Genomic DNA, 72,089 nt, shown 5'->3' on the forward strand with positions numbered 1-72,089 from the left:
TGGATATGCAATATTTCTTGGACGAAATCTTATCTCATGGAATTCGAAGAAGCAACCTACGGTATCTCGTTCAAGTACTGAGGCATAATATAAAGCTATAGCAAATACAACGTCTAAAATTATTTGGCTTCAATCACTTCTCTCTGAACTTCATCTTGCATCAATTATTGCACCAAAAATTTGGTGCGACAATATTGGAGCAACATATCTCACAGCAAATCCAATCTTTCATGCTCGTACAAAATATATGGAGATTGATTTTCATTTTGTTCGTGAACGTGTGGCAACTCAACAATTATCCGTCTCTTATATCTCTGCTGAGGATCAAATTGCTGATATCTTTACTAAGCCATTATCCAGACAATGTTTCAACAAGTTAGCAAGCAAACTCAACGTCAAAGATCTCCCGTTAAGTTTGTCGACGGGTAAAAGAGATAAAAGAGAATTATCAGAATTGACCGGATCAAATAATTAAATCAAATTAAATTAGTTTTAGGATTATTCTAATGATTTTGTTATAATTATTAGAATAATTCTCAGAATAATTTTTAGAATTATTCTGTTATTTATTAATTGGTTAATTGAGAGAGTACTTGTTTAAATCCTATATATTGTATTATCTTGAGGGCAAATATCAACAAACAATAAGATTAATTATTACTCTCCTATTTTATCTTCTTCTATTCTTCTTTTAACAGTGATGTTGTAGCTGCGTGCCAACGGAGCCTCGCCGACCACCAAAATCAACACGATGACAACGGCATGGAGAGTGGGGAGGGCTCTCCACATTGTGAATACTGCTTCTTCACCGTTGCTGGTGAGGAACAGAAGGGGCAGTGGAGCACTGAGCTTAAGGTGTACTCGAGCCATGTGTGTGATGCTCAAGTGATGCTCAATAACTGAGCCATGTATGTACTCGAGCATCCAAATGACCAAATGGGTTAGAAAAATCATTAGTGAGGTTGAGGTGTCAAGGGTAATTGGCTTTAAGCCTTCGACGTCCTACCTAAAGGAACTACAAGCATTAGAAATTTTATTTATTTATTTATTTATTTTTAATATATATTATAACAACAAACTTAGGTGTTCGAGAATGTCGACAAACAGGCAGCGTGATTAATTAGTAAAAAGAAAATGCTTAAAACATTAATCAGTCAATGTGATTTATTTATCACTTGTTATTAGCCCTAGATTAATCAATTTATCGGTTAAACCGGTTTAAAAAATAATAAACCGAAAATCGAACCAGTTAACCGGTTAACCGGAACCGGTTAAAATCGATTAATCGGTTAAAAACGGTTAGTCGTTTAACTGGAATCGGTAAACTACCGGTTTGGGTCCAGTTTTTGATTTGTCGATTTTTTTGCACAATCCTACATTTTTCGAACAAACATGAGTTGACGATAATATAATTATAAAGAAATTGCAGGACCACTAGAGGTGCATTAAACAGTGATTAAATAATTCACCATTTAATTTACTAACCAGAAAAGCTAGTGATCAGACAGATTAAACTCATATACTGAGAAGAGGATAAAATGGAGGGTTCCTAAGAAATTGAGAAGTAATGACTAAAGTTTTCTATTAACACGGACATCTGATTTTGTTGTAGACAAGATTCAGATGTAGAAACACAATAGTGCATTGTAAAATTATAGACAAACTTTCCAGGGTGCCCAGGCTACAAAATTAATTGAGACTATGTGCACCTGCTGAGACTAGAAACTGATAACCCTTGATCCAAAGCCTTTTTGCAAACATGTGAACCAATGAAACCATTGCCACCCAGTACAAGTAACTGCCATTAGAAGTAGGGATGGCAATGGGGCGGGGCGGGGGCGGGTTTGCCATTCCCATCCCCGTCCCGTTTTTATTTTTTCGGGTTCGAAGATTCCTCGAATCCGAACCCACGGGTTCGGGGATTCCCCATCCCTGTCCCATCTCCATGATCTATCGACAGCAACAATGTCAACCTAGAGATAATTTTTGTATGTCTCAAAGAAAAGGTAAGGCTCAAACAGTACATTCCAGCTAGTCTTATTCAGCTCGATTTCCTGCAAGGATGGCAAACAGGGAAATACAGAAGACATGATTCCGAATAATAGCTCAGGTAAATCATGAAGTACATACAGACCTCACCGATCTTGTTGCCTATTTGAAGTCAATAGATTAATGTTAACACTATTATTAATATTTTTTTTAAAAATCATATTATTATTTATTAATATTAATAATAATAATATTCGGGACGGGTTTGGGGATGGGGATAGTATTCCCATACCCGCTCCAAACCCGCCCCATCCCTGAAAAATCAGGGATCCCCATTTCCATTTCGGATTTTCCCCGCGGGACCCCAAACTCGTGGGGAAAATTACCATCCCTAATTAGAAGCATATAAATTAGACTAAACAAAAAGAGAAATTAGGAAAAGGTTTACAAACATAAAACAAAACAAAACAAAATAAAATGAAACAAGGAAATGCCACCTTTTCTAACAGTGGAGGTGGCTTTGTTATAGTTTCTACGTCCTCCAATTTTTGAGGCTCGTCCACATGATTCGACTCAGTTGAAATTGATCTTTCATATCTTAATAGACGAGCAGAGTTATTTTGATCATTCACAAAAATATGTAAGGAAAGGACACAGCTGAAAAACTAATACATTCTGCGCAGAAAAAAAACATTCTTTTAAAGGTTCCATCATCAGTTTGTAAATAGTGAAGGAAATCGAACCATGTGACATTTAATCGCCACAACACCTTGAACTTTCAGAATCTCACGATCAATATGTACACAACATAAGAACGTAATCAGCAACTATCTACAACCATGCCCTAGCCTAAAAGATTGTTTTTTCACCACTGTGCAAAAAGACGGGTCCTGCCGCCCAGCGGCCCCCTAGGCCTGGCCCCATAGGATCCTAGGAGGAGGTAAATCAGCGGTGAATGCTGGCCCGGTTAAAGCGTGGTGTCTCCGGAATTTAACACAGCCGGTCCAGATTATTCATCCAGTGCGCGTCCGTGGACCTTCGACCCTACGACTCATTGTGCAAGGATGCCACGCCTTAACCGGTTGATCCAGTCCGCGGGGGCAAATTGTTTTTTCACCACGATCTCGACTCAGGAAGTGATAGAAATAGAAAAAGGAGTACCATTAAACTTGGGGAAAAAATTCAATCTTTGCCTAAAGGAAAAATGCAATCTTTTCCTAAAAGACTAATCAAGCAACAAGCAAAGTCCACCCATAATCTATCTTTGAAAACTTTGGAGCCGCCTGAAACAAGACGAAGAGTGTCCCAACCCACAATCACAAATTAAGGTTCGTCGCGAGAAACACAACGAAGAAATTGTGATGAGGAAAGCGAAAAGAACAGTTGGGGCTTCACTATACCAATCCACTAGGAACTGCCAAGTTAAGGACGATCTTCTTCTCGTAGTCAAGATTATCATATTCGGAGCCCCTGACACAACTTTGGTGCTTCGATTTGGAGAGAACCTTGAAGACCACAGCTTCAGGAACCATATCAAACATAAATAACTTGGATTCATCCGAAGAGGGAACAAAGATGGGTGATTTGGCGGAGATGTTTAGCAGGATCGATAGAGATGTTCAGCGGTACAGGCATTCGATATAGAGGGGTTAGACAGAGAGGAGTTAGGAGGAGAGGTTCATGGAGAAGGTTTCATTGGAGAGGGGTTGGATGGAGATGTAGGTTTCGGCAGTGTGAAGAGATCATATGGGAGAGGGAAATAAAAAGGCTTTAGGATTCGAGAAGGTGGGGAAAACATGGCGGAAAAAATATTTCAGGGAGGGAGGGAAAGAAAAACACAATTGCAAAAAAGAAGTGCACATAGGCAACGGTTTTCAAAACCGTTGTTGTTGCCCCAAAAACCTATTGTCATAGCCTAAAAAAGTGCACATAGACAATAGTTTCCAAACCGTTGTTGTAGCCTCCAAAAACCTGTTGATGTAGCCGCAAAAAGCGCACATAGACAATGTTTTTAAAAACCATTGTCGTAACCTCTAAAAACTGTTGTCGTAACCCTAAAAAAACACATATAGACAACAGTTTATAAAAATCGTTGTCGTAGCCTCCAAACAATCCCTCAAAGACAACAATTTTTATTAAAACCGTTGTAAAAGAGTAAAAGACAACAGTTTTGGTATAAAACCATTGTCTTTTAAATGTTGTTGAATAAGGATTTTCTTGTAGTGTGCATCCTCATGGGAGGCCGCCGGATGAAAAACATGATCCGACAATTATTGAGAGAAGGCCCCAAATAAAAACTGAAAAGTAAATCTACCCTCCGAGAGCAAGAATGAGGGAAGAAGAAGCACACTCAACCCTAGCGAAATCCGTGTCCCCTTGGGTATAGCTGTGAAAATGAAAACGGGGTCGAGCTAATGACCTTAAACATGCACTTCTTGGGAGGCAATCCAAGGGTTCCTTTAGTTGGATTCAATTGTAACTTTCTTTTTCATTAGTTAATGTTTTTAAATTATTGTTATTTTTGTTTTTAGGTTGTACATTGCTTCCATGAGTTGGTCATGATTATTTCATGGGCATAGAGGTATTAGAGAAGTCGGAAAGGAGGAAATTCAGCAATCCTGTACCAAATAGAGCTCGACCATGTGACACACACGACCGTGTGACACCTACAGAGAAGGAGAACTCAACCGTGTGACGCACACTAGCCGTGTGAGCTACCCGAGAAGAAGAAGGACAAGGCCGTGTGATTTCACATGGTCGTGTGAAAATTCCAAGGGAGGAGAAGAAGGAGGTCGTGTTATACACACGGTCGTGCGAGGCTGACAGAGAAGAAAATGAACACGGCCATGTGACACATACCGGCCGTGTGAGCCCAGCCGAGGTGGAGATGACACTGCCCGTGCCATTTGGCATGACCATGTGATTCTGACTAAGAGGAGGACTACTTGGGCCGTGTATATCTACACGGCCGTGTGGAACATCTCGACATGGCTGTGTCTATAAGACACAACCGTGCTATGGCTGTGTCGGCCACACACCCAAGCCAAATTTTCTCTCCAACCCTTTCTCATCTTCAACCTTCCTTCTTAACCTCTCAGATCTAGATCTCTCAATCATTCTTCCACATAAACCACATCCAGATCTAGATCTAAATAGCATTTCTCCTCTCATACCCTCAAGATCTACAACTTCCTTCTCTAAGATCCTATTTTTCAAGATCTATTCTCTCAAGATCTCACTTACCAATTAAACAACATTTTTCCCTCTTGGAACTTGACATCATGTCCAACCTTTTGAAGAAGCTTCGTAAAGGAAGTGGTGGTTCAAGCTGAGAAAAGGATCCATCAAAGAAAAGGGGCAAAGAGAAAGGTTGTAAAGGGGAAAGACAAACAGAGGGCACGCGACGAAGGTAATGATATCTTTTTATTATTAACGTTGAAACCATGCACTTGCGGTGACGTAGCAGGGCCACCAATCATACAGTCGATAGAGTTATCTAATGTACTTTCTAACGGTAGATTAATGATATTAAGTAGAAAAAGCAACTTAGAAAGTCAAGTTAAAGGGATAATATGACCCCAGTCATATTGTCGCTAGATTACATAAGTCACTTCCAAACATTAATTTGGGGAAAACTCCTAAAGTAAGAGATACCCGTTTCAAGGGAATGCCTTAGAAAGTAAGGGATACCCTCTGTCATAAGGTCTCATGGTCACACAATCCAAAACACCTCTTCTACATGGTGACCAAAAACCTACATCTAAATGTATCGGCCTTACACATATTTTGTCAAATACATACAAGGCACAACACACAAGAATAAGTCATAAAATATATCATAGCATAAGAAAATATCCAAATACATAATTCATACACCAACATCACATTAAAACTACTCCCTACCTCCTAAGAATCGGAGTTTTACTCCATTGCGAAGGAATAATAAACCAAAGATACAAAATAAAGTATTCTTACAACCAAAATCCAAGAATAAAGGAGAAGATATGCTAAACATTACGTTGTCGATATCTTTGGAGTGTTTCCTTACTCCAAAGGAGGATGGATCGTTGATGGCTCGAAGGAGGCTCTAGGATTTCTCCTAGAGGGGAAAACCCTCCCCAAAGGAAGGGGGTGGAGCCCTGTTGACCTCCGCAAGTGTACGGAAATGTCGCAAGTAATATAAAAGATTATCGTATCCACAGGGTCTGGAATAAGCACTAGAAATGTTTCAACACAAGTTAGCTAAACAACTAATCAATTGGTTTCCAAAAGCTAAATGTAATTGATGAAAAGTAAACATAGAAATGAAAGATCAACAAACAAGATTATGGACTATGATAAAGGAATGTTCTAGGAGTTTTGGTTTCTTTGTAAGACTCCTTAATGTAAATGATTTACCAAATCCTGTTTCTCAATTGTCCAACATTTATAGAAGATTGCCGGTTCTCTCTTGCAATAGACAACCGGCCTAGGACTGAAATCTATACCTAAATGTGATCAATTAGATATGAACTTATGTTGTCCTTACACGGGCATGTTACTGTCACGAAGATCCCTCAGATAATCAACATAAAGATCATACTTCTCAACCCATAAGATATAAAGATTAATCCCTAAATCTATCCTACCCTCTTGAATTATCCTATTTTTCCCTAAATCCTATCCCTTAAACGTCCTTACACTGGCTTGCACCTTTCGCGTGCTTCCCTCGGAACATTGAGTGGGAGATAATCTCTACAAGATCAATAGGACATTCAAACAATCAATATAAAATGAGAATTAGGTCCACATCACAACAATTCATTCAAGATTGATTTGATACAAACAAGACAATATCATAGAAACAAGGAAATGGTAAATCCATAAGAGTTTACATCAATTCATCATACAAATACTCCCTCCATCCTAAAACAAAGAGATCTACTCCATGAATCGAAGAGAGAAATTCAAAAATACAAAGATTACAAGCATTTCTTTGATCCCCAATCCAAGAAGAGGAGAGAAAGAAAACTTATCTAAGATGAAGCTTGGTCTTCGGATCCAATCCACGCTCCCGGAGTCGAATCCGTTGAAGATCCTCCTTTAGATCGCCCAGAAATCCTCCCAAGATTGGAAGGAAAGACCCAAATCTCGCTTTCTCCTAAGAGGGAGAAGATCCCCTTTCAAATCAAGAAGAAAGGATTATATAGAGATGAGTTTTGGGCGCCACACGACCCTGTGGCACAGTCGTGTGAGGCTCACACGACCTGTTCCACTCTCTTCTCTGCTGACCTCACACGGCCGTGTGAGGTACACGGCCGTATCTCGCCTCTACCAACGCCCCCTTTGCACGACCGTGTAGATCCACACGGCCTGCACTGCCTTCACCTCTGGAAACCTGACATGGTCGTGTGGTGCACACGACGAAAACTCTCCTGCTGTCTGGAAACCTCGCACGGCCGTGTAGCGTACACGGCCGAGGCTTCTCCTGTCTCTGGAAAACTGACATGGTAGTGTGATGTACACGGCCCTGCTTCCCTGGGCTTCAAAACTTGACACGGCCGTGTGAGGTTCACACGGCCATACCATCTTTCTTCTCTGGTGCAGCTACTGTCACGCCCCCAAAGGAGTCCTTACCGAAAAATTTCGGCAGCATCTCCCCTGTACCGGTGACAATCTGAGGCAAACATACATACAAAATACATCAGCCACATACGGCTGGAACATATATACACAACCACGCAGTTATATAATCAGCCCACTCGGCTGGACTAAAATCAACACAGCGGAAATCACAAACAATAATCACAAAACACAAAGCGACTATCTGCGAGCCGGCTCGGCTTGACACAATAATATCAAACCAAATACAAGAGAATACAAATACATAAACAAATACAAAACCCAAACTACAAATAACGTAAGAAATACCAAAATCGTAAGGTCATCCTCGAATGTGACATGGGATTGGCGGACAGGATCTCCAGGCGACTCTATAACTCCTTTACCTGTTACCTGGTGAAATTACCAATATGCGGGGTGGTGAGTATAAAAACTCAGCAGGTAATAGACAGATAGAGCATGAGTATGGTAAAGAACTAGAGATGCAAAGGTATACAGTCTCGGATGGAAATAGCAGATACTACAGTGATATCATAATAAGTGTCCATACCTGAAACCATATCCTAGGCTAGTGGTAGAAGGTAAAGTGTAGCAAAGTCCTGCTACAGTACTGCTCATAACTACATGGTATCATGTGAGGTATATACATGTCAACAGTAAGTAGGCCAGTGTCTAAACACATATCACAGGTATAAATCTCAACCTATGTAAACATAACAGCATAAATAAACAACAGCAGCATAATCTAGCAACAGCAGCATAGATAAGCAACAACAGCATAAGTAAACAACCAGCAGATATAGTAACAACAGTGTATGTACGGATGGTCACCCCGCCCACCTCTCTGCACCACGACCCCTGTATGGTCGAGAGGCTGGATTGATGACGACTGTACGACACTCCAGCCGTCACTACTCTCGAGTGACCGAGTGGACAGTTGCATAGTAGCTGAATAGCTACGTCTGCGACGGGGGTCCCTGTTGCCTACGACTCCAGCCGTCACTACCCATGAGTGACCGAGTGCAGCGCGACAGGACAAGTGGCACGCTCCAGCCGCCACTACCCATGAGTGGCCGAGCGTGCGGCTTTGGCCAATGACCGCCTCAACCACAAGGGAGCCAAGGTCATCGGTGATGCATGTATGACATGGTGCGTATAATGCAACAGTCATCATATATACAAAATCAGGTATGCTACATGAATCCGCATGCTCAATACTAAGCATAAATAAATAGTAGTCAAACAGGTAAACTTGGCATATAGTATCTGCTAGTTTTCAAGAATAACAACGGAAGACTGTATAGATACGAAAGTGAGCACCTACGAAGATTGAGTGGATAAAGTATCAAGCACAAGAAATAAAATGAGTGGAGTCAAGATAAAACTCTACTTTATCTGGGCTACTCATGCACCAAGAACAATATCTAAATAAACAAGTAGAAGTACCCGCCTCTAAATGTAGGCCGAATCCGACGTCAACCTCGTCACAACACCCTCCTCAATCAGAGTCCTGTGTCAACGTATCAATTTAACTAAGTACATCTGAAACTAAATAACTAAACCACAGTGTAAGACAAGTGAATTTAATCTAAATTTCATTCATTACCCCAACGAAACTATTCCAATCCACTACTATCCAATCCAAAACCCTAACCGTATGTCTTCAGATCATAAAATTAGAATTTCCCCCAAATCATGCATTTGTTCCTACTACACCAATGCACCAATACGTATTTAAATTAAACCATGTATCCACAATCTAAAGTTTACCTTACAGAAATCTCCCCACTGATAACTTGCTGTCGGAAGGTGAAATCGCCGGCACTAGTACACGGATGCTGCCCAACATTGTAGGTCCACAGATCTGAACTCTAACAGAGCTATACACATCACAAACATCCCAATTGATGCCTAATCAGTATCAAATTCAATCTAAAACCAACATTTAGGTCTACAACCTAACATCTGCAATGGTAGGGATCTTACCCAAGGAATCCCGGATGAAGAACAGTAGTGGGAGATTGTGGCCGAACACCTCACGGTATGCCACTGCTGGAAACGAAACTCAATCAATAAAATCTCACATTCTAGCACCAAACCACGAATTTCCTTAACTAAAGAACCCAAATCAAGATAACCTATACCTCCACCTACCTTGCTGCCGAATACCTCCACGATCGACGGAGGGAACCCGATTAGATCCACTCAACTCTAGCCCCGGAAAGACGAGATAGTTTCTTGCGATGTAGATCAACGTCCCACTTCAATCTCTGGTACGGCGATTCAAGCTCCGGCGTTCACCGAGGTCAGATCAGCTCACCCGACCGAGGCATTTTGAAGGAGGATGTCACAAACGAAACCTCCGACCAGGCGTGGGGAGGACAGGCGACTCGTCTCGCACCCAGGCACCGGCAATCGGTTGCGAGCGTACGTCGGTGCTGAGCCCGTCGGCGAGAATAGAGGACAAGGGAGGAGAGATCGGCGGAGGCAGTAGGCACGAAGGAATAAGGGTAGGCGGCGATTTAGGGATTAGGACTGTAGCTTATAAGGGGAGGGTTTGGGTTAGGTTAAGTTCTCACAACTCCTTAACTAACCCTCTTTTAATGATAATTTACTTTACCACCTTAAGCTTAACAATTTACCCCCTTAAACATTATCATGCGACCTCCAAATAAATCCATAAAAATGTCCAAAAATTCCCAGTAATCATTATAGGTTATTTTATTTTGCCGTATATCACAGCTACACAGCCTCTCATCCTTACATAGCCATGTGGCTCACACGGCCATGGGCCATGTGGCTCACACGGCCATGTGGGGCTCACACCCCCTTGCATGACATGGCCATGTGGCTCACACACCCCCTTGATTGGCCCTGCATAGCTATGTCTTATTGCAACGTCTTTTGCTCCATCAAGATGGGATTTTCTCTAGTTGAAGTCTTCATCAAAGTTATAGATCTTAAAGTTATCTACAAATTGGTTCAAAGAACATCCCAAAAATCTAACGGATGACAAAGTTATGCCTGTTTTACTCTTGGTGTACAGTGTAGGGATTCCACACGGCCTTGTGCTAAGGCCGTGTCATATAGAAACGCATTTTAGACCTTCAAGATGTGGTTTTCTCTGGTTTAAGTCTTCATAAGAGTTGTAGATCTTGAAGTTATCTATATTTTGATATCTGGAACAGCTCATAACTCCAACCAAGAACAAAGTTATGGCCAGTTTACTTTTGATCTGCAGTGCTGAAAAGTTCCACACGGCCTTCACACGACTATGTGAGGTTCACACGGCCTTTACACGCCGCCACCCCCCCCCCCCCACACGGCCTTGACACGGCCGTGTGGGTGCCACATGCCCAGAACATGAAGAAAACTTAGTTTTGCATGCCCGTGTCACTCTAGAAGCTCTCGATTTCATTTAAACTCCGTTTTTGCTCCAAATTATCTCCGAATAAAATATAATGGAAGTATGACATTATAATGAAATAGGGTGCAATAAACATAGATTATGCGCATGAAGTACAAGTAGATGTGCGTCAAAGTATGTATAAAAGTGTATATAATCTATGCACATCATACCCCCAGACTTAAACCTTTGCTTGTCCTCAAGCAAAATGCCGCAATCACGATTCATGTATTCAACAATGCTCTCATATCCCTAATACATTCTCCTAACTCTATCAAAAAGTTTCATTATCAAGCATAGTCATGGAAACAAGTTAAGTATAGCTCAAGCATAAGTCTCTTGTGCACAGTGTAAAGTAGCTCAAAAACTCTTCAAGTTTCAATCTATGTCCTAGTCAAGTCGTCATCAAATTTGAGTTTCTAATGTTTCCGGTGATAGACAAGTAACCAGTGATAGACACTTACTTGCCACACACTTGGTTCGTATTTCTCAATCAACCCAAGGTCTCAAAGGCATGCTCAATCTCAAGAGAAGCTAAGCAGTCATTTCTCCAGTAACCAAACTCGGTCTCAAAGGGGTGACTTACTAGATTCCACTCACGACAACTGTTTTTTTATATCCCTTATTCAGTTTTTTTTTTTGCTTTTTTCACACTTTTTTTTTCTCATAAGCATTTGCATTGTGCAAATCTTATTCACAAATGTACTTTTAGCACAAATGTAGGGATATTTTGATTTTTCCAAATGAGCTTACATGATTTGAGCCTCATCCAGTAACCAAAATGAAGTTTGAGAAATCACCATGGAAACCAAGTACTAAACAAACAAGATGAATCATGACTATTTCAATGATATCAGCCATTCAAGCATCAAGTATAGGTGTAGTGAAGATAAGATCCTTAAGGTTAAGCCAAAACTAAAACTCATCTCCATAAAATACTTAGCTTATTTCATGCTACCCAAGATAAAGAAAAGAGGTACATTAAGCATACTACTAGCATCATTTACAACATCATGAATCTAGATAATGAACGTGCTAACATTTTCATTTAAAGATAAGAAAGCATATAAGTGAAGTTTGATGTTTTCAAGATGAATGCCACAAGAAATCAAAACTAAATGCAAGACATAAGCAAAAACAAAAAAAAAAAAACAAACAAAGCAATTCAAATGCATCTAATGCATCCCCCCAGACTTAAACTTTTCATTGTCCCAATGAAAACTAAAAACAATGTGGAGGAGATTTTAAGAGAAGTTACCAAGTGATGAGCTCTAAATGGTTGACATTCATGTTTTTAAAGATACTCCTCCATCCAATACTCACATTCCTCCACAACTTTTGAATTCTACAACAATAAGATAGACAAGAAAAGTTAAGTAGAGGATACATGTTTATTATAAAGAGAGAACTAAAGACATAAAAGAAAAATAAGGAAAATGAACTTGGGTTTCCTCCCAAGAAGCTCTTGTTTAAGGTCATTATCTCGACCACCTCATTAGATTCATCTAAATCTTGCTCTTAGAGGGGTAAAATATTTCAACACCCTCCTACCAAGGGCTCTTATTATAGAGGGAGCTTTCAATATAGGAGTTAAAAAATGAAGTATCGCTCTCTCCATCTTCGTCTTCTTTAAAGTTCTTTTGGGTGGTCAAAGATGATTCAGATTGAGCTTCCAATTATTAGCACAAGTGAAATCTGCACATGGAAAGAAAATACAAATTTCCCACAAACATATTAGATAAGATAGAGTCATAACCATATTAAGATAAACAGAATAAGAAATAAAAGCTGAATCACATCCAACAAAGTCAATGATAGGTACCTCTATAAAATTTTCCAAAATATCATAAGAAATACTAACCTTACTTTGCTGAGAAATACCTGAAATTTCTAAACATGTAGATGTGACTTCCTCTGAATCAAATGATGGTTCTGGCTCTGACTCAGGTGTTGATGATATCAATGATGGTGATTCTTGAGACTCAACCATATCTACATGAGTCCCTACACATTGGTCCACAACATGCTCAATCCTTGAAACTCTTACAACATCTAAAGATTGTGTGGACAAAGGAGATGATTCTTGAGATGCTGCTTCCACAACACAACTCCCTACACATTGTTCTATCAACATCATCAACACAAACATTAAAAAATAAACCAACATCAATATCCTCAATAGGAGAATCAACTATAGGAGGATCAATAACTTACTTGTAGTTTTAAGTTGATCTACCACATCACATTCATCATCTGAAAATTCAATGTCACTATAACACCCTATAAAATTTGGAGGTAGATTTGAAAACTTATTTACCACTACATTATCTTCACAATCCTCATCTGAAGAGTCTTCATCTTTATACAAATTCAAAAATCTGCACTCAACCTTACCAGTGTCACAGAATTTTTTAAAGTCATAGTTCTCATTGACCCCCACTAACCTTTGTGGAAAAGGAACTCTTAGTGAAGGTCTTGGGAAAGGTACTTCTAATTTCCCATATTCACTTTTAGCTTGTGGAGGAGATTCAACTTGATTATCTAGTGTTGGTATGATCAATCGTTGAGGGAAAGGTACTTGTGGCATTTGGGAACCTCCTGGAATAATGGAACTGAGTTCATGTGGTCTTCTATTGTTCTTCTCCTCAATTCTAAACATGTCCTTCTTCAGAAGTTCTTCATGATTTTTTCAATTCTTAACCCCACATCATCACACTTTTCACTAGATCTTGTCTGCGAAGGAGAGGGATCTTCTTTAAACTAATTTGAAACAATACTTTCAATCTTTGCCCCTAAATGTTTGAACTCCCCGTTCTGTGACTTGTGATTTTCAAAACTGATAGATGGTTGAGTTACAATTTGTTTGATAGGCTCTATAGCATTTATGGCTTGCACTCCTTGAATGTTTGAGGGAGATTTCATCCAACTTATATTCGACCATTCTTGGAGGTTTAATGTCACTTGATCAATTAACATATATGTTTCATCTACACTTTTATCCATAAAAGAACCTCCAGCTGATGAATCCAATAAACTCTTGTCTGAGAAAGAAATTCCCCCATAGAATATGTGCAGAATTAACCATTTTTCAAAACCATGATGAGGACACTGTCTTTGAAGACTCTTAAATCTATCCCATTCTTCAAATAATGATTCTCCATATACCTGAGCAAAATTTGTTATGCAATTCCTCATATACACTGTTCTGCTTGGAGGGAAAAAATGATTCAGAAATTGCTTCTCCAATTGTTCCCAACTTGTGATACTTTGAGGATGGAGAGAATATAACCAAGTTCTTACTTTATCCTTGATACTAAAAGGAAATGCCAGCAATTGAACTGCATCTGCTGACACTCCTTCACATTTCACCATATCACAAATCTCTAAAAATGTTTCAAGATGCAGATAAGGACTTTCTGATACTTCTCCACCAAATTTGTGACCTTGTATCATGAAAATTAACTCTAGGTCTAGTTGGAAACTTTCTGCTTCAATTTGAGGTTGCACAATGGGAGATAAAAATCTTACAAAAAAGGGTGTAGAAAAATTTCTCATGGGCCTGCTTGACATGTTAGTGCTCATGGATATTCAAGAATCAAAAACAAGAATGAATTGCAATATGAAAAGCAAGAAAGAAAATGCAGAATTTAAATTACAAGAAAGAAAGTGCATAATGAAAACAAGAAAGAAAAAATAAAAGGAAAAAATAAAAATGTCTAGAATAATTCATATGCTAAAGATTGCAAGATATGTTTACAAAAGAAAAGAAGAAAGAAACTGGATCAAAAGAGAAAACAGAGAAAAGTTAGATTAGAGTGCTAGAATCAAAATGCAGAATTAGAGTTACAACAAAAGGAATTGACAAGAATGTTATACAAGAAAGGAAAAAATTTATGAAAACAGAATTCTAACAATTATACAAGAAAGAATTATGAAAACAGAATTCTAAAAGTTAGATTCAACTATGCAAATGAAAAGAAAAGTTATGTCTAGCTAACTCAAGTGATAATTCCTAATGTTATAGCGCAGTTCCCCGACAATGGCGCCAAAAACTTGTTGACCTCCGCAAGTGTACGGAAATGTCGCAAGTAATATAAAAGATTATCGTATCCACAGGGTCTGGAATACGCACTAGAAATGTTTCAACACGAGTTAGCTAAACAACTTATCAATTGGTTTCCAAAAGCTAAATGTAACTAATGAAAAGTAACATAGAAATGAAAGATCAACAAACAAGATTATGGGCTATGATAAAGGAATGTTCTAGGAGTTTTGGTTTCTTTCTAAGACTCCTCAATGTAAATGATCTACCAAATCTTGTTTCTCAATTGTCCAACATTTATAGAAGGTTGTCAGTTCTCTCTTGCAATAGACAACCGGTCTAGGATTGAAATCTATACCTAAATGTCATCAATTAGATATGAACTTATGTTGTCCTTACACGGGCATGTTCCTGTCACGAAGATCGCTCGGATAATCAACACAAAGATCATACTTCTCAACCCATAAGATATAAAGATTAATCCCTAAATCTATCCTACCCTCTTGAATTATCATATTTTTCCCTAAATCTTATCCCTTAAATGTCCTTACACGGGCTTGCACCTTTCGCGTACTTCCCTCGGAAAATCGAGTGGGAGATAATCTCTACAAGATCCATAGGACATTCAAACAATCAATTTAAAATGAGAATTAGGTCCACATCACAACAATTCATTCATGATTGAATTGATACAAACAAGACAATATCATAGAAACAAGGAAATGACAAATCCACAAGAGTTTACATCAATTCATCATACAAATACTCCCTCCATCCTAAAACAAAGAGATCTACTCCATGAATCGAAGAGAGAAATTCGAAAATACAAAGATTACAAGCATTTCTTTGATCCCCAATCCAAGAAGAGGAGAGAAAGAAAACTTATCTAAGATGAAGCTTGGTCTTCGGATCCAATCCATGCTCCCGGAGTCGAATTCGTTGAAGATCCTCCTTTAGATCGCCCAGAAATCCTCCCAATATTGGAAGGAAAGACCCAAATCTCGCTTCTCCCAAGAGGGAGAAGATCCCCTTTCAAATCAAGAAGAAAGGCTTATATAGAGATGAGTTTTAGGTGCCACACGGCCCCGTGGCACGGCCGTGTGAGGCTCGCACGGCCTGTTCCAACTCTTCTCTACTGACCTCACATGGTCGTGTGAGGTACACAACTGTATCTTGCCTCTACCAATGCCCTTTTTGCACGACCGTGTAGATCCACACGGCCTGCACTACCTTCACCTCTAGAAACCTGACATGGCTGTGTGGTGCACACGGCCAGAACTCTTCTGCTGTCTGGAAACCTTGCACGATCGTGAAGCGCACACGGCCGAGGCTTCTCCTGTCTCTGGAAAACTGACATGGCCGTGTGATGTACACGACCCTGATTCCCTGGGCTTCAAAACTTGACACAGCCGTGTGAGGTTCACACAGCCATACCATCTTTCTTCTCTGGTGCAGCTACACAGCCTCTCATCCTTACACGGCCGTGTGGCTCACACGGCCATGGGCCATGTGGCTCACATGGCCATGTGGAGCTCACACCCCCTTGCATGACATGGCCATGTGGCTCACACACCCCCTTGATTGGCCCTGCATAGCTATGTCTTATTGCAACGTCTTTTACTCCATCAAAGATGGGATTTTCTCTAGTTGAAGTCTTCATCACAGTTATAGATCCTAAAGTTATCTACAAATTGGTTCAAAGAACAGCCCAAAACTCTAATAGATCACAAAGTTATGCCTATTTTACTCTTGGTGTACAGTGCAGGGATTCCACACGGCCCTATGTTAAGGCCGTGTCACATAGAAACACATTTTAGACCTTCAAGACGTGGTTTTCTCTGGTTTAAGTCTTCATAAGAGTTGTATATTTTGAAGTTATCTATATTTTGATATCTGGAACAGCTCATAAATCAAACCGAGAACAAAGTTATGGCCATTTTACTTTTGATCTGCAGTGCTGAAAGTTCCACACGGCCTTCGCACGGCCGTGTGAGGTTCACACAGCCTTTACACGCCCCCCACACGGCCTTGACACGGCCGTGTGGGTGTCACACGGCCAGAACATGAAGAAAACTTAGTTTTGCATGCCCGTGTCACTCTAGAAGCTCTCGACTTCATTTAAACTCCGTTTTTGCTCCAAATTATGTCCTATCAATCACAACAAGCAAAGAGTAGATCTCCGAACAAAATATAATGGAAGTATGACATTATAATGAAATATGGTGCAATAAACATAGATTATGCGCATGAAGTACAAGTATATGTGCGTCAAAGTATGTATAAAAGTGTATATATACTACGCACATCAAGCCCTAATCCAAATATTAGTTAAAAGGGGAGAAAATTTCCTTTTATAGGCAGGGGACCGTGCCCCCTCATTTTCTCTATCATATGGTCATGCCAGGGGACACAATCGTGGCGTGTGTCTCAGCCTAGGGTGTTATGGTCGTACCTTACTAGACCGTGGAATTTGCTGGAGAAAGAGGTACAACCGTGCCTTTTAGCACGACCGGGTCATGTCTTTGTCTGGGATGAGAGGCACGACCGTGCCTCAGGGCAAGGTTTGATCGTACCTCAGGGCACGATCGAGCCGTGTTTTGCTCTAGAGACCAAGCACGGTCATGCCTTAGAGGCACGACTTGCCCATGGTTCTTTCTGGAAGAGGCACACGACCATGCTAGGGGCACAGCCTGGGTTACAGATTTTCTCTAACACCTAATTCGCTCCATTGTTCTCTCTAATTAGCATCCTGTCAATCAAAACAAGCAAGAAGTAGATCTCTAGAAAGAGGAGTAGAAATATGACAATATAATGGAATAGGGTGCAATAAACATAGATTATGCTCATGAAATACAAATAGATGTATTTCAAAAAATGCCTAGAAACATATATAATTTATGCACATCACATCTTATACTTAAACGTTTGCTTTTCCTCAAACAAAAATCTGCAATCTAGATTCTTGTGGTTAAATTGTGCAACATTGTGACATAAGGTTATCAAGTTTGAATTCCTAAGCCTAGTTAACTTATCATATCACTATGTTCCTTATGCTCCCACTGATAGACACTTACTTTCCACATGTATGGTTTATATCTCTGAAACTACACAAGGTCTCAAAAGACTACTTGGAATTAAGAGAAACATAATGTTTATTTCTCTAGTAATCTAACTCAGTTTTAAATTGATAAATTGTTAGTTTTCACTCACAATAATTATTTTTATATCCTTTATTCAAATATTTTTTTTGGCCTTTAATTGTGTATCACTAACACAAATACAAATCTAGGGATTTTAATACTTTCAAGTGAGTTGTCATTATCTGAGATCCTCTAGTAACCAAAATATAATTGAGATATCACTTTAGAAACACAAGTACTAATCCAGTTCTATGAATCATGACTATTTTCATATTTATATGTCATCAAAACTAGGCAAAGTAAAAAACTATTCTAAAATAAGGCCAACACTCAAACTCTTACTGTAAAAATATTGCTTACTTTATGCTATCATGGATAGAAAAAATAGATTACTAAACATACTAGCACCATAAGTAATAATAAATCAAATGAAATCTAGAACACGCGTGCTAATATTTTTGTATTAAAAACAAATTATCATGATGTGATGTATGATGTGATTAGACAATTTTTATTATGTGAAAGAAATATGACGAAAACTAATCTAAACCCAATACATCCCCCAGACTTAAATTTTTTATTGTCCCAAATAAAACTAGAAATGTAATGCAGAGGATGTAAGAAGTGAGAGAAGTTACCAAGCGATGAACTGTAATTGTTTAAGATATTCATGTTCTAAGGAGAATTCTCTATCGGGGATTCACATTTCTCAATAACTATGAATCCTATAAAAAGAGGATAGACAAGAAAAACTAAGTAGAGACATTAGGTTAAGGAAAAAGAAAAGTAAACAAAAATAAGAAAGAATTTGGGTTACCTCCCAAGAAGCTCTTGATTTAAATCATTAGTGTAGGATTGATGCATTTTGGGGGGGGGGGGGATATGAATCACATGATTTTAAAAATTTGTTTTTTTTTCAATTTTTTTAAAAACAAGTGTGAGTGCGTAGCGGAAGAAAATAGAAAATAAGAAAGAAAACAACACACGTTCGATTTTACTTGGTTCAGAGTCTTCTACGACTCATACTCTAAGACCCAAGTCCTTTGGACCTTTTTGATGGGTAATCTACTAACAAGGAATTGAGTACAAAGAACAATAATAAAGAAGTGTAACAACTTACACTTCCCTTAAATAGTAATATAGTTGACTGAAAATAAGTGATACCAACACAAGGATGAGGAAATTATTAGCACGAGTGTTGGCATCGGTCTACCAATAGTGGTCGGATGTAGTCAAGTAGCAGTACAACATCACAAGGTTGGAGCAGCCGAATGACCGAGAATAAGGGTAGAAGAGTTGTAGAAATTGATATTTGATGTTGATGTTTGAAGCTCCTTTTATAGGTATTTATGAGTGTCTAGACCACCCCTAGGTCCCTAGACCGAGGTCTATCTGATCCTACTTCGTCGCTAGATTATCAACCTCCGGTTGCCTAGACTACTTCCGGATGCCTGAATCGCTAACGTGGATGCACCTCGGCGAAGCTCTATCTGATAGCCTCTATCCACTCCCGAATACCTGGACCAACCCCAGACACCTAGATGGTGACATGTGTCAGCCAATCAGAGTGTCCCAACTCATCTGCATAAGTGGATGGGTTTGGACCAATCTAGGCGCCTAGACCCACTCAAGGCGTTAAACCTCCGAGGGCCTGGAATCCCCTTTTTCCAGCTTTCACTTTCCTGCACCACAGAGTTAGCATAACAAGCATAATAAATATTTTGACAGTCTCAGAACTGTTCGGTCTTAACTTTGGATTTCACCGAAACCCTAAGTTGGATTAACGCCTATTGTTCCCTCAACCGGTAATGTTTTCTCACTAAGTTACTTTCCTCTAGTATTTACCTTACTTACCATTTGTCGACTTACTTGACTTTTGACCCACCAGGACTTCATGCCAGATGCCCCATCTAAATTTTAGCCAGTTGTTAGGTCCCACGGACCCAACTGGACTTCCTACCAGATATCAACCTATCTGGTCTTCCTGTGCCAATTATCAACCTAACTAGACTTCAACCTGGTGTCAGGTCACATCAAGTCTTTCAATCTTACACACTTGGTAAATAGGTTATAAAATATAACATCTAACATTAATCCATTTGTCATTCATCAAAACCTATATTTGACCATTGGTGCTAACTACACCAACAATTAGCTAGATCCCTTTTGGGGCTTATCTAAATCTCATTCTGGCCAAAGTGAGATACTTCCAGACTTTCTTTCCAATATCCCATTTTATTATGAAGAGATCTATCATCATGCAATCAATATAGTCAAGCCAGCATCTTCGTCTTCTTGAAAGTTCTTTTTGGAGGTTGAAGATGGTTCAGATTGAGCTTCCAATTTCTGGCCCAAGTGAAATCTACACATCTAAAAGAAAAACACACCTCCCATAAGCATGCAATATAAAAAGGAACTAGAACCATATTAAATTTAACAAAGAATGAATGAAAAAATGAGTCACATCTAACAATATCAATTATAAGTCTATGAAGTTTTTTAAAAGATCACAAAAGGTGGGAGGTGTGTTTTTCTTTTAGATGTGTAGAGGATGTGACTACTTCTGGATAAGTAATGGTTCTGGTTGTATCTTTAGGGATGATGTAACAAAAGGTGGTGATTCTTGGGGCTCTGCCATCTCTGTATAAGTCCCTACACATTGATCCATAACATGTTCAATTCTTGCAACTCTCATAATATCAAATGATTGTAGGAATAGAGGAAGTGATTCTTGAGATACTGCTTCTACAATATAGCTCCTTACACTTCCTTCCAAAACATTAAAATCATCACAAATAGTGTTGAATAATGCACCAAGATCAATATCATCTGTAGGAGAATCATCTATAGGAGAATCAATAACTTGCAGTTTTAAATAGATCCATCATAACACATTCATCATTTGAAAATTTTATTTCACTATAATATCCTGTAACCCTAGGAGGTAGATCTAAAAATTTACAATATACTACATTATCATTATAATCATAATCTAAATAATATTCATTTTTATATACATCAAGAAATCTACACTCAACCATATAAGAATCATAGAATTTTCGAAAATCATTATTGTCATTGGTCTCCACTAGCTATAAAATACCGAAAAAATGATGAATAATAATAAGGAAAATTTTTTAGAATTTTTGGAAAATTTTCCGAAATTTTTCGGAGCCCGTATGGCTTGGGTTACGGGGATCAATATTAGGGTCCGGGAAAGCCTGTTTGGGCTATCCCAATTGAGTGAGGAAATGTTATTCTTTTTATTTTATTTTCTTTTTATTTCTTTCCTCATTTTCGCTGTTTCCTCTTCATTTTTTTTCCCAGACCCACGCCCCTGCGCCCTCGGTGCCGTTTCCCCTTTTCTTCCCCGAACCCACGCCACTGCCGCCGCGTCGATTTTTCTCCTCCCCTCGTGTACATAATGGCCGGCCAAAGGAGGCTTTGAGTTCTTCCTCATTCTTCTCTTCCCCTCTTCTCTCTGTCTCTGCCCAAAGTCACCGGCCACAAGAAACCCCAGTGTTGACTCCTTCTCTTCGCCGACACTCAAGCCGTCGCCTATGCACACTCTGCCTCTCACGGCGACGACACCCTCTGCCCCTCACGACGACGACATCTCACTGATTCCCATCGGCTGATTGTCCGATGCCTTGTGCCCTAGCTTGGCCTTCACCACCGTTGTGCCCTAGCTTGGATTCACTACCCATCCCTAGATCGCATTGCCCTCTTCATTCGAGCAATTTCCATTGTGCTAGCTACCATTGGTTCCTTCTTCACTTGTCTCGACAGTCACATTCGGTTGGGCTCTGTCAGATTGGTATCTGCCGATAGGAGATGGTGGTAAGGCATTTTGATTTGGGTTGTAGAGATCCAGATTCTAATTTTCTGAATGGAAGATTGTGTTAATTTTCTGGGTTGGCCCTTTTGTAGCTCTGACCATCTTTGTTGAGGACGATCCACAGATTTGAGCAACCTATTTCTGGTCGTGGACTCCTTTAATTGTGAGTTACTAGCCACCTACTTGAGTTTGGGTAAGTTTTGAAGTGGATTCATTATGATCATTTGGTGTTGATTGATGTAATGGTTTCATGATCGATATTAGGATTATTAGATTTCTGTTATAAATTGTTAGGGTTGGAGTTATAATCCAATTGATGAATTTACGGGTTTATTGATCCTAGAAAATTTGCCATGATATAATTGATTAACTCACAAGGAGATGAGTTAAAAGATTTAAACATAATCTAAGGAGAATAATGGATTAATTAGGGTTAAGCAGACTTAACTTTAATTATATGGTTAATTTATAATCATATTTGACTGTGGCTATCATAAATAAGTGTGTAGAATTGATTTAGCTATTTAATTTATAAGTAAATAGCTGAATCTGTTGGTCATGGAATTATAGGACTTTGACACGAGACGAGCATCTTGACATCGGATTGGACCGGATACGATCCTCTTATCGGAGGCGGGTACCTTGACTTATCTTTGATTAAGTCATGTTGATATGTTTAGTAGGTTATAACCTATAGTAATGATTATGTTTGTTTTTGTTTCGGTTGGTCACTACTTGATCTGTTACATGCTTGTTTTGCTCACATGATATGTATTTTATGCCAGTACCCACATGATTATATATATATATATATGCTCAGAGAGGTAGTGACATACTGTAAAATATCGAAAAAGGACAGATATTAATAAGGAAATTTTTTGGGATTTTTGGAAATTTTTCGGGAGTTTTTCGGAGCTCGTACGGATGAGTTAACGGGGATAGAAATGGGGCCTGGAAAAGCCTGTTTAGGCTACCCTATTTTAATGAGGAAAAGTTTTATTTTCTTTTCCTTTTTCTTTTCTTTTTCTTTTTCTTTATTTTCTCTCTTCTGTCGCCGTGCCCCAAATTCCCCCTCGCGCCTGCTCTTTTCCTCCCCCGCCGAATCCATGCGCCAAGCCGAGTTTTCTTCTCCCGATCATCTGCCCTAACCACCGCAGAATTCCTCATCTCTTCTCCCTTCTTCCTTACTCCTCTGCCCATTACCCTCGCTGTGGAGACTGCCATGGCCGACGCTCTTCTTTCCTTTGTGCTGCCACCAAAAATCAACAACCGATGCCACTGCCGCTGCCCTCTCCGGCCACTCCTTCCGTGTGCCCTAGATCCATCGCCGGCCACAGGAACCCCGGAGCCGATCGCTCCTCTTCTCGCCAACACTCAAGTTGTCATGTGCCCTAGCCTCTCCACCGTCGCATACTTTCCTTTCCTCTCTTCCCCTCTGCCCTAGCCTCCAGGCCGTGCCCTAGTTCCTGGTGCCGCCCCTCTTCAGAGCCGCCGGCCATAGAGCTCCGACGCCAACAGCTGGTGCATCCGGCAGAGGGGTTGAAGGTGAAGGCTTAAGGTTTGGGTTTTCAAATTTGGTACTCTGATTCTTGTCTTGCCGTGAGCAGCACTTGGGTTGGGTGGAAGGTTATGCTAACTACGGATTATGGTTTCTAATTATAGATTCATTGCAACGGTGGTGTATTTTGTTTCAGCGGCTGCCCTTATTCCGACAGGAATCACCTGTTGTGGACCAACAGAAGAGACTTTGGTGTTGAGGTAAGGAAAAGGGTTTTGATTTTAGTTATAGATCATGGTGTAATCTAGATTATATGATTACGTTGTTGTGAGGGATTATAATTGTTGCAAGTTCTAATTTGTATGAATTTGTTATGAAATGATTGAGGAGTTGATGATCCAATTAAGGTTTAAAATTGGATTTGGATTTAGGTTAGTTTTTCGGGAATATGATTTATCTAATTAATTAATATGTAATTAGCTAAATCTGTATATCGTGTTGTTACAGGACTGTGATTCGAGACGGGCGTCTCGACATCGGATTGGTTCGATTCGATCTATATCGGAGGCGGGTACCTCTTGACTTATCTTTTATGATATTGTCATTAGATATGCATAGTATTTTATAACTACAAGCAATGAACATGTTTGCCTTTGGTATGTCACTGTTTGATATCCATAGCATGTTAGATTTGTCGCCTGTGAAGTATTCATACTTATATCTCGTGATTTGTTACCATGAATATCTTGTTGCCATGAGTACTTTATTACCATGAGTATCTTAGTTTCTAGAGTGACATACCATGCTTTACCGAGGTTAGGACTAGGCTCTGGATGTTTGTTTCTGGCATGTGTATCCAAATTATCTGATACTTAGGTTTTATGCCACGCCTGGATTGTGTATTTCTATTAGTATATCATATATGATTCGTGTACCTAGACCTTGTGGCTTTGATCTGTGCATATTGTTGGTACATATGCTATGAAAGGGGGATAGGTTTAGGATCTGGGTTGTTATACCATAGAGGACCTGTATACCCTAGATCCGTGGATTTGACCTACTAATACTGTGGTACCCATATTATGTATATATGAATTTTTCTATGCTGATCAGGATATTCCATACTTATTATGTTCAGGACATAGGTTTTTGATATTCTATCTGACCTATGTACTTTAGATATTCGTATTTGACCATCGATATTATGATACTCATTTTATGTATATGGATATGGTTATGCTGATCAGGTTATTGCTATGCTTAGTGTCATGCATCATGATTGCATGCTGCGCGATTGTCGGCTCCACTATGGTTGAGCACATCGCTAGTTACATGTACTGCACACACCACCACTCATGGGTTAGTGGTATATCAGACAGGTGTGTGGCGGTTCTGCTGTTTGGCTCCTTTGGTCTGAGGACTCAGCGTGGTAGCCGGCAGACAGTTTGGCTCCGTAGTAGCCGGCAGATGGTGGACTCTGTTTGGCTCAGTTGGTCGGTGACTCAGCGTGGTAGCCGGCAGTCATGTACCGGGAGATGAGAGCATTGAGCTCCCCATTTATGATTTGGGGTCAGGGAGTACTCCGACAACATCCCGCCCACTCGGTCACTCATCAGGGCGACAGAGTGCACGGTTGTCACAGCCCTACCCACTCGGTCTCACCATTTATGTGTGAGATGACTGACTGGCGTCAGGGGTGACCAGGACGCATCATTAGCACCATATGCATTGATGCATTTATATTCTTGTGATTGTGTTTGCTGCATTTGGTTGCTGCATTTTGGTTGGATGCATACCTTTGACCTGCATACAGGATTATTGATACTTTCGGTTTGACGACCCTTTTGTCTGGATAGGAGTTCCTGGTGAGTACAACTTCCTCAGTTACCTTTCAGTTTGGCATATTTCCTATATATGATTAGGAAGTTGTATTCCATGTTTATTGCTGTTAGATATATCTTACTAGGCATATCTATTGGTATTCGCTGAGTTGTTGAACTCACCCCCGTGGACACTATTTTTTTTCAGGTAGCAGGTTGTTTATAGAGTTGCTTGGAGTATCCTGACTGCCGGTCCCCACATCACATTAGAAGACCAGTCTTCGCATTTTGTTTATGTTTATCGTGGTATATGGTATGTGTGTATTTGACTTTGTGTTCCGATTTTGTTTCCGGAGTATTGTGTTGTTGAGTGGTGTAAGCCTAGCCGGCTAGCAGACATGTATTTTGGATTTCTATCATTTTTCTGCTGTGTTTTATATTTTGTTCCAGCCGAGTGGGCTGATGATATATATATATATAACTGCGTGGTTGTGTGTATATTCCAGCCGCCTGTGGCCGATGTATATTATGCCTGTAGAAATGCTTCAGATTGTCACTCGTACAGGTGAGGTGCTGTCGAAATTTCTTCAGACAGAGACTCCTCTAGGGCGTGACACATACCATGCTTGTTGTGTTCAGGACCTAGGTTTTTGATATCCTATCTGACCTGTGTACTTTAGATCTTCATATTTGACCATCGATATTACGGTACTCATTTTATATTTATGGATATGATTATGCTGATTAGTTTATTGCTATGCTTAGTGTCATGCATCATGATTGTATGCTGCGCGATTGTCGGCTCCACTATGGTTGAGCACATCGCCAGTTACATGTACTGCACAACCACTCATGGATTAGTGGTATATCAGGCAGGTGTGTGGCGGTTCTGCTGTTTGGCTCTGTTGGTTAAGTGACTCAGCATGGTAGCCGGCAGACAGTTCCGCTCTGTTTGGATCCGCTGGCATTTAGTGTAGCAGTGAGGTAGCCGACAGACGGTGGACTCTGTTTGGCTCCGTTGGTCAGGTGACTCAGCGTGGTAGCCGGCAGAGATACCTTCCCGTCATCGTGTACCGGGAGATGAGAGCATTGAGCTCCCCTATTTATGATTTGGGGTCAGAGGACAAGAGTACTCCGACAGCATCCCGTCCACTCACTCACTCATCAGGTGTAGTAATGGTAGAGTGCACGGTTGTCACAGCCCTACCCACTCGGTCTCACCATTGTGTGTGAGATGACTGACTGGCGTCAGGGGTGACCAGGACGCATCATTGGCATCATACGCATTTATGCATTTACTGCTTGTGTTTGCTGCACTTATATGCTGCATTTGGATGGATGCATATGTTTGACATGCATATAGGATTTATGACACTTCCAGTCTGACGACCTGATTATTCTGATAGGTGGCCCTGGTGAGTACAGTACTCTTCAGCCTTTTCTATTATGCATTACCTTCTTTTGTTCATGAGACTGTACTCTATAGTTATTACTATTTGTTATAGTTTACTATACATGTCAACTAGGTATCTGCTGAGTTGTTGAACTCACCCCATGGACACTATCTTTTTCAGGTACCAGGTTGTTTATGGAGTCGCTTGGAGTATCCTGCTTGCCGGTCCCCACGTCACATCAGAAGACCTATCTCTGCCTTTGTTTATTGTTATTTTTGGTATATGTATTTGTGTACTTAGCTTTGTGTTCCGGTTTTGTGTCCGGAGTGGTGTTTTGTGGTGTGGTGTAATCCTAGCCGGCTAACATGTCGTGTAATTTGGTTTTCTATCATTTTTCTGTTGTGTATTGGATTTTTGTTCCAGCCGAGTGGGCTGATGATATAAACTGCGTGGATGACTTTGTGTTATATTTTTATTTCCGTTATTGTTCCGGCCGTGTTGGCCGAGGTATATGTGGCCCGGAGGGCTTTGTATAAATGTTTCAGATTGTCACCCGTACAGGGGAGATGCTGTCGAAATTTCTTCGGACAGGGACTCCCTCGGGGCGTGACAATTTAGTGGTATCAGAGCGAGTATACGATACTTTCTATGTGTTCTGGATTTTTGAGATTTATCTGATACCAATTTATTGGGTATCAGAGCTCGGCTTACGAGTCTTATTTTTTATGTGTTTCGGATTTCGTGTTTTCGTCTTCTCGATGTGACTTTTCGGATTTTGGGACCTGGCAACAGCAGGACATCTCCAAGCTATAGGAGGTATGTTGGTATATTGTTATCCTACCTTTTTGTTAGTATATGCACCGTTGACCATTACAGTTTATGACATGTATTAGCATTCTTTATTAGTACCTGACGAGTTGATATAGCATATATTTTATGTGTTAGGTAAATCACTGATTATGGTGGACCTTAATAGAGATTAAGGATTATAGGCTTTGGTGATTTTACATGTCATACCCCCAGTAGTTTTAGCTTCTGTTACGATTAGTTGGTTAGAAGATCGAGGCACATACCAACCTCTGTTATTATTAGCTGTGTAGTGGATAGTATCTACCTATTTATGTTGACCTAGCCAGTAGTATACCATGTTATCTTAGTTAATTTCATCAGTAAATATTGGTTTACTCTTGTTAGATCGGTCAGTAGGAGTCTGATTTACACTTGTTGATTTGGGTAGTTATATATTGATATACCTTAGTTGCTTGTGGAGGGTTAAGATATTCTTGATTAGTTAGTAGATGACTGATTTAGTTTTGTTGGTTTGATCAGTAGAGGACAGTCATACTCTATTTTAGAGGTTCGAATCTTTGGGTTATTTGTGCTTAGTTTGGTATCTAGAGCACATTTGAGTACATGTTTTGTACTGACGTGGAAAAGACTGAATTGACAGTATACCATTGTCGATTTGGGTCAGTCTATAGTGGATCGATGTATCCTATTCCATGTGGACTTTAATTTTTGACTGTATGTAACTAGTTGGATAACTAAGAAGGTGACCCTACAGTTTCAGAATGCTAGGTTGATTGGGTCAAATATGCTGATTATGTCTATCTTTGTTGCGTGTACATATGATTGTTATGTGTGGTAGGAGTTCTATGATAGACGGTTAAATTGTATGTAGTGAGTGTATATTTGTCCAGATGATGATTATTGTGGGTTTCTAGTAGATTATATCCGAGTGGTTAGAGGTATGTGTTTGAGTGTCATATTGGAAGTATTTTGTCGACTACATCGGTGTTGTGATATATACATATGTGTTTGGTGTGGTATCTGAAATATCTTGTTGATTATGTGTGATTTGTGAGTGCACCTGGGTATAGTATGTCTTATTGGAAGTGTATGTTGATTATACTCTTGGCATATGTGTATATATGTCATGTGAGTGTTGTTTGAGGTGTATTGTCGATTATACCTATGTTGTTATATGCACACGGGTTCGGTATGCATTGTTGGAGGTATCACGATGGTTTATACCTTAGTTGTGTATATGATTAGTGTACAATAATAGGAGGATTATGTCGAGCATACCTATGTTGTGTGTGCACGTGTGTCAGGTGTATTGTTGGTAGCATCATGATGATTCTACTTATGTGGAGTGCCTATATTATATTATTTGTTGTGTTACCTGTCAATTAATTCTCCTATATATTGGTAGATGACCCACTAGGATGTTGATAGAGTTGACGATGAATTTGATTTGCTTACTAGGTTGTTATACCCTTGACTGCCCACAACGACCTGTGGTAGAGTGATCTCGTGCAGTCACTAGCTAAATAGTTATTTGCCTTGGTCACTTAGGTATTGTTTGTGGTAGAGCGTAGCTCCCACATATTTTGGATTGTTGTGGTGGAGCGTTGCTCCCACATATTGCGGATTACTTGTAGCGGAGCTTTGCTCCTATATTTATTGCAGATACATATTACGGATTATTTATGGTGGAGTGTTGCTCCCATATATGGAGGATTTCTTGTAGTAGAGCGTTGCTCCCACATATGTGGTATTTCGTGTGATGGAGCGTTGCTCTCACACTGGAGGATTTATTCTTTGGATGATTTATATACTGTTGGTGATTAGATCTCAGACTTATTATCGGGGACCTTATGATTAGGAATGTCTATAGTACGGACATTATGGGTTCTTGGTTTTACCATATAGGCTTACAGTGCCTTAGATGTTTTCAGGGACTCGATGATTCTGGTATTTCTAGAATGTTTGGATCGGTTTCCATTGTCTTTGGTGACGATGTTGTGATCTATTTCGGATCTGAGGTGAGTCACGTACACCATTTTGCATAGTTCTAGAGATGTTTCGACGAGAACATCTATATATGAAGATCAGTAGTGCGTATTTTGGTTGTCTTCTATGAGATGTATGAGACACACGGTCACCAGTAGGAGTATATCGTGGTTCCACAGGAGATAGAGGTTGTTACCGTTGGGAGTAGATGAAGTCTATAGAGGAGGCTCGCAACTTCCTTTGTTTGGCTTGATATTTCCGGAGATATGTTGAGGGTTTCTCTCGGATAGCTATGTCACTGACACGCCTGACCAGGAAAGGCATGAAGTTCACGTGGTCCGAGGACTACGAGACCAGCTTCCAGGAGCTGAAGCGGGGATTAGTGTCGGCTTCAGTTTTGGTTTTACCTTCTGGAGAGGACGGATATGTCCTCTACACCGACACATCTATTCAGGGTTTGAGCGCTGTTCTGATGCAGCACGATAGAGTAGTCTCCTATGCTTCTCGTCGGTTGAAGGAGCATGAGAAGAACTACCTTGTACATGATCTGGAGCTAGTCGCCATTATTTTTGCCATGAAGATTTGGCAACATTATTTATATGGCGTTACATTTGAGATTCTTACTGACCATAAGAGTCTCAAATATCTGTTTACTTAGAAGGAACTTAATCTCCGTCAGAGGAGATGGATGGAGTTCCTGAAGGATTATGATTGTACCATTAGCTATCACCCGGGGAGAGCTAATGTGGTTGCCGATGCACTTAGCAGGAAGTCCAGAGGGACTTTAGCTTACCACCGAGTTGTGGTCACAGACTTGATTCAAGGTTTATCCGATTTGGGCCTTAAGGGGATAGGACAGACAGAGCAGGGTACTCTGGTTACCATGGTTGCTCAGTCGTCGATCAGGACGAGGATCCAAGAGCCCTAGGCTGCTGATCAGTATTTGCAGTTTATTTGCAGCCAGATAGCTTCCGGGTAGCAGACCGAGTTCACACGAGACGAGGAGGGTGTTATACACTTCCGAGGCAGATTATGCGTACTTCAGTCTCATCCGGTCTTATAGGAGTTACTTCCGGAAGCTCATCGCTCATGATTTGCTGTCCACCCAGGCGGTACCCGTGTGTACAAAGATTTGAGGTGTTTCTATTGATGGAACGACATGAAGGAAGACATCGCGGATTTTGTAGCTAGATGTCTTGTCTGTCAGCAAGTGAAGGCTGAGCATCAGAGATCTGCCGGCTTACTTTAGCAGATTTCTATTCCTGAGTGGAAATGAGAATACATTACTATGGACTTTGTGGTGAGTTTGCCGAGGACATGACGAGGCCATGACACGATTTGGGTAATCGTTGATCAATTAACCAAATCCGCGCACTTTTTAGCGATTCGGAGGACAGATTTCCTGGATCGATTGGTAGATCTGTTTAGCCGAGAGATTCTCGGATTACATGGTGTTCCTTTGAGTATTATCTCGGATAGAGACCCCCGGTTAACGTCACGTTTCTGGCAGAGTCTGCAGCAGGCCTTGGGCACTCAGCTCCATTTCGGTACAGCTTTCCATCCGCAGACATATGGACAGTCAGAGCGGACCATTCAGACTCTAGAGGATTTGCTGAGATCGTGTGAATTGGATTTCAGAGGCAGTTGGGAGGACCATCTGCCATTGGTAGAGTTTGTCTACAACAACAGCTTTCATTCGACTATCCAGATGACACTGTTTGAAGCGTTGTATGATAGGCCTTGTCGGACACACACCCTCTGGGATGAGGTTGGGGAGGCCTAGTTGTTGGGACTTCATAGAGCTCAGCATGACGCAGAGTTGGTCTGTACTATCAGACGGAGGATGTCAGAGGCGCACGATCGCTAAAAGGGTTATGCTGATCGGAGACGCAGACCCCTAGCGTTCTCTATTGGCGACCATGTATTTCTGCAAGTTTCACCCACGAAAGGGGTGAAGAGATTTGACCTCAGATGCAAGCTAGCTCTGCGATATCTTGGACCTTTCCAGATCTTGGAGAGGATTGGAGCGGTAGCTTACTATCTGGCACTACCACCATCCCTGTCAGGCATGCATGACATATTCCATGTGTTTATGCTGAGGAAGTATATACCTGACCCAACACATGTGCTGACAGATATTTCAGTTCCCGTTCAGCCTGACGTCATCTATAAGGAGGTTCCGGTACAGATTTTAGACCGGAAAGAGCGTCAGTTGCGGAACAAGACTATCCGACTGGTTAAAGTCGGATGGCAGCATCATACAGACAAGGAGGCTATCTGGGGGCTCGATGATACTATCCGAGCTCGATACCCCAATCTTTTTACTTGAGGTATGTGATTTAATTTACCGTTCAGCAATTATACGCTTTACCTGTTGTTAGTATTTGCTGATGGTAGATACTGAAATTTGGGGACAAAATTTTTATTAGTGGGGGAGAATGAAAAATACCGAAAAAATGACGAATAATAATAAGGAAAATTTTTGGAATTTTTGGGAATTTTTTCGGAATTTTTCGGAGCTCGTATGGCTTGGGTTACGGGGATCAATATTAGGGTCCGGGAAAGCCTGTTTGGGCTATCCCAAATAAGTGAGGAAATGTTATTCTTTTTATTTTCTTTTCTTTTTATTTCTTTCCTCATTTTCGCTGTTTCCTCTTCATTTTTTTTCCCAGACCCACGCCCCTGCGCCCTCGGTGCCGTTTCTCCTTTTCTTCCACGAACCCACGCCACTACCGCCGCGTCGATTTTTCTCCTCCCCTCGTGTACATAACGGCCGACCAAAGGAGGCTTTGAGTTCTTCCTCATTCTTCTCTTCCCCTCTTCTCTCCGTCTCTGCCCAAAGTCACCGGCCACAAGAAACCCCAGTGCTGACTCCTTCTCGTCGCCGACACTCGAGCCGTCGCCTGTGCACACTTTGCCTCTTACGGCGACGACACCCTCTGCCCCTCACGACGACGACATCTCACTGATTCCCATCGGCTGATTGTCCGATGCCTTGTGCCCTAGCTTGGTCTTCACCACCGCAGTGCCCTAGCTTGGATTCACTACCCATCCCTGGATCGCATTGCCCTCTTCATCCGAGCAGTTTCCACACTGCTATCTACCATTGGTTCCTTCTTCACTTTTCTCGACAGTCACATTCGGTTGGGCTCTGTCAGATTGGTATCTGCCGATAGGAAATGGTGGTAAGGCATTTTGATTTGGGTTGTAGAGATCTAGATTCTGATTTTCTGAATGGAAGATTGTGTTAATTTTCTGGGTTGGCCCTTTTGTAGCTCCGGCCATCTTTGTTGAGGACGATCCACAGATTTGAGCAACCTATTTCTGGTCATGGATTCCTTTAATTGTGAGTTACCAGCCACCTACTTGAGTTTGGGTAAGTTTTGAAGTGGATTCATTATGATCATTTGGTGTTGATTGATGCAATGGTTTCATGATCGATATTAGGATTATTAGATTTCTGTTGTAAATTGTTAGGGTTGGAGTTATAATCCAATTGATGAATTTACGGGTTTATTGATCCTAGAAAATTTACCATGATATAATTGATTAACTCACAAGGAGATGAGTTAAAAGATTTAAACATAATCTAAGGAGAATAATGGATTAATTAGGGTTAAGTAGACTTAACTTTAATTATATGGTTAATTTATAATCATATTTGACTGTGGCTATCATAAATAAGTGTGTAGAATTGATTTAGCTATTTAATTTATAAGTAAGTAGCTGAATCTGTTGGTCATGGAATTATAGGACTTTGACATGAGACGAGCATCTTGACATCGGATTGGACCGGATACGATCCTCTTATCGGAGGCGGGTACCTTGACTTATCTTTGATTAAGTCATGTTGATATGTTTAGTAGGTTATAACCTATAGTAATGATTATGTTCGTTTTTGTTTCGGTTGGTCACTACTTGATCTGTTACATGCTTGTTTTGCTCACCTGATATGCATTTTATGCTAGTACCCACATGATTATATATATATATATGCTCAGAGAGGTAGTGACATACCATGCTTGTTGTGTTCAGGACCTAGGTTTTTGATATCCTATCTGACCTGTGTACTTTAGATCTTCATATTTGACCATTGATATTACGGTACTCATTTTATATTTATGGATATGGTTATGCTGATCAGTTTATTGCTATGTTTAGTGTCATGCATCATGATTGCATGCTGCGCGATTGTCGGCTCCACTATGGTTGAGCACATCGCCAGTTACATGTACTGCACACACCACCACTCATGGATTAGTGGTATATCAGGCAGGTGTGTGGCGGTTCTGCTTTTTGGCTCCGTTGGTCAAGTGACTCAGCATGCTAGCCGGCAGACAGTTCCGCTCTGTTTGGCTCCACTGGCATTTAATGTAGTAGTGAGGTAGCCGACATACGGTGGACTCTGTTTGGCTCTGTTGGTCAGGTGACTCAGCGTGGTAGCCGGTAGAGATACCTTCCCGTCATCGTGTACCGGGAGATGAGAGCATTGAGCTCCCCTATTTATGATTTGGGGTCAGAGGACAGGAGTACTCCGACAGCATCTCGTCCACTCACTCACTCATCAGGTGTAGTGATGGTAGAGTGCACGGTTGTCACAGCCCTACCCACTCGGTCTCACCATTGTGTGTGAGATGACTGACTGGCGTCAGGGGTGACCAGGACGTATCATTGGCATCATACGCATTTATGCATTTACTGCTTGTGTTTGCTGCACTTATATGCTGCATTTGGATGGATGCATATGTTTGACATGTATACAGGATTTATGACACTTCCGGTCTGACGACCTGATTATTCTGATAGGTGGCCCTGGTGAGTACAGTACTCTTCAGCCTTTTCTATTATGCATTACCTTCTTTTGTTCATGAGACTGTACTCCATAGTTATTACTATTTGTTATAGTTTACTATACATGTCAACTAGGTATCTACTGAGTTGTTGAACTCACCCCGTGGACACTATCTTTTTCAGGTACCAGGTTGTTTATGGAGTCGCTTGGAGTATCCTGCTTGCCGGTCCCCACGTCACATCAGAAGACCTATCTCTGCCTTTGTTTATTGTTATTTTTGGTATATGTATTTGTGTACTTAGCTTTGTGTTCCGGTTTTGTGTCCGGAGTGGTGTTTTGTGGTGTGGTGTAAGCCTAGCCGGCTATCATGTTGTGTAATTTGGTTTTCTATCGTTTTTTTGTTGTGTATTGGATTTTTGTTCCAGCCGAGTGGGTTGATGATATAAACTGCGTGGATGACTTTGTGTTATATTTTTATTTCTGTTATTGTTCCGGCCGTGTTGGCCGAGGTATATGTGGCCCGGAGGGCTTTGTATAAATGTTTCAGATTGTCACCCGTACAGGGGAGATGCTGCCGAAATTTCTTCGGACAGGGACTCCCTCGGGGCGTGACACTAGCCTTTATAAAAAAGGAATCCTCAGTGGAGGTTTTGGGGAGAATCGATCGATCTTTTCCCCAAATTCACTTTGAGCATGTGGTGGAAGTTCAAATTGCTTGTCTAGTGTAATCAATCGTTGATGAAATGTATCTGTGGCCTATAGACACTTTTTGGAGTATTGGAACTGAGTTTTTATGGTTCTCTTTTATTCTTCTCCTCATTTATATACAGTTTTTTCTCCAGAAGTTTTTCAAGATTCTTGTCACTTCTCAATTTGATAATATTACATTCTACACTAGACTTCTCTGTTCTTTTTCACCCCTCATTCTATGATTTGATGAAGTTTCCTCTCTATTCATGGGTGGTTGTAACAACTCTTGTGTGACAGTTACATTCTTAGCTTGCACTTCAAGAGTTTTCGTGGGAAATTTTATCCAATTTTTGTCTGACCATTCTTATAAATTCAATGTCATTTGATCATTTAATGTATATGCTTCATTTAAACTTTTGTTCATCAAAGAATCTCCAGCAGATGAATCCAATAATGACTTATCTGAGAAACAAATCCTCATGTAGAATATATGCACTATCAGCCATCTTTCTAAATCATGATGAGGACACCATCTTAATAAACTTTGAATTTGTCCTATATTTTAAATAGTGATTCTCCATCTATTTGAGCAACATTTGTGATGTAATTCCTCATATACACCATTCTGCTTGGAGAGAAAAATGATTTAGAAATTGCTACTCCAATTGTTCCCAACTTGTAATGCTTTGAGGATGGAGAGAATAAAACAAAGTATTTGCTCTATCTTTGATGCTGAAAGAAAATGCAATCAATCGAATAGCATAAGTAGAGACTGTAGGATCGAACAAGTGCGATAGAGGGGGGGAGAATATCGCACTTTAAAAACTTTTCTTTTACTCGTTTAAAACAAAGTCATGCAGGGGAAAAGTAAAAAAAAGGTTCGGTTACTTGGTTCGAAGCCTAGGTCAACTCCTACTCCAAGGCCTACGATCCTTGATCACACCGATGGAAAAATCACTAAAACTCTTCTTTTTGAAAACCTCGGAAAGAAGCAGTGCATACAAGAAAATGAGTAAGATAGTAACAACCTACTATCTTACTTGAGTTAAGTACAATACAAGCAATAATGAAAATATACCGACAGTATGTTAAAGTTGAAGCCTGGTCAGCACTTGAATGATGTAGTTGCTTGCGAGTTGTAGTAGCAGTAACATGAGCAGCTTTCACAGAGATGATCTTCGAGTCAACCAGAATTAGTTACATAGCCTCGGACCTCGAGCTCTATTTTATAAGAATCGTTGATGTTCGGTCGACCGAACCAGCTCCCTTCCATCTTCACTGAGATCTAATGCTGATTCGATCTTCGACATTTACTGTCATTGAAGTGTTCGGTCGATCGATCATCCTTTTCGGTCGACTGAACAGATAATTTCCTTGTTCGCCAAGATTCGCTTTTAATGCTACATTGATGTGATATCATTCGGTCGACCAATCTACTGGTTCGGTCGACCGATCATCTTAGCTTCCTTCTCTGCTTCTGACTGAACTGATCTGTGCCATATCATTAGGGTTCGGTCGACCGATCCTTGTTTCGGTCGATTGATCAATCTTTGATTGGATTCACTCTGGTTTGGTCTGAACTTATGTCTATTCTGAGTTAGTCTAGTTCGATCGACCGATCAATCCGGACCTGGAAAACATCATTAAACAGTATTTTCCTACAAAACAGAGATTAGCACAGTAATATATAAAATGCATTAGTAATGACAATTGACAGTTCAACTATCTTGATCTCAACTTGGAAACATTTCCAGTTTCTTCAGTTGGATCAGTGACCTTAGGTTGTTCCCTTCAAGAACACGACCTCACTGTCGCTCCTCCAGTTATTTACCTCAACCTATCTACCAAACTTTAATCTTCCAGATCTGTTTGGACTTTTCACTTAGCCTTAATTGACTCGCCAGGACTTTCTCTCGATCTTCGGTCCTCCAGACCTCTCGATCTCACTGCTAAGTATCGGGTCCTCTCGACCCACTTGGTCTTTTCACCTAGGTTTCATGATCTGCTAAGACTTTTCCTGCTTAGCCTCCAACTAGGTCTTTCTCGGTTGAGTAAGCAGCCTACACATTTATTTAACTTGTTAGATCACAACAAGACTTAACTTGAACCTTTGACAACATTAAAACTTAGGTTTGATTCTGGTACAATTTGCACCCACAATCTCCCACTTTTTGATGTATGGCAACTAAGGTTCAAAGTTAAGTTAAAATATTAAAAAATAAATTAGCAAGAACTTTAATTCTCCCCTGAGTTAAACATCTCCCTCTGAATTCACTATCTCTCCCCCTTTGACACACATCAAAAATAGGGGAAACGAGCACACATAAGTAAAACTTGATTTGAAAATTCTTAAAGGACAAATTATAAAGTACATTTGAAATTTTAGCAAAGTAAAGTTTTCAAAATAAGTTGAGTATTTGAAAATATTAAGTAAAGGTAAAAAATTTCCTAAAGTAAATCCATAAAGAAATGAAAAATATGTAGGTTTAGGAAAGTGTAAAATTTAAAAATTTTTAGCAAGGTTAAAATGACGATTTATATTATTGAAAAGTGTAAAGTAAATTTAAAAAAAAAATTAGGGAGAAATTTTGAAATTTGATAGTATAGTAAAAATTTTAGAAATTATATTTAAAAAAATTATTTGAAAACTATAGATAAAATTTTGAAATGTTTTAAAAAATAAATAATTTTCAAAAGTAAAGAAAAAGTTTTGAAAGTTAAGTGTGAAGCTCCCCCAAATCGATAATTGCCTAAAAGTCCAACTATGGTTTTAAAAACTAAAAAAAATGTCCTTATGATGAAATGTCTAACCTTTGTACTAAGCCAAACTACCACAAGATAATAGCTATTGACTCGGGTTGGTTAATTTGAGCATTTGGAACTAACTAGGTAGTTACTAGATAGTAAACTCAAATTGATCAAGGTATGTTGTTTAAAGCCCAGATTTATAGTGATGCACAGACATAATCATCTGAAATCTTAGGCTGAGTCCTAAGCATCTTACCCATTCTAAGTTTTACAAGCAAGGGATCCTACTGTGCTTGTAAGATGTTGGCTCCTAAAACTATAGGATCATGCAATTCTACGGGAAAGACCTAAACTACTCCAAAAAAATAAAATAGTGTTTAAAAAAGTTTTGAAAACAAAATTTTGAAAGGGGAAATTTTACAAAAATAATTTTGAAAAACTACTAAGTACTAGTTTCAAAAACATGTTAAAAGAAACATATTCTAGAAATAACATGTAAATAATAACCAAAAAAAACTGAAGGAAGGTCATAACAGAAAAGTATATACGTAGTCATAATGCAAAATATCCCATAAGTACAATAAGGCCAAAGTAATAGTTCCTAGAGATCACTCATTCTTATCCACATCATCAGCTCGAAGAAAATCAAACATCCTCTACTGCTCTCTCTCTAATGCATGAGTATGGCCTGTCATCTCTTGACGAAAGTCCGCAATTTGTCCTTAGAGAGAATTGTACTGCTCATGCATCTTTGTCTCTAAGGAGTCAAAATGACTAAAAATGTCATTTCAAAGTTGGCTAAAGAAATCACTAGGAGGAGGTGCATAGGAACTGCTCTGAGCATTATCAAAATAAGGCGTTAAGGTATATCCTATATCAACAATCGGTGGAAGAGGTACTTCGACTGGAATCGGATCATCCTCAGTAATGTCTTCCTCGGCTGCCGGTGGAACATACCGTAGATGGGTCCGTTTATACACAAGTCCGTCGGTGCTAGTCCTAATCCCAGCCAAAGACAACTGCCTAATCCCGACAAGATCAAAATTAGACAACTCAATTAACTCATCACGATGAACTCCTACACCTAAAGAAGCAATGTATGCTGTGAGAATATGGCACTGAATCATGTGAACTTTATTCGATGTGTTGTACCCCGAATAGTAGATGATAGATCTAAATACCCAGTATCCTAAGTCAAAGTCTAGCATGTGTCTCAGTGCATACATCAGAAAAAGATGGATAGGACGTAAAACACCCTGATCTCTAGATGATAAGGGATGAATGCAAGACACGATCATCTTATAAAATGCATTGTCATTTGGACTGAGTGGTACAGTGGGCATCTTTTTGGGACGAGGTCCCTCGAAGAAATCAGCATACATAATGTCAAGAGTCAAATGAGTGAAAGGAAGAGGTAAGGATGCGGTTAACAGAAGGTCGAATTCATAAAAACTTGAGAAACATATCAAGATCAAACAACATATCTCGAGTTGCAACTCTAGTCTTATAGTGATGGGGGTCAAGTTCACACAAGTTGTGATAAAATTCAGAACATAGAATTGGATTGTATGCATGCCGGCAAATGACAATGCTATCAAGTTGAAAATGTTGTATGATATCTATAACCTCTGGACAGTATGCTTGATAGAATTGAAGATCAAGACAATGAGTCCCTATCACTTTAAATTTTTTATTAGGAAAAGATTGACGTAGTTCTTCAAAGGAAAAGCTAGGATCTTAGTTGGGATTTAAAGAGCTAGCCTCCCTTTGTATAGATGTACGACTCTTTTCACTATTAATAAGGAAATAAAATAAATAAATTGTAAATAAATGTAGAAGAAAAGAGGCAGAAGGTGATTACCGAGGCATTCTTATGTTGAGAAAGGCTGTATGCGGTGAAACTGGCAAATAAGGTAGAGAAGAAGAAGAGGAGGATGAAGTGGAATGGGATTTAGCTTCTGCTCGAGGGGCGGTTTTTTAGCCCTCGATTGGTCGACCGATAAGGGGTTTCTCGACTGATCCCTTAAAATCATTGGGTTTTCAACCAATCAAAAAGAGTGTGTTGGTTTTCGGTCGACCAAACCTGGTTTTCAGTCGATCGATAAATTAATGATTGAGCAATCGGATGGTTGCGACTATAAGCTTTCGGTCGACGGAACAATTGTTAGGTCGACGGAACAATTGAAGAGTTTTTTATTACGATGTCTATTGTGGTGTTGAATCGGTTGACCGAACATATCGTTCGGTCGACGAAACATTTTTTTAAATAAATTAATAAAATAATTTAATTAAGTTTTAAAATAATTTTGATTAAGTTTAAAATAATTTTAATAATTAAGGTTTTAATTAAGTTTTTGAATTAAGTTTTAAAATAATTTAATTAAGTTTTATAATAATTTTAATAATTAAGGTTTTAATTAAGTTTTTGAATTAAGTTTTAAAATAATTTAATTAAGTTATAAAATAATTTAATTAAGTTTTAAAATAATTTTAATAATTAAGGTTTTAATTAAGTTTTTGAATTAAGTTTTAAAATAATTTAATTAAGTTTTAAAATAATTTTAATAATTAAGGTTTTAATTAAGTTTTTGAATTAAGTTTTAAAATAATTTAATTAAGTTTTAAAATAATTTTAACTAATTTTAATTAATTTTAAAATAATTTAATAATTAAGTTTTAAAATAATTTAATTAAGTTTAAAATAATTTTAATTTAGTTTAAAAATAATTTTAATTAAGTTTAATATAATTTTAATTAAGTTTAAAAATAATTTTAATTAAGTTTTAAAAAATTTTAATTAAGTTTAAAAATAATTTAATTAAGTTTAAAAATAATTTTAATTAAGTTTAAAAATAATTTTAATTAAGTTTAAAAATTTTTTTATTAAGTTTAAAAATAATTTAATTAAGTTTAAAAATAATTTTAATTAAGTTTAAAAATAATTTTAATTAAGTTTAAAAATTTTTTAATTATGTTTAAAAATAATTTAATTAAGTTTAAAAATAATTTTATTTAAGTTTAAAAATAATTTTAATTTAGTTTAAAATATTTTTAATTTAAATATAATTTTAATTTACTTTAAAATAATTAAGTTTAAAAATAATTTTAATTTAGTTTAAAATAATTTTAATAATTTTAATTAAGTTTAAAAATAATTTTAATCAAGTTTGAAATAATTTTAATTAAGTTTTAAATAATTTTAATTATTTTTAAAATAATTTAAATTCATTTTATTTTTATTTATTTATTTATTATTATTATTTAAAGTTGAATTTGATTTTTAATTTATTTTTTTTATTTTAATTAATTTTAATTAGAAAAAGGTTATGAAATCCATGTTAGATTCAAACTTAGCTTTGGGTTAATCAAGCAGGCTTCCTAAAAAGTTTTAAGTTCAATGACAAGGTATATGACCTTCTTGTGTATCAACGGTGGACCACTTGCTAAATACTTTCCAAAATAGTCCTACCAAAAGAACTTAGTACTAGGTTTTGGTCTAACTTGCCCATGTTTGACTGGGGTAACTTCGGTCAGATCCACTAAGTCTAGTGCATCAGATAGAATACACAAGAATCAGCCTAGACATGCCTTCGACAAAACTTCCTTGGCGTACTATCATCCCAATCCATTCCGGTGCTATGTTGTAGGGTTTGGTAAACCTTTTTAACTAACCATTCTAAACTAAAAGAAACTAAACCTACTCCTAATCATGTATAGTAGATTGATCAAGTTGGTTGAACCATCTTTCTAATTGCTCCCCCTGAGTCATAGCTTAGATATGGTCTATCTAAGTAGTGAATTTGACTCTTAGGGATCAAATAGAGATTTGATTTAGTTGGTTTGGTTAAATGTTTATTGGAACTCATGCTTGGACTTGACTTTTGATATTTTGACTAATTAAGGACAAATATGGTTTATTTGTTTCATTTGGTTTATAACCAAGTCTTGATTTGTTGTACATGGCTCGTTGCGATCCAAGTACCATGTTTAGACACTTGGATCCTAGTTTGAACTTTTCCAACATTTTCTTGAGTCACTCGACTTGACCTTTCAAGTTTGAATTTTCTTCCTCAAGTTTTGCAACTTGAGTTGAAGTTCCAACTTGAACTTGGTTAGTCGAGTCACTCAAGTTAACTTGCTTCTTAAGGTGGTCTATTTCCTTAAGTAGCAAGTTATTTTGTTTTTCAAATTTTGATAATTTTTTAAATAAACATTTAACTACTTTAAGTAAATTGACTTTGAAAAATCGTTACCATATTTGGACCTTCGGAGATGGATGCGAATCCATGACTTCTCTCGGACTCAACGTCAAACTCAGATTCGGTGTCAGTTTCAGACTCGTAATCTTCCTTGGGTTCGGAGTCTTCATTTCTTGCCATAAATGCAAGATGGCTGGAGTACTTTGGTTTTTCTATATCGGATTCGTCGGAAGATGTCTCATCCCACGTCGCTTGATGAGCTTTCTTCTTTCTTGTTAACTTGGGCCTTTCTTCCTTCCGGCTTGGGTATTCATTTTTGAAATGCCCCTTCTTATTGCATCCGTAACAAATCATTTCTGATTTATTTTGCATTTGGTTCATTGGTGTCCTTTTTGAGCTTCTTTTAAATTTCTTCTTTGCAATCTCCGAACTATATTGACTAATTTTTCTTCATTTGTTGAATCAGAATCTGACTCACTTTTTGATTCGATCTTTGTTATGGATTTGATTTCCTTGCTTGGATCTACATACAAAGCAACTTCTTTCTCGACTTGGCTCACGTGAGATTGTTCGTGTAATTCTAATTCATAGAATAACTCATCTAGTTTAAGAATTAAAAGATCCTTAGAAACTTTGTAAGCATCTACTATTGATGCCCACAAAGTATTCCAAGGAAAGACATTTAGTGCGTACCTTATTATATCGCAGTTCTCCAGGTTGTGTCCAATCAAATGGAGGTCGTTGAGGATGTCCTTTAATCGAGTGTGTAGTTGCGAAGCCATTTCTCCGAGAAGCATTTTAATATTAAATAAGTTATTTAAAAGTAAATCTCTTTTATTTACCTTGGACTCATCGTTTTGTGTAGCTTTACCAGGCAGCCCCACAATTCTTTAGCGTTGTTGTAGGGGCTGACTTGGTTAAACTCTTCCATTGTGTGTCCGCACTGAATGGTGTTGATTACTTTGTAGTTTAGTTGTGCCTTCTTGATCATTGGGGGAGTCCAGTCTTCTGGTTCTAGTGGTACTCCATCTTTCGTTGGACGTGTGTAGTCTTTCAGTATTGTGAGCCAAAGCTCGATGTCGGACTTCAGATAACATTCCATTCTGTTCTTCCAATAATTGAAATTTTCTCCTTTAAACAGTAGAGGTTGGACGGTACTGTACCATTCTTGGTAAGAGTTTGTCATCCTTGTAAAAAACAAACAAATTTTCAAGACTCTCATTTTGGGATTAGTAGTGCTGGAAAAAGAATTAAAAAAATAAGGAAAAAGAAAATTTTTTTAAAGGTGCTCGAAGAACGATTAAGTACTTTTAGAGCTACAGGGCTCTGATACTAATTGTAGGATCGAACGAGTGCGATAGAAGAGGGGTGAATATCGCGCTTTTAAAACTTTTCTTTTATTCATTTAAAACAAAGTCGTACAGCAGAAAAGTAGAGAACAGGTTCGGTTACTTGGTTTGAAGCCTAAGTTGACACCTACTCCAAGGCCCACAATCCTTGATCGCACCGATAGACAAATCACTAAAACTCTTCTTTCCAAAAACCTCAGAAAGAAGCAGTGCGTACAAGAAAATGAGTAAGATAGTAACAACCTACTATCTTACTTGAGTTAAGTACAATACAAGCAATAATGAAATATACCGACAGTATGTTAAAGTTGAAGCCCGACCGACACTTGAATGATCAGCTTAACTTCCTTCTCTGCTTCTGACCGGGCTGATCTGTGCCACATCATCAGGGTTCGGTCGACCGATCAAGCTTTGATCAGATTTGCTCTGGTTTGGTCTGAACTTATGTCTATTCTGAGTTAGTCTAGTTCAATCGATCGATCAGTCCGAACATGTAAAACATTGTTAAACAGTATTTTCCTACGAAACAGATATTAGCAGTAATATATAAAATGCACGAGTAATGATAATTGATAGTTCAATTGTCTTGATCTTAACTTAGAAACCTTTCCAGTTTCTTCAGTTGGATCAGCGACTTTAGGTTGTTCCCTTCAGGAACACGACCTCACTATCGCTCCTCCAATTGTTTACCTCAACCTACCTGCCAAACTTTGCTCCTCCAGATATGTTTAGACTTTTCACTTAGCCTTGATTGGCTTGCCAGGACTTTGTCTTGATCTTCGGTCCTCCAGACCTCTCGATCTCACTATCAAGTATCAGGTCCTCTCAACCCACTTGGTCTTTCCACTTGGGTTCCACAATCTGCTAAGACTTTCCCTGCCTAGCCTCCAACTAAGTCTTTCTCGGTTGAGTAAATAACCTGCACACTTAATCAACTTGTTAGATCACAACAAGACTTAACTTGAACCTTTGACAACATCAAAATTTAGGTTTGATTCTGGTGCAACTTGCACCAACAGAGACTCCCTTACATTGTACTATGTTACAATATTCAAGAAATGCTTCAAGGTGCAAGTATGAGTTTTCTGAAACTTCTCCTCTAAATTTATGACCCTGTATCATGGTAATTGATTTTGGGACTAATTGAAAATTTATTGCTTCAATCTAACGTTTCACAATGGGAGATCTAAATCTTATGAAAAAGGGTGTGATAAAGTCTCTTAATGTTAGTGCTTATGGTATCTAAAAAGATTATAAGGATAAAAATAAAAATGCATAATTAAAGACAAGAAAAATTCATAATGAAAAATAATAAAGAAAAAATAAAATTATCTAGAGTAACTCAAATGCTAATCAACTAATGCTAATAGAAAATAGTCCATGGTAACTACGCCAAAAACTTATTATGAAGCTACAAGTACACGACTACATCATCAGTAATAAAAATATTGATCCCATAAAGATTATTGACTAAACACTAGTTGATTTCGCAAAGTGAATTATCTAGACAATTGAGGGTTGGTTGAACGCTTATGAGCAAGAGGTTGAGAGAAGAGAAAGAATGAAAGAGAAAGTAAAAAAGAGAGAGAGTGTGTGTAAGTGAGTAAAGGTGAAGGTTGTTTTGGGGGGTGATTTTAGGATTTCAGTTTCATTATGATACCAGTTAATGTCCCTATGAATTGTTCATCTACCTAAATCTATACTTACACTTGTGTAGGGATTCTAACTAAAGTCTGGCACAACCCCGCGCAGGTCGCACCACAGAGTTAACACCAGTTCTAGCTCCATTAATTAAGGAAGGAACTCTAGAAAGTCCGGTTAAAAGGATACCCCAGAGCTCTTCTATCATACAGTTGCTAGAGTTATCTAATATACTTTCTAATGGTAGATTAATAATATTAAGTAGAAGCAGTAACATATAAAATTTAGTTAAAGGGATACCTCGATTACAAGATCCCCCGGTCATACAGTCGCTAAATTACATAAGCCACTTTCTAACATTAATTTAGAAAAAACTCCTAAAACTCTAATTAACATCCCGAGTAGAGAATTAATCCCCATTTTAAGGAAATGTCTTAGAAAGTAAGGGATATCATCTGTCATAGGGTCCCATGGTCACATAATGCAAAGCACCTCCTTTACACGATGACCAAAACTCTACATCTTAAATGTATTGGCCTCACACATATTTTGTCAAACATATACAAGACACAACACACAAGAACAAGCCATAAAAAATATCATAGCACAAGAAAATATTCAAGTACATAGTACATACACAAACATCACATCAAAACTACTCCTTACATCATAAGAAATGGAGGTTTATGTTGGTCCCTTGCGGTTGGCTAGGGGGGAGAATAGCCTGAAATCAAAAAATGAAACCTTTCTTGACTTATATCTTTATCAAGATAAACACTTGTACAAAAAAATAAATAACAAGCAAATTAACAAGAGAAAGAGGCACAAATAATTTTACTTGGTTTGCAATCAGAAGATTGCTAATGCAAGATGTTGAAAGCTCACTAACAAAATCTCTTTCCAACGGAGAAGCCTCTTACAACAGTTAAAGAATCGAATTATAAAGCTAAATAGAAGGTAGAACATTTACAAGTGTTGTGCTTAGCTACTGGGATCAGGGCTATATTTATAGCCCTAATCCGGACGCAAAAAAAAGGTTCCGGGTGCTTGGAGTGGATAAAATTTTATCCACGCTACAATGGATCGTGATAGCTAGTGAATTGATAAAATTTATGGTCCAGGCACATAGACCAGGTCCGGGTGCCCAGACTGGGTTGAATCAACCCCCGATCAGGGCGCGAGCCCAGGCGCCCTAGCTGCCCCGGGGGTCCGGGCGCCCGGACCATAGTTAACTTCTGGTTGACTTTTTGTCCGGGTCTTCTGCTCCGGCTTGGCTTACTTGGGTGATTTTAGCCATCCGGTATAGAGCTCACCCGAACCCATTTTCTGGCCTTCTCAAACAACCTTCGGCTCTGGCTTCTCGTCCCTCGAAAACACCGCGCACCTCTTTCTCGTCCGCCAGCGTACTCTTCCTTAGCGCCTCATCCCTCGGATGCACCGAGCCCGTTGACTCTCTCCCGTGTCGTCCTTCTCGCCAGTTGCATTTTTCACTCGATTTCCGGTGCTTCTAAGTTCCTGTACACTTAGACTAAAGATCAAACCACAATATGACCTAATTTGACTTGGTTTATCACATTAAAACTACCATGAGATACTTACAATCATCCCCTTTTTGATGTGAGCAACCCTAAGTTGAGTGAGGGTAAAAAAAAAACAAAATGATAGTAAGGTAACAATACATTTTTGTAATTAAGAAAAAATATTCAAAAATCAAATGTACCATCCCCTAGACTTGACTTCTAATTCTCCCCCTTTGATCAAATTAAAATGAGAGGTAAACTATGAAAGTGACTTGAAATAAATTTAAAACAAAATCTAAAGGATAAAAATATAATGATTATCATCCAGAAAAATCATGAACTTTAAATTTTAAAAATATGGATTTTCACAATTTATAAACGATTTTATGAATAATTAGAAAAATATTTTAAATCATGAAAAAATTCTATTTTTTTAATTGTTAAACAAATATAGTCAAAGCAGATATAAAATTTTTACTAAAAATTTAAAACTAATCTAAGCAGTAATCAATTCTTTTTTACATAAAGGCATATTTTAGAAAAAAATTATTAAAAATAATTTTTAAGTTTGAAAAATCTTAAAAAATTTTCTGAGTGTGTATTATAGCAACTAGCTTTGCAAAAATAACTTTTCAAAAAAAATTACTTTTTGAGAATTATTAATATTAAAAGGTAGCATTTGGATAAATAATTTATAGAAAATTCATCAACGGTCAAAATTTTTTTTAAAAAAAAATTCTAGGATAGAGAACATGATAACTTTTAATAGGAAAATGAAGTTTACAAAAATTACTCTGTGAATTTTTTTAAATCAAAAAATATAATTTTTTGTAAAAAAATAATTTAATGGTAAAAAAATTTAAAACTTTTTCTTCAGATAAGTGATGAAATTCTCTTTCTCGAAAAAATTAAAGAAACAATTAATTTCCAACCGAAATTATATGAAACAAATTATTTAGATAACACACTTTTAGAACCCAATATAAATTCCTTTCTACTGGATTGATTAAAAACTTTCTAAGAATATATTTTGATGATAATTTTTTTAATTTAGTCCTTATGAAATCATAAGTATTAATTTAGTCCTTTAAATATTGAATTTCGAGGAATATTTGGACATGCATAGTCATTTTTCAATTTGTCTATTTGTGCTTTCAAATTTATATTTTCAATTTTCAAATTATCAAAATCTTCTAATCTGCATGCATTTGCTAAAATTAATTTTAACTTTACATTTTCTTTTTCTAAATTAATCATATTTTTAGAAAATATTTTAATGACCCCAAATAGTTCTTCAAGGGATCAGGAACATACCTTACTTACCGTTATTATTTCGTTGTTCGATGCTCCCCCTTCATCACTGCTTTCTTCCGAAGACTCTCCCCCTTCATCGATGCTCATCTCAAATGAGCTTTCTTTATGTTTAGGTAAGTATTCAGCTATAAGTGTCGTTCCAACAATTTTCTCAGTCTCAGATTCTTCTGACAATGACTCGATGTCCATCGAGGAGTTGGATTCGGCTTCTTTTAGTTCTTCGTAGAGCTTCAAGAACTTTTTCCAAAGTTCTTTTGCACTCTTGTAGCTGTCAATTTTGTTGAGATCTAGGACGAGCTGAATGCTCAAAAGGTGGAAGTCAGCATTACCATTAGCCATAAAATTGTTGCACTGCTTTTCAGTCCATCGCTGCTCCTCAAGTTCTTTTCCTTCTTTGCTTTTGGGCATATGCATATCAAAACCATACTTAATCGTTAGTAAAATATTGAAATCAGTTTTAAAGTATACCTCCATTCAAAGTCTCCAAAATGCAAACTCCCCCTCAGATACTGGTGGGTAGTTGCTAGTTCCGACCATTTCTTGTGCTTCGGTCGGCGGTTAGTCCTCTTGAAGCGGTTGGGCTCTGATACCACTTGTTGGTCCCTTGTGGCTAGCTAGAGGGGGGGTGAACAACCTAAAATCAAAAAAATGAGCACCTTTCTTGACTTATAGCTTTATCAACATAAACACTTGTATAAAAAGGAAATAACAAGCAAATTAACAAGAGAAAGTAGCACAGAGATTTTACTTGATTTGTAATCAAAAGATTACTAATCCAAGACGTTGAAAGCTCACTAACAAAATCTTCTTATGATGGAGAAGCCTCTTACAGCAGTTAAAACACCGAATTACAAAACTAAATAGAAGGTATAACATTTACAAGTGTTGTGTTTAGCTACTGAGATTTATAGCCCTGATTTAGGCGCTGGATTTTGGGCACTTGGAATTGGATAAAACTTTATCCACGTTGCAACGGATCGTGATAGTAACTTTATGGTACGGGTGCCTGGACCAGGTTCGAGCACCCAAACCAAGCTGAATCAACCCCTGACCATGGCGCGAGCTTGGGGCGCCCTGGCTGCCCCAGGGGTCCGGGCGCCCGGACCACAGTCAACTTTTGGTTGACTTTTCATCCTGGTCTTCCTCTCCAGCTCCGGTTCCACTTACCTGGGTGATTTTGGCTATCCGAAATAGGGCTCATCCAAACTCATTTTCCAGCCTTCTCTAGCAACCTTCCGCTCCAGTTTTTCATCACTCGAAAATACCGCGCGCCTCCTTTTCGTCCACTAGTATACTCTTTCACAGCGCCTCGTCCCTCGGGCACACTGAGTCCGTCGACTCTCTCCCATGTCGTCCTTCTCATAGCTACGTCTTTTGCTCGACTTGACTTCTTGTGCTCCTAAGTTCCTACACACTTAGACACAATGATCAAACCATAACAGAACCTAACTTGACTTAATTGATCACATCAAAACTACCACAGGATACTTATAGTCTACTCTATTGCGAAGGAATAACAAACCAAAGTCGCAAAATAACACATTCTTATAACCAAAATCAGAGAATAAAGGAGAAGAAATACTTAACATTGCATTGTCGATGTCTTTAGATTATTTCCTTGCTCTGGAGGAGGATGAATCATTGACAAATCAAAGAAGGCAGCTATAGGGTTTCCTCTAGAGGGGAAAACCCTCCGCAAAGGAAGGGGTAGAGCCCCAATACAGAGATTAGTCAAAAGGGGAGAAAAATTCCCTTTTATAAGCGAGGGTCACGCTCCCTCATTTTCTCCGCCATATGGTCGTGCCAGGGGGCATGGTCGTGGAGTGTGTTGGACCCCTTGGGTGGCCGGCTAGAGGGAGTGAATAGACCTACAAAATTTAAATGAACTTTCTTGATCTTTATAATTTAAAAACATTCAACACTTGCATAAACAAAATAAACGACTAAAAAATAAGAGGCACGAACGGGTTACTTGGTTACAACCGGGGAGGTTATCAATCCAATGAAGTTGGAAGTGCATTAAAACTCCCCTTCAAACGGAAAATACTCTTTACAGTAGTTAACACACTCAATTACAGAACAGAACTTAAGAGGATTCAATTACAAGTGTTGTGTTTCATTTCCTAGGTCCAGGGGTCTTTTTATAGCTCATGGAAATCTTATCCTGGGCTAGAAGGCGCCTCTAATGAGGCACCAAATGATAAAGCTTTATCCTTTGCTAATGGCAAAGTTTGCCTAGTCGAAGGTGCCTTCCATGAAGGCTTGAAGGCGCCTTCCACCAGAAGGCTGCAAGGGTGCCTTCAATCCATTGAAGGCACCTTTAGTAGCTACTACCGAACTCCAAACTTCTCCGTTGTCTCTTCCATTGCTCTGCTCACTTGGGTGATTTCGGCCAACCATAATAGGGCTCACTAGAACCTATGTTTAGGCCTTCTCCATGAGCAATCATCCTCCTGGATTCTCGTCCCTCGAAATGTAGCGCGCGTCCTTCTCGTCGGCCAGTGTACTCTTCCACAGCACCTCATCCCTTGGATGCACCGAGCCCATCGGCTCTCTCCCGTGTCGTCCTTCTCACTAGCTGCGTTTTTCGCTCGACTTTCTGTGCTCCTAAGTTCCTGCACACTTAGACACAGGGTTAAAAACCAACAAACCAAACTTGACTTGGTTGATCACATCAAAACTACCTTGGGGTACTAACAATCTCCCCCTTTTTGATGTGATCAAACCCAAGTTAAGTTAGGATAAACCATAAACAAATAGTAGTTCTAAATTTTGCAAAAAATTACAAGTATAAAAATTAAGTCCCAAATTTTAAAACTTATTGTACTACCCTCCCCCTAGAGTTAATCTTTACTACTACTCCTCCTTTTGATCACATTGAAAATGAGGTACTATAAAAATGACTTTTGAAAATTTAAAACCTAAGGGAAAAATAAAAACTCCTTAAAAAAATTTTGCAAGGGTTGAACAAAAAAGTTTTACAAAAAGTTGAATTTTTTTTAGCAAAATTTAAAACATTTACATTTTGATCACTAGTTCATTTAAAAATTTCAAAAGATTGTTAAAAAAATACTTAAATAAATTTTAATGATGAGACCCTTTTTAAGTAAATTTTTTTTTAACAAAAAATTTGAAGCATTAGTTGAATTCTTCACAGTAAGTCAATTAAACATTCAATTCAGTAATTGGCTTCCAGGTTATGGCGAGGCACTAGGCTTCTTGGTTATTAGATTATCAACCACTTCTAGACAAAGTCTCTAAAAGAATTTAAACATTTAATTTTTTCTCTGAGAGCCTTGATTTTAAAATTTAATCCAAAAATAATTTTGGCATCCAATATAGGTTCTTTCCTGCTGAGTTAATTAAAAATTTCTTAGGTATATATTTCTTTGATAATTTTTTAATTTGACCCTTGTGATATCTAAAGTGCCAATTTAAACTATTATATCTTGTAATATGTGAGCATGCATGATTTTCAAATTTTCTATTTCTATTTTCAATTTATCATTTTCCAACTTCATTTTTGTCACACCCCAAGTAGTTCCTACCAGAATAAATTTGGGGAACATCTCCCCTGTACCGGTGACAATCTGAGACATTACTACAAGCCCTCCGGGCCACACTAACCTCGGCCAACATGGCCGGAACAATAACAATAAAATTACTAAACAAACCATGCAGTTTATATCAACACAGCCGTCGGCTGTCACCATAATACAAAAGAAAGCAAAAACAACATCTAAACGTACCTCTTCTGCCGATCGGCAGGTGTGTAGCACAACATAACAAATACAAATCCCCCAAGCAAGAAAAAACCCAACCAGTACAATACTTTAAGACAAACCATATAAAATTCAGAGTGCAAACCAATACAAATCTGAAAAATGACTCTAAGCAAATAACTAGAAACCAAAAGACCAAATCGAATGTTCTTGCGGCAAGGGGACTAACAACTAGAACCTCCTGACGACATCAACCTGAAATCAAAATATAAAACAATAGTGTGAGTTCAACAACTCAGCGGATACCAAATAGACATGCATAATAAGTTATAACTAACAGCAATAATCATGCGGTACAGTTTTCTGAACAATAAAAGGAAATGTAAATTTAAAAGGGCTATAAAAAACTGTACTCACCAGGACCTCCTATCTGAATGTAAAGGGTCATCAGACCAGATACAGAATATCACCTGTATACATGTCAAACATATGCAACCCAAACAAATGCAGGATCCACAATGCAGCAAATTCAAACAATAAATGTAATCTATGCATATAGTGTAAAAATGACATGTGTCACCCTTGACACCAGTTAGCCATCTCACATGCGATGGTGAGACCGAGTGGGTAGGGCTATGACAACTATGCACTATGCCATCACTGCTACTGAGTGACCGAGTGGACAGGATGCTGTCGGAATACACCTATACTCCTACCCCAAACATAGTAGGGGAGCCTAAGCTCTCATCTCCCTGTATCATAGGGGAGAGATCCATGCCCACTACACGCTACAGTCCTCACTACCCAGGAGCGGACTAGCGGAGCCCTGACAGAGCAAACTACACACACCCTACTTGATGTACTACTAACTCAAGAGTGGTTGTGTGTGCAGATCATGTAACTGACGATTCGCTCAACAATAATGGAGCTGACCATTGCCAGCATGCAATCATGCAAGATGGTGCATGATACTAAACATGTTGATATAGATAGTATACACCTCCATATAAAAGGTACCAAAAAAGAAATAAAACTATGCAATGATCTAGGAATCATAACCCTAAGTACAAGATCAGATATGACAAATAACAAGTCTACTACAAAGTAGGTCAATGTATGCCACTAGTCCTACGAGCAGGGTACACATGGCACAAATAACAAGTCTACTACAAAGTAGGTCAATGTATGCCACTAGTCCTACGAGCAGGGTACACATGGCAGCAATCACGAGAGTATAAGTAGCAATGCATACAGATAGGAATATAGGTAGACAACAAGAACCAGATAGTGACATATCAAGCAGATGCAACCATAATCATTACTACTAGCAATAAATTACTATGCATATCTAAAAATGACTATATCAAGGAGATAAGTTAGAGGTACCCGCCTCAAATAGAAGATCCAATCAAGCTAAATCCAACGTCGAGATGCTGGTCTCGAATCATAGTCCTGCATCAATCAATATTTAGATTAATTCTAAACCTAAATAAATCTACACATGATCAACCATCTAAAATAATCAAATCAAACCATGATCTATAGCAAGATCAAAAGCCCTACACCTTACCTTCATTCACAGCCCTCCCTTCTGTTGATTAAAGTTATTAGCTGCTAAACAAAGAACACCACAGAGCACTACTTCACCTCACTGTTCGGACCAAGAAGAGACCAAGAGAAAAGGTCACTGATCAGAAGAAGAATAGAGATCAAGTGTTCAAATTCATAGCTAAATAATTCACCTACCTCAAAGATCACCGCTAGGGCACAACTTCATGCGGCAATGATCGATCAGAGCTGAAGGAAGAGACCTAGGGCACGGCGTCAACAGGGGCGGTGGCACACAGGAATCAGATCTAGGGTTTGGCTGGCCGATCGTGGACCTCGGCGTCATGGTCGGCGGCTCTTGGGCAGAGATGGAAGAGGAGAGGTTCAGCGTTGCGGCTCGGGAGAGAAGAGGAGAAGATGGCTTGCGATGAAAAGAGAAAGGGGCACTGGTTGGGGAAGATGATCGGCGAAGAGGAGAGGGGAAAAGCTCGGTGGTGGTGAGATCAGGAGAGGAATTCGGCGAGGGCGAAGAGAGGGGAGGAGTTCGGCGTCGCATGAGAGGGGAGAAGAAAGGGTTTGTCTCGAGAGAGAAAAGAAAAGGAAAGTAATTTAATTAGGAAACTTAGGTTTGGTTTAATCAAACCCTAAGTACTTTCCTAAATCAACTCCTAGTTTTGGGTATTTCTAAATAAGTCTTTCCCATGCCTATTAATTCATCCCCGCAAAACTATCTCATACAAACTCCGAAAAATCCCCAGAAAATTTCTAAAATTTTTGGAAAATCTCGTTAAGGTATTTCGTCCATTTAACCTTATTATTGGGTTACAGTATTTTACATTCTCCCACACTAATAAAAATTTGCTCCCCAAATTTCGTTATTTACCATCAGCAAATACTATCAATAATTAGATAGTATAAATGCTGAATGGAAATTACCCACATACCTCAAGTGAAAAGATGGGGCACTACAACAAAAACCCTCATAGACATCGGTTTTCTAACGGTGTCTATTACATTTTCGACCGATGTCTATGAAGTCGATGTAAAAGGTCTGTCATTTTAGACATCGGGTTAAAATCAGTGTAGTATCACTTAATGACATTGGTGTTCGATTCGGTTATTAACCGGTGTAGTATCACTTAACGACACCGTTTCATCAACGGTGTAAAACCGATGTAATATTATATGTTAATAACACCAGTTTTGGCAGCGATCTACGACCGATGTTAAATTAGTTAATAACACCGATTTTGCAACAGTGGAAAACCGATGTAATATCTATATTTTTTAACAGCACAAATTTGATTTCCGAAACAATGAAAAACCGACAGTAACAAAAAAAAAATACAAATATTCACAAATTACACAAATATTCTTCATTCAAAAGTATCCATAAAATACACAAATATTCACAAATTACATATATAATCTTCTTACAACAGTATCCATAAAATACACAAACATTCTTTTTACATCAAAAGCTAATAGATATCAGAATCAAGGTAGAACATTCTTTTAACAACACATCAAGGTAGAACCGCACTTCAAATGTAATCTAGCATGCATTCAGCCCACTCGAACCACACTTCATCAATTTCAACTCTGGAGTACTTGAGATTTGTAAACTGTAAAAACACATAAATAATATATTAGTAAATCAAGACCAAAAGTCATAGTTGAAAAAGCAGTAAGGGCACCAGGTAACAAGATGACTAACTGAAATGCTTAAAAAAAGAAACATTCATCAATTATCACATAAATATAAGGGATTAATTTGTAACAACAACTCAACAAAATGAACTACCTCCCTAAACTAAGGGATTGGTGTGCATTGAGATCAAGAAAGGTGAAACAAACAACTGTATATATCCACTAAAGAACTTGAGCTTTTCTGACTTGTAATTCTCTCCCCTAAACAATCGAAAACTCTTGTACGTATAAAAAGTGACAAAGAATAAATTTCCTTTAGAACCAACAGAACTATGAGATCAACTTGATAATCAAATTACTAATATTGTGGTCAATATATAACTGTATATAATTTCCAAGGCCTATAATATATGGATGAGGATGCTCAATAATACATCAAGTAAAACAAGAAATAAGTAAAGAAGTAAATTCACCATATACCATCATTGCTTATTGTATATTGTTTATAATGTGCATGTGCAGATCATATCATAAAAGAATGAAGTGGTAATTAATCACATAGAAATTACTTGAAATAGGGAAACAAGAGAGGATATGTATTCTTGTCCCACTGTCTTTAGTGCATGCAACTGATCAATGGAATCTTTGAACGGTAAGGTCTCTTAAAAAAATCAAGAAAATCCCAAAACACTTTTTGTTGGATTCATAATGTTGGGTTTTTCGGGCCGCGAAAACTGCTTTTTCGCGTCGCAGAAACCCCGAATCACCCTAGCCAACGGATCTCATGCGAAGAAAACTTTTCGAAAATACGATACGAGTACGAGTTTACTAATTAGATCTACTCCTAGATCTACATGAAACGAGTTATACCTTTGAAGCGAAGCCCTTCGCATTCCCGCTCGTCCAAACGGTGCCGGATCTCAAGAGTATCAAGATAGATACTCTTCTAGAAGTATCCACACGGACTCGTAGGTGGAGAAAAAACACACAAAGAGGTGTGCTAGCACCTATGTGTGGTTCGGCCAAGTTGAGAAGGAGAGGGAGGGGAAGAGAGCTCCAAGAGGAAAAAGAAGGAATAATGCACTTGAATGAGGAAAATCAATTTGATTCCCATTCAAAAGTGGCCGGCCACTTTCAAGTTGTGTAACTCCCAAAAATTGCATTAAGTGCAATTAATGTGAAGCTATTAAAGAAAATGACTTTGTAACTTCCATGAGGTGGCACCCATGATGATGTGGAGTAACATCATTGGTCCACATCAATGCCAACTCACCAATGAGGTGGCATAAAGTCAAGTCAAACTTGACTTTCTATCTTCCTCTCAAGTCAAGTCAAACTTGACCAAATCTCTTCCATGGTTGATCGAATCCAACCATTTGATTCAAGCCAACTTAATATAATGAATCTAATTCATTTAATTAAATTGATTCAATGAGTCATAATCTAAATTAGACTCATTGAACACATGAATCAACTTGAGTCAAACTCAAGTTAGCCCAATTAGGATTACTCTTAATCCAATTTGATTCATCAAATGAATCTAATCCTCTTGGTTCATCATATGAACCTAATCTCCATCTAATTGTCCTTAGTGTGTGACCCTACAGGTTCTTGTAATGTTGGCGATGCCCTAAACCCATTTAGGAGCATAAGTAATGAGCGGTATCTAGCAACACATCATTACTACCCAAGTTACAAGAATGTTGAGATCCAACATCACCTTGTGACTACTAATTGTGACTCCTCACAATATATGACAAGTGTCCTTCTATCCTAGACATCTAGATTGGTCAATGTGAGGCATAGACCGTGTCATCCTCTGACCAATCTAAATCTTGAACTCCAAGTAGACTCACTAAATCAAATGAGCTCAATATCCTATATTGACTCATTTGGGCATGGCCATGCACTTCGTGGTCTCACTCTATCAAGAATACCGATGTCTCTCCCGTCATATAGGAGGGATAGATCCCATCTAGTTATGGGTGACGTTTGACAAAACCAAAGTACATAACTCCTTATGTAGAGATCTATGGTGACTTCAGGTCTAAGGACTAGTAGTCATACTAATAGCCACATGAGAAAGTATATGACACTCATATAACGATCCATGATACTTTCTCATGGCGGGTCATTCAGTATACATTCTCCAATGTATACCCATGTGTCAATTTGATATCTCTATATCCATGACTTGTGAGATCAAGTCATCGAGTTGACCTACATGCTAGTCTTATTGCATTAACATTGTCCCTGAATGTTAATACTCGACTAGGAATGATTAAGAGTAGTATTCCCTATATCATCTCACTATCGGTTCAATTAACCGATTGATATAGGTGAGAACCGTCTACTCAAGGACATTATTATACTTAGTTTATTTGGCACCAATACAAGTAAGTATAATAACCAAAATCCAAATGCTTTTATTTATATAGAATATGATACAATAAGTCCAAAATACAATCATCAAATGATTGGCTCTAGGGCTCTAGCTAATAATCTCCTACTAGCACTAGTGCCAATCAGTGTAGGCTCTAAGCCCAAATGACCTAGTGTGACCATCATGCTTCTTCTGTGCCAAAGTCTTGGTCAAGGGATCTGCGATGTTAGCTTCTGTAGGTACTCTGCAAATCTTCACATCTCCTCTCTTGATGATCTCTCGAATGAGATGGAAGCGCCATAGTATGTGTTTGGTCCGCTGGTGTGAGCGAGGTTCCTTCGCCTGTGCTATAGCTCCATTGTTGTCACAATAGAGCTCAATAGGGTCAACAATGCTAAGAACCACCCCAAGTTTAGTAATGAACTTGCGAATCCAAACTGCCTCCTTTGCTGCCTCTGATGCAGCAATATACTCGGCCTCTGTCGTAGAATCAGCTACTGTGTCCTGCTTCGAACTCTTCTAGCTCACAGCACCACCATTAATGGAAAATACGAACCCCGACTGCGATTTATAGTCATCCTGGTCAGTCTGGAAGCTAGCATCACTGTAACCCTTTACAGCTAGCTCATCACTGCCTCCATATATCAAGAAATATTCTTTAGTCCTTCTTAAGTACTTAAGAATATTCTTGACCGCTATCCAGTGACTTTCACCTGGATCTGACTGGTATCTGCTCGTTATACTCAAAGCATACGAGACATCAGGTCGAGTACATAGCATGGCATACATGATCGATCCTATGGCTGAGGCATAAGGGATCTGATCCATGCGGTCTCTCTCCTCTCTAGAAGAGGGACCTTGAGTCTTCGAAAGACTCACGCCATGTGACATCGGCAGAAATCCCTTCTTGGAGTTCTGCATGGCAAACCGAAGGAGTACCTTGTCAATATATGTACTCTAACTTAGGCTAAGCAATCTCTTAGATCTATCTCTATAGATTTGTATCCCTAGAATGCGGGATGCCTCACCTAAGTCCTTCATTGAGAAGCAACTCCCTAGCCAGGTCTTGACAGACTAAAGCATAGGGATGTCCTTTCCAATGAGCAGTATGTCATCCACATACAATATGAGGAAGACAACTGTGTTCTCTACAACCTTCTTGTAGACACAAGGTTCATCTTCGTTCTTGATGAAACCAAACTGTTTGATTGCATCATCGAATCAAAGATTCCAGCTTCGAGAAGCTTGCTTTAGTCCATAAATGGACCTATGCAGCTTGCATACTCTGCTAGTATGCTATGGATCTACAAAACCCTCAGGTTGTGTCATATACACATCCTCGAGTAGGTTTCCATTCAGAAACGCAGTTTTGACATCCATCTGCCAGATCTCGTAATCGTGGTAAGCTGCAATAGCAAGCATGATCCGAATGGACTTAAACATCGCTACTGGAGAAAAGGTTTCATCATAGTCAATACCATGAATCTGCTTGAAACCTTTAGCTACCAAGCGACCCTTATAAATAAGTCCATCCATGTCAGTCTTTCTCTTAAAGACCCACTTACACCCAATGGGTTTTACCCCTTCAGGTGGATCAACCAAAGTCCATACTTGGTTGGTGTACATAGATTCCATTTCGGATCTCATGGCCTCTAGCCATTTCTCGGAATCTGGTCTCATCACAGCTTCCTGATAGGTGGTAGGCTCATCCTCTATGAGCACTATGCCATCATGGTCAGACAAGAAAAATGAGTATCTCTCAGGCTGACGACGTCCTATCGACCTGCAAGAGGTATGTCTACTTGAACCGGTTGTTGTTCCTCAACTCCTTGTGGAACAACATCATCCACAACACTTTGTGGTTCCAGTTCAATTTCCATCGAGGCATCAGTGCTATTGTTCGCATCTTGAACTTCTTCAAGATCGAACGCTCCCCACTAGTCTTTCTAGAAACAAAGTCCCTTTCTAGAAAGACCCCAGTCTTTGCCACAACTACCTTGTGCTGACTGGAATGTAGAAGTAATATCCCTTAGTTTCTGGGATATCCAATAAAGTAGCACTTGTTGGATTTGGGTCCTAATTTGTCGAGACTTGACGTCGAACGTAAGCCTCACAACCCCAAATCCTCATGAAAGACACTTGGGCATCTCTCCCAGTTCATATCCTATATGGTGTCTTTATCACGGCCTTGGATGGAACTCAATTGAGTATAAAATCTGCCGTGTCTAGAGCATAGCCCCAAAGGTATGTCGGAAGATCTGTGTGACTCATCATAGATCGTACCATATATAATAAGGTACGATTCCTCCTTTCAGATACACCATTCCACTGTGGTGTTCCAGGAGGAGTGAGTTGGGATAGGATCCCACACTCTGCTAGATAGTCACGAAACTCATGGCTAAGGTATTCTCCACCTCGATCGGATCGAAGTATCTTAATACCCTTGCCAAGCTGGTTCTATACTTCATTTTTGAATTCTTTGAACTTTTCAAAGGATTCAGACTTATGTGTCATCAAGTACACATAACCATATCTACTGAAATCATCAGTAAATGTGATGAAGTATCTATAATCGCCTTTAGCAGCAACATTGAAAGGGCCACATACATCACTATGTATGAGTCCTAACAAATCAGTTGCTCTCTCGTTGTGCCCACTAAATGGAGTCTTGGTCATCTTGCCTCGTAGGCATGACTCGCATATCTCATATGATTCAAAATCAAATGAGTCCAACAAACCATCCTTATGGAGCTGGGATAAGCGTTTGTCATTTATATGACCTAAGCGACAGTGCCAAAGGTAGGTTTGGTTTATGTTATTAGACTTGAACCTCTTGGTATTTACATTATAGATAGGGCTCTCAAGGTCTAGAATATAGAGTCTATTTATCAGAGGTGCACTACAATAGAACATATCGTTTAAATAGACGGAACAACATTTGTTCTTTATAGTAAACGAGAAACCTTTCTTGTCCAAACAAGAAACTGATATAATGTTCTTAGTTAATGCAGGCACATAACAACAATCGACTAACTCTAGTACAAGCCCAGAGGGCAGAGATAAAAAGTAAGTCCCTACAGCAACAGCAGCAACCCGTGCTCCATTGCCTACTCGTAGGTCCACCTCGCCCTTTGTCAATACCCTGCTATTTCTCAGCGCCTGCGCATCAGTACAAATGTGAGAAGCACATCCAGTATCTAATACCCAAGATGTAGAAATAGATAGATTGACTTCTATAACATATATACCTGAAGTGGAAGTCTCACTTCGCTTCTTCTTAAGATCCTCCAAGTATACCTGCGTTCCTCTTCCAAAGGTCTTGCCCGACCGCAATGGAAGCAGGTAGCATCCTTGGCGACCCCTCCTTTAGGCTTCAGTGCCTTGCCTTTGCCCTTGGCTTGGGACTTTCCCTTGCCTTTGGGCTTGCCCTTGCCCTTGTGTTTCTGAACCATCAGAACAGTGTTGGGCTTAGCCTTCTTAAGGTTTAGCTCAGCAGTTCTTAACATGCTAAGTAGCTCGGGCAGTGGCTTGTCAATCTCGTTCATATTGTAATTTAAAACGAATTGACTATAGCTATCCGGCAAGGATTGCAAGATCAGGTCAGTAGCCAGCTCTTGGCCAAGAGGGAACCCCAACCTTTGTAGGTTCTCAATGTACCCAATCATTTTGAGTACATATGGGCCTACTGGGGCCCCGTCTAACATCTTGCACTGAAACAGTGCCCTTGAGATCTCAAATCTCTCATGCCTCGCTTGTCCTTGATACAGCTGACGAAGATGTTCAACCATATCATAAGCGCCCATTAACTCATGTTGCTTCTGAAGCTCAGAGTTCATGGTCGCGAGTATTAGACAGGACACATCTAATGCGTCATCTTGATGCTTCTTGTAAGCATCTTTGTCAGCTCGCGGGGCATTGGCAAGAGGAGCCTCCAGAATGGGCTGCTCCAGAATGTACAGTTTACGTTCTTGGGTGAGAACTATTCTCAGGTTCCTGTACCAGTCCAGGAAGTTTGCTCCGTTGAGCTTGTCCTTCTCGAGGACAGATCGTAGGGAGAAGGTGTTCGTGTTCGACGTCATGGCAATTCTACAACATAAATAAATGCAGAAATAAGTATCATATTCTTAATCATTTAATTAGCCTTTAACTAAATGATGCTCCCACTGAATTCTATAATTTATGTGGGACAAGATCCACATCATACTAACCCTTGAGTTAGCTTTGGCTAATACGCCCAAGACTTAGTATGATCGGTAGGTAACGATTACCAATTACATCTCTATGCAACTCTTGTTTATAGGATAAAATCCGCATTTATATTAAACACCCGAGTTAGCTTTGGCTAATACGCCCGAGAGTTAATATAAACGTGATTTTGTCCTACCTTTCCAACTATTGGAAGAATGCCTATAGTTGTACTCGATCCAACCGAGAAAACTAGGAATACTCAATCTAATTGAGTTTGTATTCACCCATGCGTTGATAGGCGGGACCAAGATTGTCCCTCCGTACCCTACCAAGATAGTATGTGTTGCTCTGCTTTGGCAGATTCAACAACAGCATGCGATCGAGGTAGTGGTAGGTATCACGGCATGGTAGGCATTACGAGTTGACGTGTTTTAGATCTAATCTAAACGATGATGCGTATCATATACTCGATAGATCTAATCTAATCGAAGGGGGCATCATGTGCACGATTTAGATCAAATCTAATCGCTAGGCACTAATTAATTACTTAATTAACTAGCATGCATCACATACATATAAGCAATTAATTAAACTATTTTGTGATTGTGTCATGGCCCTACTACGATCTTCTCAAGCCAATGAGAAGATCGGATGGTCAACCTAAGGTCAACAGCTTCTCAAGCTTCTTCCTTTGACCACCTTGTGTTGCTCGTAACTCCGTCTCGTGTGGATCTTCCACCGCTTCAAAATTACATTACAATTTTGAAACTCGAGTTACATTCGAGTCTAAATCTAATTTACAACCAGAATATAAGAGAAAGGCACGATGCGCAGGTCGCGAAAATAAAATAAAAATAAAAATACAAGCACGCACATCACATAACGGCACGCAGGCCGTATTATGAATTACAACACAATTGTCCAATCGAATTGTGTCTTTGGGCCATGACTATCACAAAAATAATATATAATTCAAAATTATATATTTTTCATAATTTTTCTGTAATTTTTCATAATTTTACAGATTTTATGAGTAAATTTTTCCCGGCGGTCCTGATTAGCAATTTCGGGCTCAATCGCGGAGCAAATCCCCTTGAGGGGTTAGGGGCAGTACCCCTACCCGCGATCTAACCATCGCGAGTTGCTCCTAAGCGATCCAAGAGCGCCTTAGCCCGCTGTCCGAAAAAATTTTGGGGCGAAACTTTGCCGTTTTGGAAAATTCTTCTCTGTAGTCGAAGCGTACAAGTGCCGAAACACTTGTGCTTCGCTTCTACGAGAAAAATACCCATTAAAACTATAAAAACATGAATTTACAGAAAGTTTACAGATTTATATTTTTCATAAAAATACGAATCTAAACTCGTACTCGCTTCGCAAGTGGCTCTGATACCACTGTTGGGTTTTTCGGGCCGCGAAAACCGCTTTTTCGCGTCGCGGAAACCCCGAATCACCCTAGCCAACGGATCTCGTGCGAAGAAAACTTTTCGAAAATATGATACGAGTACGAGTTTACTAATTATATCTACTCCTAGATCCACATGAAACGAGTTATACCTTTGAAGCGAAGCCCTTCGCGTTCCCGCTCGTCCAAACGGTGCCGAATCTCAAGAGTATCAAGATAGATACTCCTCTAGAAGTATCCACACGGACTCGTAGGTGGAGAAAAAACACACAAAGAGGTGTGCTAGCACCTATGTGTGGTTCGGCCAAGTTGAGGAGGAGAGGGAGAGGAAGAGAGCTCCAAGAGGAAGAAGAAGGAATAATGCACTTGAATGAGGAAAATCAATTTGATTCCCATTCAAAAGTGGTCGGCCACTTTCAAGTTGTGTAACTCCCAAAAATTGCATTAAGTGCAATTAATGTGAAGCTATTAAAGAAAATGGCTTTGTAACTTCCATGAGGTGGCACCCATGATGATGTGGAGTAACATCATTGGTCCACATCAATGCCAACTCACCAATGAGGTGGCATAAAGTCAAGTCAAACTTGACTTTCTATCTTCCTCTCAAGTCAAGTCAAACTTGACCAAATCTCTTCCATGGTTGATCGAATCCAACCATTTGATTCAAGCCAACTTAATATAATGAATCTAATTCATTTAATTAAATTGATTCAATGAGTCATAATCTAAATTAAACTCATTGAACACATGAATCAACTTGAGTCGAACTCAAGTTAGCCCAATTAGGATTACTCTTAATCCAATTTGATTCATCAAATGAATCTAATCCTCTTGGTTCATCATATGAACCTAATCTCCATCTAATTGTCCTTAGTGTGTGACCCTATAGGTTCTTGTAACGTTGGCAATGCCCTAAATCCATTTAGGAGCATAAGTAATGAGCGGTATCTAGCAACACATCATTACTACCCAAGTTACAAGAATGTTGAGATCCAACATCACCTTGTGACTACTAATTGTGACTCCTCACAATATATGACAAGTGTCCTTCTATCCTAGACATCTAGATTGGTCAATGTGAGGCATAGACTGTGTCATCCTCTGACTAATCTAAATCTTGAACTCCAAGTAGACTCACTAAATCAAATGAGCTCAATATCCTATATTGACTCATTTGGGCATGACCATGCACTTCGTGGTCTCACTCTATCAAGAATACCGATGTCTCTCCCGTCATATAGGAGGGATAGATCCCATCTACATTACTCACATCCCTCTGCATAATTTGTTATATACCCAGTAATCGCCTTTATAGTCCACCCAATTACGAGTGACGTTTGACGAAACCAAAGTACATAACTCCTTATGTAGGGATCTATGGTGACTTCAGGTCTAAGGACTAGTAGTCATACTAATAGCCACATGAGAAAGTATATGACACTCATATAACGATCTATGATACTTTCTCATGGCGGGTCATTCAGTATACATTTTCTAATGTATACCCATGTGTCAACTTGATATCTCTATATCCATGACTTGTGAGATCAAGTCATCGAGTTGACCTACATGCTAGTCTTATTGCATTAACATTGTCCCTGAATGTTAATACTCGACTAGGAATGATTAAGAGTAGTGTTCCCTATATCATCTCACTATCGGTTCAATTAACCGATTGATATAGGTGAGAACCGTCTACTCAAGGACATTATTATACTTAGTTTATTTGGCACCAATACAAGTAAGTATAATAACCAAAATTCAAATGTCTTTATTTTTATAGAATATGATACAATAAGTCCAAAATACAATTATCAAATGATTGGCTCTAGGGCTCTAGCTAACACATAAACCCCAAGCGCAACAACTAGAGCAACGAATATGATACTGAAGTAGTGTTGGAAAATGCAACAAATTTTCTTTAGGGATTATATGCAAAATGGAAGATATTGTATTATTACCATTGCTGGAAGTGAATCCTTGTAGTCAACTCAAAAATTTTCAATTATATCTTTCATATATTGCATGATATAAAAACCACATTACTCCGCATCCAGTTGTTGAGGAGCCTATGTTAGAAAAGAAATATTGGAATAACTCCTTCGAGGATAGTGAAACAGTTGCTAATCAAAAGGACATACCTTGACAACTACCCATGTTGGTTGTTTTTTCCCTTTCCTTCCCACCTCCACATTATACATTTTCAAGGCCCTTCATGCATATAATCAGTGGGAATTGTATTGCCACATCAAAATACATCCATGTTTCAACAAAGGTAAGAAAAGAAGCCAAAAAACTTACATGTTGACAACATATTTCCAATACTATCACCTATTTCCTGGCATCTATTAATTTCTGCCCCCTTAATTTTCCTCAAAGGACTGTGTAGGAATCCCATGACCAGCATGAGGAGACAAAGACATGTTCTGCATATGATCCTTAAACAGTCTACACTTAATCCTGATTAGAGAATAAAAGAAGGAAAACATATAAAACACAGTTTACGTTTTACAGAATTCATAAGATGGTGATGTCTTAAAGTTTGATTGGTGCATCAGCAAGTTGGATAAAATGTTTTAAAGTCTACAAACAGATAAGCTAGAAACCTGGTCTAATCACTGTAGGATCAATAAATTAGAAGCAGCTTGACATCTACATTTGGCAAAGTCAAGAAGGCAATAACCACTGAAAAAAGAGATTAAATTAATTGAGAATCTTAACTTGTAAACAACCACATAGGACCACACTATATTGTAGGAGAGAGACTCACCTGCTGCCATAATATTTTTCCTTAATGGAGTCCATGTTGCAGTACGTTTAGAGGGGAAGAAGCCTTTCATAGCAAGAAAAAGACATGAAGGATTAATAGGTTGCCCTGTTTTTAGTATAGCTTTCTTCAAACAAAATGAAAGCATAATAGCACACTAGCTCCAAATTGGAAAAGAAAAAGAAATATTTGTTTACACAGAGCCCATGAGAGCACTGGGCTCTATTGGGATCTAATGCAGTTGAGCAAATAGAACAGAACAAAAAAATATGCAGTGAAATGATAGAATTTTCTGAGTGAAGCTAGCCTAATTTAGGAACTGACAGTGACCAAATAAATGATTTTGATGCAGAAAAGAAAGACAATATGCCAAAACATGTATTAGTGAAAGATTAATGTTGCCGACTAGAAAAAAGAAGTCTTTAGATGAAGTCTCGAAAGGATTCATATAAATGATTGTTGCTGAAAGGAGGAATCTTCTGGTAACCACAAGAGAGATTATAGCACAAGATTTGTTTCACTCTGCAAAATCACTATGATTAGCCACACAAATATAGTCGAAATCTAGAGAAAGCATCAGCTCGAACAACAACAAACCCTAAGCTTACACTGGACACCTCCAGAAGAGAAGAAACAGATCGAGAGGTGGGAACTTGTGGTCGACACGAAAATGAGAGATCGAGAGGTGGACACCTCCAGAAGAGAAGAAATCAAACCCTATTCACCGACAGTAGCGAACAACACAATCTGCTCTCCTTCTTCCTCGTCGGCTGCTGCCTCCGTCGCCGCCACCGTTGCTAGCGTTGGGCAATATCAAAGTCAATCAGATTTGTGAAAATAGTTCTTCACTTGAAAAATGGTAAATCTATATAGTTAGCGTCACATAACACAGGGGCAGTATACAAGTACTACCAATCTACCATTAAGTATAAAAACTGTAATATGAAATCCAAATCAACTGAACTGGTTAAGAATGATAGAAATACAAGCTTAACCTTTTTTATCCCAATCAAATTAAGCCTATCATCATTGCCAATTGCAAGGATAGCCTCCACAACCATGTTTGCAAAAAACTCCTTCTCACCACCAATTAACTTTGAAGAAAGTGTAGTAGCTGCACATTTAGCCAGCAAGGATTTCTTCTCTTCAAGACTTTTTCCCTCTATGCTTACGACAAGATCTTTAATTTTGTTGATGGCCTAGAAAATATGACATGTGATCTTTTTCCCTCTTTTTATGACATGTGATTTTCAGCAGTTTCTAAAATACATTTTTAGTATGATAGGAAAGATGATCTTTAATTTTGTTGATGGTCAAGAAATATCTCAAACATTTCTTATATGAACAATTAGTTTTCTACACACTGCAGACTATTACAAAGAGCACTGTGATATATAATGCAAGTAAATATTCAGCATCTTCATGTTAATCCCTAAAATTTTTACCTACTTTTTCAAAATGCCTTGCAGAAATTTAAGATGATCAAAAGGCCCTTAGAGTTTGAAAACAAAAGTATCATTTGGTCTACTTAACTACAGAAGAAATATACATGCTGTAGAAGTCCTAGAATATCACCATCAGAAAGAAAAAATTACACTTGGTGGACATAAAACCTCAAACATATCTAGCAAACTACCTCTTGCAGTTCCCTCTTGACATTTTCCAGCCCACCAATATCATCCCAGCTGACATTTGGTACTTCAACAACCTGATCAAAACCCAACAAACTATCATAATATCTCAAGGTAGAAATAGAAGTGGTTTTTAGGCCATTCATCAACATATGACAGTAAACACAAGTTACCAACCAGACACATGAGGCTATAGAATTTCTTGAGTTGAAAAAGGTAAGTTTAATTTAGAAAGAACACCAATGTCAAATTTCTCATTTTCAATTCTTGCAGCAACAATTTATTTTAAAAATTCATGTAGATAATCATATTTAGAAGGAAAATAACTAACTGAAAATGATTATGGAGAATCTCCCAACTTAAACAAACTTGTGAAACATAAGCAGCTTCAAGATTCTCACAAGGGCTATCTTCCTGCTGACTTCTAAGAATTTCATTGCCATCACAATGTCCATTTTGTGCCTTGATAGGGAGGTTAAGCAGGTTCATATACAACTTCTTTGACAAAGAGCTTTGTGAATGTTTTGAAGCACCCAACGATCCTATAATGTTGTGTGTTCCATAAGCTTAAAGCAGCATATAATATAGGTTTCATCAAGAAAAAATCTTAGTGACCTATCTGCATCCCATTGCATATTTCATTAGAGAAAAATCAGCTTATAACAATGAAAGGACTACACAGAAATATGCTGATACAAAATTACTACTAATAAAATATATCTAAGCGTCAGGTTTTTTGGATTAACAACCGAGCAGATTTGAGGAAAGTAATTACAGAATAGATCAGGCAATGCGCGAGAAAAAAAAATCATAAAATGAGTTGATCTTCTAAGAAATGGATCAAGAATTATAATTTTGGCTAACAGCAGAGCATACCAACTTCTTTGAGACTCTTGACCATCAGCTTGTCAAAGAACGTCATCCGCTCCCTGTACTTAGCATAAATTGCATTAAACGTGCACCATGGAGCATCACCACCCTCTTCCGACTCCCTCCACCCGCTCGAGCTGCTCCCTCCCCCCTCTTCCTCTTCTGGATATCCTTCTTCAGGTATGAGCACCATGAAGTTGTTCTTCCTCAGCTCCTTCAGACGCCGCTTCACCTCATTGGTGACAAAATCGTCGTCATATTCATCCTCTACCGCCTTCACAATACCTCGTCATTTGCCCAATACCTCGTCATTTGGCTTTTCCAGGTCTAGATTCATCAGATCCCGATTCTGATTCGAGTCTTTCTTCACTTTAAACTTACCGATGCCTCGAAAGCTTCTTATCTTGAGGAACTCCATTGAAACGAACGCGAAAGAGAAACAGATGGTAGAGAACTCGCTTCTGAAGACAAAAGCCAAAAACCCAAGAATATCGATCCTACCTTTTTTTCCTCCCGTACGAAACCAATGCGTCAAATTTACACTGACCTGACACGTATGTTCAGGATTCAAAGCTATAAATGACAAGATCCGCTCGAGGAGGAAAGGGAAGAAGAAACAGAGTGGGACGTCGGAGATCCGCTTCCAGGGAACCTCCTTGAGGAGCCTACGGTGCTAGGAACCGCTTCCAGGGAACCTCCTTGAGGAGCCTGCTCCCTCGCCTTCACAACACGCACAAACTCCAGAAGCACATTCTGCGCATCGAAAAACATTGGTCTGGAGAAAAAGCCCCAATTTTGGGAGAGAAAAAAAACAGTAATTAGGAGGAGTGCGAGACCTGTTTCTTGTTGTGCTCGTCGATGGCGAAGCGAGCGAGCTCCTGGATCTCGCTGTTATTCTCTCTTCCTTCGGATTCCCTCACATTGCCAACCAACCGTGCCAGGGTGGTCGTGGGTGTCCTCTCACTGTTAGGATCTCGTCGGCCCCTGCCTCAACCGGGAAGAGCGAAGAGAGGAAGGAGGAGGAGGAAGAGATGATCGGACAAGGAGGCAGAATGGAACGATTTATGCTGCGGTTTTGCTTAGGACCGAAGTAGGTGGTTTTGATCCTGATCGGGAGAGACAGGTGCGTCGATCTAGAAGGAGAAGAGGGAGATGAGGCTGAGAGATGGCCGGAGGAAAGTGGTGGTACGTCGCGACGATATAGGTTTAGGGCTAAGTATGGGTGGACGGCGCAATATAGGTTTAGTTTGGAGGGAAGAGTGAAGTGTTGTAAATTTTGGCTAAGTATGGGTGGAAAAATTAAATTATTTTATTTTATCATAGACACCGGGTTTTAAAAACTACTGTTAAAATCGGTGTCTATTAACGAAAAAAAGGCGCTTATAGACATCGCCTAAAAAACCGATGTTTATGAGCGAAAATCTGTGCTCATAGACACCGATTTTTGGAAAAACCAGTGTAAAATACTCAAAGACACCGGTTTTTGCTTAAAACCGTTGTTGTTCCACCGATGTCTATGAGAGTTTTTCTTGTAGTGGAGGTATCGAGCTCAGATCGTATCCTCGAACTCCCAGGTAGCCTCCTCGTCATAAAGATACTGTCATTCAACTTTAACCAGCCGGATAGTCTTGTTCCACAACTGACGCTCTTTGTGGTCCAGAATTCGTACCGAAACCTTCTCATAGGTAACGTCAGGCTGAATGAGAACTGGTATATCTGATAGAACATGTGCTGGTCAGCTACATATCTCCTCAGCATCGACAAATGGAATATCTCATGAATGACTGGCAGAGCCGGTGGTAGTGCCAGACGATAAGCTACAGCTCCAATCCTCTCCAAGATCTGGAAAGGCCCAATGTATCGTGGAGCTAGCTTACCTCGGAGGCCAAATCTCTTCACCCCTTTCGTGGGTGAGACTCTCAGAAAAACATGGTCGCTAGTAGAGAACTCCAGGGATCTGCGTCTCTGATCATCATAACTCTTATGGCGGTCCTGCACCTCTGACATCCTCCGTCTGATAGTGCAGACCAAGTCGGCCTCCTGCTGAACTCTCTGAGGTCCTAGCAGCTGGGCCTCCCCGATCTCCTCCCAGAGGGTGGGTGTTCAACAAGGTATACCATACAACACTTCAAATGATGTTATCTAGATAGCCAAATGATAGCTATTATTGTAGGAGAACTCTACCAATGACAAGTGGTCCTCCCAGCTGCCTCCAAAATTCATAACACAAGACCTCAGCGAGTCCTCTAGAGTCTGAATGGTCCGCTCTGACTGCCCATCTGTCTACGGATGGAAAGTTGTACTGAAATAGAGCTGAGTGCCCAAGGCCTGCTGCAGATTCTGCCAGAATCGGGACGTAAAACATGGGTCTCTATCCGATATAATACTCAATAGAACACCATGCAATCTGATAATCTCTCGGCAATATAGCTCTGCCAATAGATCTAGCGAATCAGTCTTCTGGATTGCTAATAAATGCATAGATTTGGTGAATCAGTCAACGACTATCCAAATCGTGTCATGGTCTCATCATGTCCTAAGCAATCCTACCACAAAATCCATAGTGATGTGCTCCCATTTTCACTCTGGAATCGGAATCCTCTGGAGTAATCTGGCAGGTCTCTGGTGCTCAGCCTTCACCTGCTGACAGACTAGACATCTAGTTATAAACTCCGCAATGTCTTTCTTTATGTCGTTCCACCAATAGGAACGCTTCAAATCTTGATACATGCGTGTTCCGCCTAGGTGGATCACAAATCGAGAGTGATGTGCCTCCTGAAGTAGTTCCTCCAAGACTGGGTGAGATTGAGGTACGCATAACCTGTCTCGGAAATAAATAATGCCCTCCTTATCTCGGGTGAACTCGGTCTGCTACCCGGAAGCTATCTGGCTGCCAATAAATTGTAAGCGCTGATCACCGGCCTGGGCCTCTCGAATCTTCATCTTGATCGATGACTAAGCAACCATGGTAACCAGAATATCCTGCTCTGTCTGTCTCTACTCCTGAAGGCCCAACTCAGAGAAACCTTGAATCAAGTCCATGACTAACGCTCGGTGGCTAGCTAAAGTCCCTCTGGACTTCCAGCTAAGTGCATCGACAACCACATTAGCTTTCCCCGGATGGTAGCTAATGGTACAATCATAATCTTTCAAGAACTCTATCCATCTCCTCTGTCAGAGATTGAGTTCCTTCTGAGTGAAAAGATATTTGAGACTCTTATGATCAGTGAGAATCTCAAATGTAATACCATATAAATGATGCCACCAAATCTTCAAAGCAAAGATAATAGCGGCTAGCTCCAAATCATGTAATGGGTAGTTCTTCTCATGCTCCTTCAACTGACGAGATGCATAGGACACTACCCTGTTGTGTTGCATTAAAATAACGCCCAAACCCTGTAGAGAAGCGTTGGTGTAGAGCACGAAACCATCCTCTCCGAAGGGCAAAACCAGAATTGGTGCCGACACTAATCTCTGGTTCAGCTCCTGGAAGTTGGTCTCGCAGGCTTTTGATCATGTGAACTTCACGCCTTTCCTGGTCAGGCGTGTCAGCAGCATAACTATGCGAGAAAAACCCTTGACGAACCGTTTGTAATATCCATCCAGTCCCAAATAACTACGAATCTTCTGAACTGATTTCAGCTGCTCCCAGCTAGTGACCACCTTGATTTTATGAGGGTCTATGGAAATACCTCTGCTAGACACCATGTGTCCTAGAAAACAGACTGAGGATAGCCAGAAAGCACACTTACTGTACTTCGCATATAGACGATGTTGTCGAAGAGTCTCCAAGACTATGCGAAGATGTTATGTATGCTGCTCCTCAGAACGCGAGTAGATCAGAATATCGTCAATGAAAATGATAACAAACTGATCTAGATACTCCAGAAAGATGCGGTTCATCAAATCCATAAATACCACTGGAGCATTGGTAAGCCTAAATGGCATTACCAAGAACTCATAATATCCGTATCTGGTGCGGAATGTTGTCTTCTGAATATCAAATCTTTGACTCTCAGCTGATGATATTTGGATCGTAGATCAATCTTAGAATACATTGATGTACCTCTGAGATAATAAAAAAATCTTCGATCCATGGTAAGGGATACTTATTTCAGACGGTCACGAGATTTAGCTGTTTGTAATCAATG

General features: G+C 39.1%; 1 non-coding gene across 1 annotated transcript; it reads left to right on the forward strand.

Annotated features, from left to right (window-relative positions):
- The first annotated feature begins 14,087 nt into the window (after nucleotides 1–14,087).
- LOC122039178 lies at nucleotides 14,088–14,193 on the forward strand. Its single transcript, XR_006128065.1, has one exon. It is a non-coding gene; the product is annotated as a small nucleolar RNA R71 (small nucleolar RNA).
- Nucleotides 14,194–72,089: the final 57,896 nt, after the last annotated feature.

The sequence above is a fragment of the Zingiber officinale genome, chromosome 1A (assembly GCF_018446385.1).
Source record: "Zingiber officinale cultivar Zhangliang chromosome 1A, Zo_v1.1, whole genome shotgun sequence".
Lineage (NCBI taxonomy): Eukaryota > Viridiplantae > Streptophyta > Magnoliopsida > Zingiberales > Zingiberaceae > Zingiber > Zingiber officinale.